Below are 72,089 nucleotides of genomic sequence, written 5' to 3'. Positions count from 1 at the left end.
ACTAGATCTTCATTAAAGAATCTATGTAATCATTATGTTTTCCTATCTCAAGATGAACCTAAAAATATTGAAGAAGCCCCTAATGATGACTTTTGGATAAATGCTTTGCAAGAAGAGTTAAATCAATTTGAAAGAAGTAAAGTACAACAATTAGTACCCAAACCTGAAAATCATTCAATTATAGGAACAAAATGGGTATTTAGAAACAAAAAGGATGAAAATGGTATTGTGGTTAGAAACAAAACTAGACTTGTAGTTAAAGAGTATAACCAAGAAGAAGGGATAGATTATGATGAAACTTTTGCCCCCGTAGCTAGAATGGAAGCTATAAGAATGCTATTAGCTTATACATCCCACAAAGAATTCAAATTATACCAAATGGATGTTAAAAGTGTTTTCTTAAACAGTTATATTAACGAAGAGGTATATGTTGAACAAACCCCCAGATTTGAAGACATAAAAAATCCTGATTATGTGTTTAGACTTACTAAGGCTTTATATGGATTGAAACAAGCCCCTAGGGCTTGGTACGAAAGACTTAGTGGATTTTTAATAGAAAAGGGGTTTTCAAGAGGAAAATTTGATAGTACCTTATTTATTAAAACTAAGAAGGATAACATGTTTTTAATTCAAATCTATGTAGATGATATAATATTTGGTGCTACAAATGATAATCTATGTAAGGAATTTGCAAAAATCATGCAAAAAGAATTTGAAATGAGCATGATGGGGGGAATTAAACTATGTTAACTTTATAAGTCCAATCCTGTTTTGATAATGACAAATCACTTGGTATTTGATCTGTGCATTGAGATTATGAACATGAACAATATTTAGCATGCACGGAAGGTTAGAAAGTCATGGAAGCCATGAGGATTAAAGGATTTACAACTTAACACAATTCATGGAACTAAAAGAGTAGAAGAATGTAGACGTGAGCGTCAAGTTCAAGATCATTATGGGAATGGGTATTTAGAACTAAATGTATTTACTTATTTCATATGATTTAATTCGAAACTCAAAATATACACTAGACTGACCTTAGGACTCATGCATCTCATGAAAATATCTTAGGGGTAATACAGACTTAGAGACCTATTTTAAAACTCCGAAAAATGTTTTATAAAACAGTAAAGAAAGAGAGTAAAACAAGTTTTTGGAAATTAAAAATAAAAAACCAGAAAATGAACTGTTCAGAAGACCGAAGTCACTGCCCAGAAGACTGAAGAGTCAACTTCAGAAGACTGAAGTTTAAGCTTAATCGTCTAAAGAATTATTTTAGAAGACCAAAGATTAAGTTCAATCGCCTGAAGATTTGTTCGTGAAACCCAAAAACAGGAAGAAGCATATCAGAAGACTGAATCCTAACTTCAGTCGTTTGAACCCAGGGACTTCAGAAGTCTGAATCTTAAGTTTAGTCGTCTGACCCTGTATCCAGTTCAATTTTTCAAAGCTTTAAGGAACTTCAGGCGTCTTAACTGAATGCTCAGTCGTCTGAACCTGCGGGAACTTTAAAAATATGAACTTTAGCAAGAAAACACGCGAGTTATTTACTTAATCTAATTGATCCAATGGTCTAGACTTAACCTAGGGTCGAGATTACATATATAAACAACCTCTAAACCCTAGTGTCTCACTTTTTTCATATGATTGAGGAGCATTAAACCTTCTTGCACATCTCTTGAGGAGCTTTGAATACTATTGCTAAGAATCATTGCCTGCACTGCAAAGAACACATTTTTACTTGGGCATTCACATATTCAAGATCTGAGCAAATACACGCGCAACCTCTGCTAAATCTAGGTTTGATCTTGAGGTTTGGAAAAATAGTTTATTGAGCTTTCAATTTTTATTAATCGATCATCTTCTCCATTATTCGTTTATTGAAAAATCTTTTTGTAGTAAGAAACTTATTTTCCCATTGCTATTTAATTGAAAAATCTTTTGGGAATAGCTTTCTAAACTTTGAATCATTGTGATATTCAAAGTTGTGTTTTTATTCAAAGAGATCTATCTTATTGGTGCAAAAAGTATTTGAAAAATATTATTTAAATCTTCGAAATATTCAAAGTCATATTTTTATTCAAAGATTTAATTGTACGAGTTATTTGATAGCAAGAACTTAGATCTGCATAATACTCAAAGATTTTCTCATCTCACAAAATTATTCTTGAATAGTCATCTTGAGAGATTGGAATTATTTGATTGCAAATACTAAGAGCCTCTAAATACATATCCTTGAAGAATATTATTTTTGAAACATAGTGTTTAAATCTTTACAATATTCAAGGTCCTATATTTATTCAAATATTCAGCTTGAAAAATTATTGATAGCAAGAACATAGATCTGTGCATTATTAAAGATTATTTTTGAAAGGATCTTATTTTCTAATCTGGCATAAAGTATTCTGGAATCGAATCATACATTTCTCCAAAGCACTTATTTATAAAATCATTTTTTGGAGATATTGATTTAAAAGGTAAATTTGTGAAGCATATCATTCATATAACGATCTTATCATTACATACATGCTGAGTTTCAAGTTTTATCATATGAATATGTGTTAGGATTCTTTGTTGTACTCATTAGTTTGTTCAGAAGCATATGAGTGTTCAGGAATTTCATCTATTTATTGTATTGACAGTTCGGGTTGTGAACCGAGAAGGAGGAAGTTGTGTCTCGTGTAAGCAGCGGAGTAAGAGGAAGTTGTGCCTCTTGTAAGCGGCAGAGTAGGAGGAAGTTGTGCCTCTTATAAGCAGCGGATTTGTAATGGGAAGCTCCATCCCAATTAAAGGAGCGGACTAGTGCAATCCTTGGGGGTTTTGCCCAAGGTGAGGACATAAGCCGGGTTTGGCCGAACCTCATTAAAAATCCTGTGTCTGCGCTCTCTCTCTATATCTTTATATTTCTACACTTATATTCATATTATATCTGATGTGCATGTGTTAAATATTGATATATATGAATATCTAAAATACGCAAGAATAATTGGATAATACTTAATTAATTGAAATATCCACTAAATATATCAATTTAGCTGCATAATACTGAAATAAGTATATATCCAAATTTGTAAATGTATGGTTGGGTTTTCAATTGAGGATTGAAATACCAAAATATTTTTAAATACCCAATTCACCCCCACTCTTGGGATTACACCTAAATTAACAAACTATTTTCTTGGACTACAAATCAAACAAGCAAAGAATGGGACTTTCATAAGTCAATCAAAATACATAAAAGATATGATTAAAAAATTTGATATGGAAAATAGTAAACCCATAGGAACCCCCATGAGCACTTCTCTTAGTCTAGATAAAGATGAAAAAGGAAAACCGATAGATATGAAGTATTATAGAGGTATGATTGGAAGTTTACTATATCTAACAGCTAGTAGGCCCAGCATAATGTTTAGTGCGTGCGTGTATGTGTGCACGTTTTCAATCAGCACCCAAAGAATCACACCAAATAGTTATTAATAGAATTTTAAAATACTTAATAGGCACCAAGGACTTAGGACTTTGGTATCCTAAGAACACCAGATTTGAAATGATTAGTTATTCAGATGCGAACTATGCAGGATGTAAAATAAATTGAAAGAGTACTAGTGACACTTGTCACTTTCTAGGACGCTCACTAGTCTCTTGGTTTTCTAAAAAACAAAACTTCGTAGTCTTATCCACAGCTAAAGTCGAATACGTAGCAGTCGGGAGTTGTTGTGCACAAACTCTATACATGAAACAACAACTAAAAGACTACAATTTAGAATATTCAATCATTCCAATCAAATGTGATAATACAAGTGCAATAAATATATCCAAAAATCCAATATCTCATTCAAGAACTAAACATATTGATATTAGACATCATTTCTTGAGATATCACGTTCAAAAAGAAGATATAACACTTGAATTTATTAATACAAATGATCAATGGGCTGAAATTTTTAAAAAACCTCTCTCAAAACACACATTTATAGTTGTTGGCCCGCTTGAGCGTCTAGAGGTGGGGTGAATAGACGTTTTTCGCAGATGTGCAAACTTTCTATAAACACAAAAATCTTACCAAGAACAAATGCATAAAATCACAGTGTAAAGAAGCAGGAAATCACAACAATAGTATAAAAGAGATATGAGAGAAGAGAAACTTAACACAAAGATATTTACGTGGTTCGGCACCCCGCCTACGTCCATGCCTTGAGACCAACTCAAGGATTCCCAAAATCCACTATGATCCTCCTTCAGGCGGAGAAGTCAATACACACAGTTACTCACAAAGAGCTTCAATGAGGTGCTCACTTAGAGACACCCTACGATGGCTCACAAAGAGCCTTTCTTTACAAGAAGTAGATGAGAAATAAATACGAATTTGAATGCTCCCTTTGAGCTGAGTATCACAACAATATCCTCACTCAATGTCCTCTTATCAATAGAGTAGAAACAAAACTAAGAGCAGCAAGAAGAGGGCAAGTGAGTGTATGAGCAAACCCTAGAAATGAAAGCACCAATAAATGATCTTGATACAATATTAACTTTCTTGGTGAGGAGTAAATGCAATAACTCCTATTTAAACACCAAATGGACGAGGGGAATGCTGGAGAATCATTGGGCATTTATTAGTGTAAAACAAGGGTCAAACTAGTCGTTCTGCAGCATTTAATGAACGTTGTTGCCCGACGTTCGTTGACGAAATCTGAAATTCATTGACGTGCTTTTTAGTAAATTCATCGACGAAGCCCTATGTTCGTCAATGAGTTACTGGTTCTGAATTTAGGTACCTCTTGGTTTCTTTTCGTCGATGAGAACCCTGTGTTCGTCGACGAGTTCTTCATAGAATTCGTCGACAACGCCCTGTGTTCGTCGACGAGTTATGGTTCTGAATTCAAGTGCCTCTCGGTTTATTTTCATCGACGAGAACCCTGTGTTCATCGACAAAGGTCTGTGTTACACTCGTCGACGAAGCCCTGTGTTCATCGACGAGTCCCTTCTTCTTTAGAATTTTTCCTTTTAAGTTCTAAGAAGGTCCTTATCTGTTTGAGGTTTCTTTACACACTTTTAATAACTTTACTTGTTTTTGTTGTGTGTTTGTGATATGCCCATTCCTTGCTCTTAATTTTAAGTTACTCTACGTACAAGGGATTTACAAGATAGTCTCTCTCTCATTTTCACACTCATCCTTTAGATCACTTTGTGTAGCGTCCATGAAAGCTTTGAGAGGTTGTGCTTTTGGTCATGGCATGAGTTGCTTCGACTGATTTGAGACTTGTTGATTCTAGTGCCATTCTGTATAACTGAACATGACTTAGAGAGAAAGGTTAGTAGCCTTGAAGAACTGCTAATGGGTTGTTGTCATCAAAACATAGTAGGAATGAAAGACCCTTAACTACTTGGTCTAACATTCTCCCCCTTTTTTATGATGGCAATCCATTAGTGTTCTCTTTGAAAGATAAATGTTCCCCCTTACTAAATGGATCAGTTTAGAGTTTAAATAAAATTCTCCTCTTAATGTTTGCATCGTACGAAAGAATATTTTATTTAAATTTTCGGCAGCATGCCGTTTATAAGTAAGACATTTCCCATTTAATCCTGCATAAAACATAATAGTCCAGTATATCAATCATTCAAGCATGCTTGTACACAGATAGAGCATTTATGTTCAAAAGTTTCAATGCCTGCTAAGTTTCAATAATCTCAATACTAAATTTGTGCAGTGATTATAAGGCTATTTTATCAACTAGAAATACATTCTAAATACATCCGAATACATCTAAATAGAGACCTAGATCTATTTCTACCCCTTTGCCATAATCAAAATTGGGTGACAATAGAAATAGAGCGCTACTCGCGTGGGCGACCCAGACAATCAAAGAGTGCAGCAAAAGAAGCGTCGAGGGTGTCAAAGCGAGCGCGGTTAGCATTTTCTTGCCGGGCAAGAGACACATCTAAGGAATCAAAACGATTGCGGTGACGAATTTCGGATTGTGTCATGGCATGCTAAAGCCCATCTAGGCGCTCCAGGATGTGGCCATACACAGTGTCCTCATGCTCACCTTCCTCTTCTTCGGCCTCCATGGCGGCCTCAACCTCATTGACGGGAATATGACCCTGCTCGTGGGCTTTGACCCACATGTTGGTTTCTTCGTCTTTTTCAAAGTGTATGCGACGAAGGGTTGATGCAAGGAACCAAGGGTAGGGCGATGCGAGGAAACCTTCACTGGCTTCGATTTGAAGGTTGCGGCATTTCGTACAGGGCCATTGAGGGACGAAGGAATGGAGGGAGCTGGGGAAATGGGAGAGCCGAGGGAGGGAGAGAGTCGAGGATGTGACGGAGAGCGTCGTGCGTGGTGGCGAGAGAGAAAGAGAGGTGGGAAGAGATAGAGGGCGACGCAAGGTGGGTTGAAGGAGGGACGGAGAGCTGAGAGGAATGAGAGGGTCAAATGGGGATGTCTAAGGTTTGTTTGTTTGAACTGGAAGAATAAGTATCCCGACAGTTTTCGTCGACGAGGCCCTGTGTTCGTCGACAAAATTAAGGCAAATTCGACGACGAGACCCCTATATTCGTCGACGAATTCTTCGGACTTCTCAGCGACGAATACCCTATGTTCGTCGACGAGAGCAGGAAGAAAGGGAAAGACTAAGTTTAACCGTAAGGTGAGCAAGATAAAGGGGTAAAAGCTAACATAAGGATCCTATAATATGTCTGAAAGAGTAGACATCCCTAGGGCATGTCGAATTTTGTGAAATCTTTCTTCATTGAGTGGCTTAGTTAGAATGTCGGTGAGTTGTTTTTCAGTGGGAATATAAACCAACTCAACGTCTCCCTTTTGAACATGGTCTCGAATGAAGTGGTGCCTAATTTCAATATGCTTAGTTCTAGAGTGGAGGCACGGATTCTTTGAGATGTTGATGGTACTAGTATTGTCACAATAAATTGGAGTACCCTTAACTAAGATTTGGAATTCCTCAAGTTGTTGTTTCATATATAAGGCTTGAGCACAGCAGCTTCCGGCTGCGATATACTCAGCCTCGGTGGTGGAGAGAGCTACAGAGGTTTGTTTTTTGCAAAACCAGGACACAAGAGGGTGTCCAAGGAAATGACATGTTCCACTAGTGCTTTTTCTATCGGTCTTACAACCACCGTAATCAGCATCAGAGTAGCATGTGAGGTCAAAGGGAGCATTTTTAGGATAGAAGAGTCCTAAGTTATGAGTGCCGGCTAAGTTTCCAAAAATTCTTTTGACTGCATGAAGATGAGATTCTTTGGGACAGGCTTGAAATCTAGCACATAGACAAACACTGAACATTATGTCAGGCTGGAAGTGAGATACAATAAACTACCGATCATTCCACAATAGAGTTTTTGGTCAATGTTTTTCCCTTTTTCATCAGCGTCAAGCTTTGTTGTGATGCTCATAGGAGTTACTTTAGATTTACCCATTTCAAGGTTGAATTTCTTTAACATGTCCTTAACGTATTTGGCTTGATTTATGAAGATTCCATGTTTCATTTGTTTAATTTGTAGTCCTTGGAAGAAGGTTAGCTCACCTATCATACTCATCTCAAATGTTTCCTGCATAATTTGAGCAAAATCTTGACACAAGGTTTCATTGGTGGCACCGAAAATGATATCATCCACATAAATTTGTATGACAAGCATATCATTTTCTTTATGTTTTAAGAAAAGAGTAGTATCGAATTTTCCTTTTGTGAACCCATTTTCTAGGAGAAATTTGCTTAAGCGCTCATACCATGCTCTTGGTGCTTGCTTGAGTTCGTAAAGGGCTTTTGAGAGTTTGTATACGTAATCGGGATGACTGTGGCTCTCAAATCCTGGAGGTTGCTTGACATATACTTCTTCATTTATGTATCCATTTAAAAATGTGCTTTTAACATCCATTTGAAATAACGTAAATTTTTTGTAGCAAGCAAAGGCAAGGAGCATCCTAATGGCTTCTAGTCTTGCTATCAGGGCATAAGTTTCATCGTAGTCAATACGCTCTTGTTAGTTATACCCTTGGGCTACTAATCTAGTTTTGTTTCTAACAATGTTCCCATCTTCATCTTTCTTATTCCTAAACACCCATTTTATACCAATTATTGTAGTATTTTTGGGTTTAGGAACTAAGTGTCATACTTTGTTTCTTTCAAATTGATCTAGTTCTTCTTGCATGGCATTTATCCAATTTTTATCATTTTCAGCTTCTTCAAAGTTTTTAGGTTCTAGATGAGATACAAAAGCAATATGATTACATCCACTTCTAAGGTGAGATCTGGTGCTGACTCCTTGGGATGAACTACCTATGATAAGATCAATTGGATGATTTTTTACAAACTTCCAAGCTTTAGGTAGTTCATGATTCTCTTTTTCTTCTGGTTGGTTAGACTCTTGAGGAGAAGATCCTAGATGATCAATATTTGTATCTTGACAGTTTGTGTCTTGATCATTATTTAACTTGAGTTGTTCTAATTCTCTTTCAATTCTCAAGGTAGTGACTTGGTTCTCTTCATCTATCTCAACGGGTGTTTTGGATGCGTGAGGATTCGTTTCATCAAATACAACATGGGTTGATTCTTGAACAGTTTGAATTCTTTTATTGAATACCCTAAAAGCTTTGCTATTCATGGCATATCCTATGAAAATTCTCTCATCGAAATTTGAATCAAATTTAGCTAAATGATCCCTATCGTTTAATATGAAACACTTACATCCAAAAACCTTAAAGTGTGAAATGTTAGGTTTTCTACCATTCCATATTTCATATGGGGTTTTTCCTAACTTGGATCTAATGATGACTCGGTTACTAACATAGCAAGTTGTGCTAACGACCTTTGCCCAAAAGTATTTTGGCAAGTTATGTTCGTTAAGCATTGTCCTAGCCATTTCTTGGAGTGTTCGATTTTTTCTTTCAACTACTCCATTTTTTTGTGGAGTTTTTGGTGCGGAGAAGTTGTGTGAATAGTCATTTTCGTTGCTAAAGTCCTCTAGTTCTTTATTTCTAAATTCCCTTCCTCTATCACTCCTAATGTGTATAATTGACATTCCCTTTTCATTTTGGATTTTTCCACAAAAATGGATGAATGCATTACAGGTGTCACTTTTGTTAGCAAGAAAGATTACCCATGAAAATCTAGAGAAGTCATCAACTATAACAAATACATACAACTTTCCACTAATGCCAGCTATGTCATTAGGGCCAAATAAATCGAGATGGATTAACTCTAAGGGTCTTGAGGTAGAAATTACTTTCTTAGTTTTGAAAGAGGTCTTAACTTGTTTTCCATATTGACATGCATCACATATTTTGTCTTTCACATAATTGTCTTTTGGTAGGTCATTTACTAGTTCTTTGGATGAGAGTTTATGAAGTAGATCCATGCTTGCATGACCTAATCTCCTATGCCATAACCAACAATTTTCATTTGTAACAGCTAAATATTTAATGTTACAATTTGTGATATCATCAAACTCAATTGTGTATATGTTGGATTCACGTTTTCATACAAAGATGGTATTTCCATTTAAATCATTTACTAAGCATTTTGTGGATTGAAAAGTAATGTTTAATCCTTTATCACATAGTTGACTAATGCTTAACAAGTTGTGTTTGAGAGTATCTACAAGAGCAACATTTTCAATAGCCAAGGATGAATTACCAATTTTACCTTTACCGATGATTCTTCCCTTGGCATTGTCTCCAAACGTGACTAGCCCTTCCTTCTTGTAGGTGAGAGAGAGGAATTTGCTTGCGTCTCCCCTCATATGTCTTGAACATCCACTATCAAGAAATCATTTGTTTCTTATGGAGTCGATCTTCAAACATACCTGCACACAACATTAAGTGACTTGTTTTGGTACCCATATTTTCTTGGGTCCTATTGGGTTAGTGTTCTTAATCACCCATTGGTAGTTCATATTCTTTCCTCTATTTCCCCTGAAGGGGCACGTGAATCGTACATGACCTTTTCTCTTACAATATAGGCAAACTTTATTAGCATGTGAGGGGTTTAGTTTAGGTGCATGGTTTTTCTTTGATGCAGAGCTCCTTTTAGCATAAAGATTTGCAAATTCTATCGACTCTGAAGACGATAGGCCGTATCCTAAACCTTCTTTGAAAATTTCAAACCTTTGAGCTCCAAGTAACTTATCGAAATTTTCTTTACCATTTGTAAATTTATATATAGTATTGTTTTGATCTTCCACCTTCTTTTTCAATGAAGAGTTTTCTTAAAGAAATTCAATTAATTGATTTTTCAAGCTTCCAATTTCCTTTTGAGAGGACTCTTTGTAGTTTGTGTATTCCTTAGAAAGCTTTTCTTTTTCAAGACGAAGAGATACATTTTCAGCTTTCAAGGTGTCACATGAGCAAATTTGTTTTTGTTTGCATTTTGAATGATTTTCTTCTAAAAATTTGAGTTTCTTTTCAGATGCTCTTAGTTCTACATAGAGTTTTCTACAATTTTCTTCTAATTCTTCATAAGAAGGGAGATATTCGTCATCAGAACTTGCCTCACTTTGTTTGTATGCCATAAGGCAGAAATGAGTAGCTTCTTCCTTGATTTCTTCGTCGGTTGAGGTTCCATCCAATTCATCCCATTCAGTTGTGTTCATTGCTTTGAACTTCTTTTTGTCTCCCTGTTGATTGTTGCCTTTATTTTTTAAGAGAAGACAATCGCCCATGCGGTGCCCGATCTTTTTGCAGTTGTAGCATCTAATGCTCGATTCTCCTTTCTCCTTTTGTTTGCCATTTCGTTTGTTCATCAGAAAATTTCTAAATCTTCTCGTAAGGAGGGCAACTTCATCATTATCATCATTTTCCTCCTCTTCTATGAGTTCTTTTTGCTTCCCATCTTTTAAAGCAATTCCGGTAGCCTTCTTGGGTACTTCAACTTCTGCAACAGCATTTTTCTTCTTGATCTCATAGGTCATAAGAGACCCAATTAGTTCGTCAAGTGTGACCTTTGAAAGGTCCTTTGCTTCTTCAATTGTTGTGGGCTTGGCTTGCTAAGATGTCGGTAATGAACGAAGGACTTCTGCACATTATCTTCCATAGAGTACTCTCTACCAAGAGCTTTTAGTCCATTAGTGATGTGTGTGAACCAAGTGAACATAGCTGTAATTGTCTCATCTTCTTCCATTTTGAACATTTCATATTATTTTACTAGCATATAAATTTTTGATCTTTTTTCTTGGGTTGTACCTTCGTATGTTACCTGAAGCTTTTCCCACATTTCCTTGGCCGTGTTGCATCCGCATATTCGGTTGTACTCTTCATCACTTATGGCACAATATAGGAAGTTCTTGATCTTAAAGTTGAGCTGTGCTAGCCTTGCATCTGCCTCGGGAAGTTTTCCAATGGGTATGTCATCCTCGTCTTCGTTTTCAAGGTGTAGTCTCCTTCAGTGATGACGTTCAACATACGATAGTCATAAGCCTGGATGAAGATCGACATTCGATCTTTCCATGCTGGATAGTTAGTTCCACAAAATTTTGGGGGACGGTCCACAGATTGACCTTGGGCAAACATATCCGCCATGTTGATCTTTTCCCCTAGGAGTTACTCCGAATTTCAGCGACTGGCGCTCTGATACCACTTGTTGGCCCGATTAAGCGTCTAGAGGGGGGGTGAATAGAAGTTTTTAGCGGATGTGCAAACTTTCTATAAACACAAAAATCTTACCAAGAACAAGTGCATAAAATCACAGTGTAAAGACGCAGAAAATCACAACAACAGTATAAAAGAGATATGAGAGAAGAGAAACTTAACACAAAGATATTTACGTGGTTCAGTACCCCGCCTACGTCCACGCCTTGAGACCAACTCAAGGATTCCCAAAATCCACTATGATCCTCCTTCAGGCGGAGAAGCCAATACACGCAGTTACTCACAAAGAGCTTCAACGAGGTGCTCACTTGGAGACACCCTACGATAGCTCACAAAGATCCTTTCTTTACAAGAAGTAGATGAGAAATAAATACGAATTTGAATGCTCCCTTTGAGCTAAGTATCACAACAATATCCTCACTCAATGTCCTCTTATCAATAGAGTAGAAACAAAACTAAGAGCAGCAAGAAGAGGGCAAGTGAGTGTATGAGCAAACCCTAGAAATGAAAGCACCAATAAATGATCTTGATACAATATTAACTTTCTTGGTGAGGAGTAAATGCAATAACTTCTATTTAAACACCAAATGGGTGAGGGGAATGCTGGAGAGTCGTTGGGCATTTATTAATGTAAGACAAGGGTCAAACTAGCCATTCTGCAGCATTTAATGAACGCTGCTACCCAACGTTCGTCGACGAAGCCTTGTGTTCGTCAACGAGTTACTAGTTCTGAATTCAGGTACCTCTCGGTTTCTTTTCGTCGACGAGAACCATGTGTTCGTTGACAAGTTTTTCATAGAATTCGTCGATGAGTTCTTCATAGAATTCGTCGACGATGCCCTGTGTTTGTCGACGAGTTATGGTTCTGAATTCAAGTGCCTCTCGGTTTATTTTCGTCGACGAGAACCCTATGTTCTTCGACGAAGGTCTGTGTTACACTCGTCGACGAAGCCCTGTGTTCATCGACGAGTCCCTTCTTCTTTATAATTTTTCCTTTTAAGTTCTAAGAAGATCCTTGTCTGTTTGGGGGTTTCTTTACACACTTTTAATAACTTTACTTGTTTTTGTTGTGTGTGTGTGATATGCTCATTCCTTGCTCTTAATTTTGAGTTACTCTATGTACAAGGGATTTACAAGATAATCTCTCTCATTTTCACACTCATCCTTTAGATCACTTTGTGTAGCGTCCATGAAAGCTTTGAGAGGTTGTGCTTTTGGTCATAACACGAGTTGCTTCGACTGATTTGAGACTTGTTGATTCGGGTGCCGTTCTGTATAGCTGAACATGACTTAGAGAGAAAGGTTAGTAGTCTTGAAGAACTGCTAATGGGTTGTTGTCATCAAAACATAGTAGGAATGAAAGACCCTTAACTACTTAGTCTAACAATAGCCATTAGAAGAGAGCATGGTTTGATACATAACAGAGAAATTTGTGTAAGAAGATAAATTTTAAGAAAGAACAAAAGTCAGTCGACTGATCATAAGCTCAGCCGACTAACTAAACAAACCTTTAAAAAGAAATGCAACACTTAGTTTGTTTGTTTCTTGTTTTGTATGTAATTGTATGACTTCTTATCTTGTATGGGGGCTTGTTACTCTTACCCGTTGTTTTGATTGATGTCCAAATGGGGAGAGATTACGGAAAGCAAAGATGAATATATGAGTAGCACATGTGATATGAGTAGCACATATGATGACTTGTATGACTGATTTTGAGCATATTGCATATTTTGAGCTCATTCTGAACATATTGAATATTTTGAATATCATGAGCATATTCACCATGTCAAAGTATTTGGAGCATATTGAATATGTTGAAGCATATGAAGCACTCTACATGCTATATTGAATTAAAAGGGATTGTGTGTGTCCATAAGCTTGATATATGTGTTTAATTTCATGAACTTAAAAAATTAAAAGGAATGCTCATTGTAAGGGGAAGCATTTTCAAAGGAACCCTCATCTTTGCTCCTCGTTTGTCATCATCAAAAAGGGGGAGATTCTTGACCTAACATGGTTTTTCAATCTAGTTTTGATGATAACAAATGAAGAATACCTTAACATGTGTTGTTAAGTGGCAATGTTTTAGGATCAAAATGCTAACTTGGTTATCATGGGAGAAAGCTTACAATTAAAGTCAATCAAATGAAAGCTTACCGGAATATAAGCATTGAATGGAAGAAGACAAGCAAAAGCTTAAAGCTCATTGGGACTTGAAGTCAATCTGGACCTCAAAAGTTGGAAAAAGCTTAAAGACTTTGTGCTTAACGTGTTCATAATTAGAAAGTCATATGTAAGTACTTCAATTCAATATTATTTAGATATATGAAGCTCTTTAGGATGTCATATAGACTTAAAGACCAAATTTTTGAAAACCCTGAAAAATGCTTTTTAAAAGTCACAATTGAGTTTTTCAAATAACAAGGTATCAAAGTCTTAAAAATGAAAGTTTTTGAAAAGTTGAAACAATTCAGCCAACTGACCTAAATGAATTGTACTTGCTCAGCCGACAAACAATTAAAACTATTAATTAAACTGTCCAACCAACTAACCTAAACGAACTATGTTCACTCAGCTGACTAACAAATTGGACTGTCCAGCCGACTAACCAATTTGAACTATGTTCACTCAACCGATTGACAATTAATTCCTAAAATTCTTAGACAGACAGAAGGGTATCAGCCGATTGACCTATACAAAAACAGATCCAGTCAAGTGACTCAGCTGACTAACCCACGGAGATTTTAAAATTCAAACTTCAACGAGAAAATTCTAAAAATTAATTTTTTAAATTTAAATGTTATAAAAACTTGGGGAACACTCCAAGCAACTAGGGCAACAAGGAAACTCACTCTAAAAACTCTATAAATACTCCTTGAACCCAATGAATTAAAGCACCAAACAAACAATCAGCATTCAAGCACACTACTTTCAAACTCTTCTAAAGCTCACTCTTGCTAAAATTCTTGCTGGAAGAATACCACTAATTTCCTGCTAATCAAAAGCCTATGGTTCTATGTTTGCTACTGTGATTTCTCAAATCCTAAGAAAGAACCTCCAGTGATATCTAATCTTGAGCTTCATATTATCTATTTAGTATTTAATTTGAAGTATATTAGTGCTCTGATTTGTACTAACTTGCTCTGTTGTGAGAGTGTCTTTGTACGCCCATTCTTGTTCCTATTTTGTAGTTCTTTGACGATTCAAGGTTGATTTGGATTGTTGGACCAAGCATGGGGGGTCGCTTGGAGAGGTATCTCTACTGAAAAAGAGGGATTCGTAAAAGGTTTACTCTACCCGGAAAGGAGTGCAAATAGTGGAATCCTTTGGTGGTATTGGCCAAAGGCGAGGACGTAGGCTGGGGATAAGCTGAACCTCGTAAAAATCTTGGTGTTCTTCTTTCCCTACTCTTTTAAATTTCAGCATGTTATATATTATTGTGTATAATAAGTGCTGGCTATAGGGATCAAAACTAAATTAAAAAGAAGACTCTTTATAAAAAGAAAGTACATTTTAATTAACTTTTTGCGGAAACCCACAAGGGAGTACATTGGTTAATTGTTTGCAGAAATCTAAATTAAGAGAAAACAAATAATTTCATCCAAACACAGGGCTTGCAATTACTCACAGGGCTGCTAACAAAGCAAAAAAATATATTCAAAAGCTAAAATTCCACAAAACACTGCAAATTGTGGTTGATTGGGTATTTGTGATTGATTATTTTGAGTTATTGATTGATAGATTGTTTGATCAAGTTTTTTTTAACTTGTGGTGTGTTTAGTGTTGGTTGTGAATTGATTGAATTATTAAAAACTTTGTTGTGTATTGAACACGTAAGTCAAGAATCCATAAAAAGAACTAAAATCTTTAATAATCCAATTCACCCCCCTTCTTGGGATAACTACTTCACTTACAAGTGGTATCAGAGCCGACGGTTCGTAACTCTGGGTGAGCAACATCGTAAAAAAGTCGAGATGTGAAACTAATTCTCCTGACGTGCTAACAATTGGAAGACCAAGTGTGTGACCGAGGTCAATAAGGATCATCTAGGCTGGGGATGGATTTGAATAGGGTCAAGATGTGAGAGGTAGGATTGGTTCTCGGAGGCACGTGGAATGCAATTCAAGGGGCCAATGGTAAGGCCCACTTGAGCAACTGTTGGGCAATTGGACTTAATCTCACAAGGGAGACGATTTCCGTTTAAAGGGGAGCAGTTGGAACTCACAAATGAGGGGGAGATTGTTGAAAATTTCACTTGTGAGTTTTTCCCACATCAAAAAATTTGAGTGAATTATGGGTGCTTATATACATGGTTGGGCCCAAGGCCCAAAAGGTTTAAGCTTTTGGGTCAAGTTGGTGTTCACCCATGTGTATCAAGCCCACCCATGAGCTTCTCCGGCGCTAACACTAGTATTTAAATACATAAACTATACATAAATTGTTTTTACATTCACCCCAAAATTTACCAAAATTACTACCCTGCCTGATGCTCTAAGCTTGATCACCTGACCAACCTGAAAATATAATCATTTTCTAGGGTGAGACACATCTCAATAAGGAAGAATAAATCATAACAGTATGTGGCAAAGAGTTTTAATAAATACAAAATATATATTCATTTGTAATTCACTATCAATAGCAATTAAGAAAACGCATCATTAATAACAACACTGACATCTGATATCATACACACATACATAATTATGTTTAGTGATAATTCTTGAGAATATGGAAGATTACCCACCCGTACAAGTAGCTTCCCTCTGCTCTAATACTAATATCAGGGCACTCACCTTACTCAGTAAGCCCTTGGACTATGTATTCAGGCAAAGTCTCCGAGAATAGGGAAGATTACCCAACCATACAAGTAACTTCCCTCTGCTCTGGTACCAACTAAAATTACTAGGGCACTCGCCTTTATCAACAAGCTCTTGGGTTGAGAACTTTACTTTGCCATAAATACTTTTGTAATTAAATCTACATGCATCCAATGCTAATCATTTCACAAAGATTCACGTATAAATGCATATCACAACCATTACACACAGGATACACACACACTTCATTCACACCCACACAGGGTCCATATCCACACAAGAGATACACGGTCCACATAGGACTCACATCCACATAGGATACACGATTCACACAAGACTCACATCCACACAAGATACATACCATGGCCCACAGGCGCCTTCATCCACACAGGAAATAACGTGGCTCACACAAACACCACTATTCTCCAGTATCCAATCCTTATAACCTACTCATAGTATATCAGTAGAACAACCTCCTTCGTCTGCCAATGCTTCACCCCAATATATAATGACAATATACGAACTCCTCAGGCCTGCCAACGTATATCATGATTATATCTAGGCAATATAACAAATTCCTTAGGTCTACCAACGTTATATTGTGATACACACAAATAACCACACAAAATGACCCATTTAGACACATCACATTATTCATCACAATAATCACAAATAACCAATATTCACAACCAATCCATATTCATAAATAAACTGTATCCTCAACTGGCCAATATTCACAAGTAGTCAATATTTACTACCAATCAACATTCACAACAACCAATTAAATTATGAAAGTTGAATCCTGCCACACAATTTTATCCCATATATATTATATATCAAAAATCATTATTTTCTAAACGCTTATTTGTTCAGATAAATCATACATAAATATATATATATTTTTGTATACTCGAATTTAACTGGTTTAAAATTAAGAAAAACTCTGCTATAATTAATTCCCCTTACCTGGTTTCTTAAATTACACCCACAAGGACCACAAATGATGTCCTGGGCACTCACCCGAACCCTAATTCAAAAACCTGAGTTTATCAACTCAAATCTCAATAAAATACTATTTTATCATTCCCTAGGCCCTATATACTCCATATTAATAATAAAACTTAAAATACCCTACTTACACTGATTTTGGAAATGTGCCCCAAAATCCCAACTCAACGATCCACTCAGGCTACTTTGCAGAGAATGATCCTACGAACTTCGTGATGGTTCCGGATCGTAAAAACAAACCTTAATGGAGCGAGAATCGAAGAAATGGAAAGGAGAAACTATAGGTTTATGGAAAGAAGAAAGGAGAATTTTGATTTCCTTTGAAATATACTCACAAGTCTACCTTTATATCACCTTTGCACTGAAAATTGTCGCTGGTTTTCTCAAGCCTCTAGAAAACTGTCACCGATTTTCTATTTACTGGCCCGTTTTTCATCGTTTTCCTATTACCATTCCGTGGTAAATCCAAAACCGTTGTCGGTTTTCTCCCCTTCCAACCAAAACCTCTTTTTTTATCAATTATTTTTATTATTTTATTTTCCCGAGTCTCTACATTTTCTCCTCCTTATAAAATTTTGTCCTCGAAATTTGTTAATCCACCCTTTAAGGGTGGCGGCAAAAGCACGACACATAATAGCATTTTGTGCGCCTTGCAGTTGCATTAACACTTTAAAGGTATCCAAGTGATCAACCGGGTCGGTCGGCCTTCATACCTTTCTATGGTAGGCATTTTGAACTTACTTGGCAACGAGACCTCCATCACTTCTTTGATGAAGGGTGGATCTAAAGACTTCAACAAGGTCTCCCAGCAGGACGGGTTGGAACAAGCCTCCTTCATCATCTTTTCTATTTGGTCAATCTTCTTGATCCTCTCCTCCAGTTTGTTTGATCGTTGGTCATTGACTCCCACGCTGTTCGCATCCTCCACCTTCTTTGTGGGATTGGTTTTTCCATTACTCTCCTTCAGGTCTTCTGCTTTCTCCTGTGAGTCAAGATCAACCAGCTACTGGCAAGGGGCAAGTTCTCCATGACTCATTTGCTGTAAGAGCATGTTGAACATGTCCTCCATCTTATTCTAGGAGGCTTCCATTCTCCTTTGAAAGATAAGGAATTCCTTCTTTGTAACTCCCAAACGGTCTCTAGGTGCAGAATGAACGGACTAGGGTGATTGATCACCAACAGCAGGATCGAACCTAGAATTGGTGGTTGTTGTCATGATGCAGGGATCGAAAATCGAAAATTTAAAACCTCTCAGAAGCGTTCCCACAGACGGTGCCAACTGTTGCTACCAAAAATGTTGATCTAACCTCCAGTGAGTTTTCCAATCCCGATCACCTGAAAAAGACGAAAACAAACGCGGCTTGGAAGACCCGGGATGTATTCCGGGGGATCTCTCTGATGCCTAGGTAAGGGAGTGCTTTAAGAGAGGTTGTAAGTAACAGTGAAATTGGTTTAGAATGAGATACATTAACCTCTCCGTAATACCGCTTTTATACTAGCCAGGTTTGACCTTGGTAGATCTGTCATTTATAGCGCTTGGCGTGGATCACTCTGATCATTATAGCGCGGGTGTGGATCACTCCGGTCAATATATAGCCAACATCAATGGCTCTGGTCGATCGATTGACTTTGTAGGTGATTTCCCTCATTAATGCTAGGCACATGCCTTCTCTTTAGGGTAAATGATATATTTGGAGTATATCAAATATTATATTGAACATCCAAATATGTACTTGCAATCCTATTAACATTAATTTTAATGTTTTCAGGTAGAAAACCATTACTAACTTTTTCCAAAGATAGCATATAATGGCATTCATGTAAGTTTATTGTCCTTCATTTTACCACTTAGTAAAGAGACATAAACGAGTAGCAAGATTAAACTTTGCCCCCAATTGTGAAGTTTCTCCAAGGATATCAATCTATAAAGAGTTGCAAGCCAAAGTAGCCAACTTATGAAGAGTGCTTTGGTACATTTGAACTCAAACCATATGCCAACTAACAATGAGGTTCTCACCTCTTACAAAATTCCAGGATGACTTCAAAGAAAGTCTCTCATTATGAGAATGAACCTAACTCACAGTATTCTCCATCTCTAAAACATTGTCTGAACTATGAAGATACCATTACTTCCCACCTTGATTACTATTAAAGAAATATCTACATTATTAGAGCAGATATTTAGGCATTACCTTCCATCTATAAATTATTGTATAGTTATTAGAGCAGATATTTAGGAGTAATCTTTGCATCTTGTTCCTTTTTTCATATATTATATACACCCTGTAACGTTGAATATTTGAATATAGAAGAAAGTTTTTCTTTATTTTTAACATGGTATAATAGCTGGGCCTAGGGCTGCGTGGCTCTTTCATGGATTGGACTTCTCCTTAGGTACGGTTCATTGTCTTTCCTCTTTTTTATCTTATCATCGTTTTTCTAATCATCATTTGGCTTTTCTTTCTGTTATCTCCCAACATCCCGACCCCACCTCATATTCTCAAGCTGTGCACCACCCACATTAGCGTGATGTCATGGCTGCTAAAATCCAAGTCTTAGAAGCCAATCATACTAGGATTCTTCAACCCCTTATATCTGGAAAAAAAAAAAAAAAAAAACCAATTGGCTGTAAGTGGGTGTTCAAAACAAAAATACAGGCCGATGGATCCATAGAGCGACACAAAGCTCGCTTGGTGGCCAAGGGCTACACTCAGGTAGAAGGACACTTTTGCACCTGTTATTAAACTAGTTACTATTAGATGTGTTCTTGCAATGGCTGCAGCTCAAAACTAGCATCTCTTTCATTTCGACGTCAACAACGCTTTTCTACACGGTGACCTCGATGAGGAGGTTTATATGACCCCTCCACTGAGTACCCATAGGGGGAGACTCGTGTTTGTTGTCTGCAAAAATCACTCTATGGCCTTAAGCAAGCCTCTCGCAATTGGTTATTTAAATTATCTTCTGTTTTACTTGCTAAGGGTTTCACCCAATCTCAAGCCGATCACTCTCTCTTCACCCACTCTCGGGATCAATCTTTTACTCTCATACTTGTTTATGTTGATGACATTCTCATGACAGACAATGATCTCTCTGATATTAGCAATTTCAAGGTCATGTTTGCTCAAAAATTCAAACTCAAGGATCTTGACAAACTGAAATACTTCCTTGGCCTCAAAGTTACTTGCTCTCCCACTGGCATATTTCTTAATTAACGAAAATATGCTCTTAACATCCTCACTGATAGCGGTCATCTTGGTGCTCGTCCTGCCAACTTTCCCATGGAACAAAACCTCAAGCTCAATAATATTGATGGTGATCTTCTCTCCGATCCAAACTCATTTTGATGACTTGTTGGACGTTTAATATATCTCACCATCACTCGTCCCGACATTGTGTTTTCAGTCAACATTTTAAGTCAATTTATGTACTAGCCTAGACAACCACATTATGATGTTATTGTATGTATTTTTCGATACATGAAGGCATCTCTAGGCCAAGGCTTATTTTTTCCAACTACTAACGCTCTTCAAGTCTCAGCCTATTCTAATTCGAATTGGGCTAGTTACCCACTCGCTCGCTGCTCTATCGATTTTTTCATTCAACTGGGCACTAGCCCCATTTCTTGACGCACAAGAAACAAAATACAGTATCTCGCTTCTCCACCGAAGCTGAGTATCGAACACTTGCTTCCACTACCTATGAACTTACATGGCTCTTTAAATAATCTTGGTGTACCGCATTCCCAGTCGATGCTATTATATTGTGACAACCAAGCGACTCTTCACATTGTCTAGAATCTTATTTTCTACAAACATACAAAACATTTGGAAATCAAACATACAAAACATTTGGAAATTAAGTCATGTTGTTCGTGAAAAGTTATGAGTTGGCATCATCTTCACTAAACACATTCCTTACCACAATTAGTTTGCCGATATTTTCACCAAAACTTTGAGTCGTGAACCTTTCCAAAACTTATCATGCAAGATGAGCATTACGGATCTCCATGCTCCAACTTAAGGGGGAGTATTAGAAAAATATCTACATCTTCTATCTATAAATTATTGTACAATTATTAGAACAAATATTTAGGAGTAATCTTTGCATCTTGTTCCCTTTCTCATGTAAACGTTGAATATTTGAATATAGAAGAAAGTCTTTCTTCATTTTTAACAATTACAACACTTGCTAAATCCAACTAGCCAAGCCCTAAAACATTGCATGAACTATGAAGACGCCATTACATAGGGGAGATGGAGGGAGACAAGAAATGAGGAAAGGATAGGCTAGAAGTATTGCACTAGAAATTTTGAAGCGATGAGAACAGAAGAATTTCTATAGCAAGTAGGAACGGAAGTCTTGCTCTTAACAAGCTCCTAACTGAAAAGAAATCATCTCATAAGATTTGAAACCCACCAATCAACAGGTGGTAACCAACTTCTAGGTCAGAAGAGCATGAGTGGCAGAAAACAAAGAAGTCATAATTCAGTAGCAGATTATTTTTCCATCCATTAAATCAACAGAATAAAGTGATATTTACAGTAGGTTTTCTAGTAAGACAACCAGCATATTTAGGAACCATGCCAAGGAAGCCTATATACATTTCCTTTCGAACTCAATTACTCCATACGAAAGAAAGCTTCACATCAGGCATAGAGATCTGTCCCAGCCTCCCATAAGAATATTTTGTTCATTGACGTTTGGCCATATGTACAATCATCAAATGTTGCATTGGTCCATTATTTTTCTTATATACACAATCTTCCCGCCTGCACAGATAATCTATGCAGGACCCCAGACTTATATACACTATTCAGGCCGGAAGTTCACCAGACCAGGGAGGTCAGTTGAATGAAGCTTCTTAATGTCATTTGCCGTGACCTTGCAGGACTCCAGTGACAGTGATTTCAGGTTCTTCAATGGCTTCAGATGCTTCAACCCAGCACTGGTGACACGAGAATTTGAAACGTTCAAGGAGACCAATGCTGTCAACCCTGTATTTACACAAGTGTGAGGATGGAAAGGCACAAGCAAATATTGGCTTCCTAATTATCTCACAGCTGCAGAAATAACATGGATAAAAGTTCATATTACAAAAGAAAAAATCAAACTCATTGGAACAATTTACCCGGGTTAAGTAGCTTATAACATGCAGTTAAAAAATTTTCTTCATCACAATTTAAGGGCAAGGATCTCTTTCCAGTTTATTCATCTTCCCTTCCAAACAGAAGGGAACAGCGTTTTTCTTTTTTTCAAAAGGGTAATCTTAAAATCCACTTGGCCGCTCCCTCAATAAAAAGAAGGGCAAGCTTACCACACTGCAAAACAGTGCTGTGAGAATTAGGACTGAAGATGGAAAAAAAAATGAGAAATCACTCCTCAAACTTTAAAATTATTGAACACAAGCCTCTGATCAAAAACTACAGAATGGAGCCACTCTTGAGTATTTATGTTAAGTCAGCCTCACCAAATTGCTGGGCTTCTGTATCTCTCAAAAAAAATTGTCCCTAGAGTAAAAGATACAGATTATTTAACTTTGGGGACTGACATCCTTTTGAAACTAGCCATAGAAAGGGTACATAAATTGCAAGAAAAATTCTGAGGTAAGACCTTCAATATGGTAGAACCTCAAGGTCCTTCCTATCATGGAATCCTGAATCCTAATTTAAATATCTTAAAGCAGATAAAGCACATGTAATCATCAAATCAAAATTCATGGAGATACCAGAAATCAACTCCAAAGTCTTATCTGTCAAGTCGCAATTTTGTGACAGATTTAGAAGAGTCAGCGATGAAAGATCTTTTATATTCCTCACGCCAGCATCCGTTAATCCTCCACCACAAATTTCCAGAGACTGCAGGTTCTTAAAATCTGATTCAACAAACAAGCAATAGGCTTAAGTATTTCTTTTCTCTGTTTAATTATTTGTTCTCCACTTGAGGGATATGCAGTGAGAAACTCTTTTTAAGTTCACAATAATACTTCACAATCATTAAAAGATCAGCGATGAGAAAGGAAAACTTGCAACATAATTTTTCTTCAATGAAAAGAAATAAGAACAAGGGTAATATTTCTCATTGAATACAAAATAGTATATCTTACGTACTTCGCAAATAGTTTGTTCCCAAATCCGTGATGCGAGCTCCAAAAAGATCCAAATGAGTCAATTTAGTCAAACCTGCATCAAAAAGAGCAGAAAAATGACATAATTGGCATGCACGTCCAAGTACGAAAAAAGCCATCCACAGCATTCAATTGCATTGTAAAACAATTTATTTGGCATTTAAGTGAAGAAAGTAAAATTCAGCAGAGCAGAGCGAATTCCGAGAATTATAAAGGGGTCAAAAAAGGTGAACTGACAACAAAGTGAAATAAGTTAAAAAGGATAATCCTGGATCCTGGAGACTGATCCTTTATACTGACCCATCCGAACACTGACTTGGAATTTTCAGTAAACTAAGCGCGAGATACTTCCCACCATTTTTGTTTTTCCCGCCATTTATTTATTGCCATTCAGAAATAGAAACTAAACAAATCAACAGAAAAGACAGAGAGATTATCTTTGCAAAGGAACACCAAGAGACAAAAAAAAAAAAAAAGACCCTCCAAAATTCCACTCTTAACATAACATATAAAAAGAGGCAACTGACAAGGATTGTTCCCGCTGATGTCAGAAACTTCTTAGACTATAATTTTGACCAATACCTATCAATATTTTGCTATAGGTTTAAAATATTAAATAGCAACAATACGCTAACTTTAGTGACAGTCAGGTAGATCAACTTGCCAACCAACTGCTTATATCAACATTTATCTTCAATGTCCACCTTCACATTGGCATCCATGGGAGTATCAACCTTAGCTCCCAACATACCAGTCTCACTTAGCGAGTCCAAGGTATATTTTTGCTGAAGATAGATTCAACCTTTTGTTACACCATACAATCTCAATACCAAGAAAGTAACATAGTACCCAAGCCCTTGATTTGAAATTTCTTGAAGCCACTATTTGACATCCGCAATCCCACTTTGGTCACTACCAGTGATGATGATGCCATCAACGTAAACTACTAAAAGCACCACACTCGTCTCATTTGTGAATAAAAACCAAATTATTAAAGTAGCACTGAATCAAACCAAATATCGAGATCACTTCACTAAATTTGTTAAACAAGGCTCAAGGAGACTGCTTAAGACCATAAATGGCCTTGTACAACCTACATACTTAACACCCACCCGCCCCCCCTTTTTTGAACAATACCCAAGAGGTTGCTCCATGTACACCTCTCCCCTACAAATCTCCATAAAAGAAGACATTCTTCACATCTAATTGGTATAAGGGCCAATCAAAATTAACTACCAACGAGATCAATACACAAACAAAATTGAGTCTAGCAATAGGAGAGAGATCTCAAAATAATTTATACCAAATGTTTGAATGTCCCCTTGACAACTAATCAAGCCTTAAGTCATTCAACGGAGCCATCAAAAAGATATTTGACAGTGTAGACCCAATCACATCTAATCAACTCCTTACCAAGAGGAAGATCCACCAAATCACGTCCCCCGAGTGATCAAAGTATCCATTTCTACATCAATTGCATGCTTCCACCTAGGGTTAGCTAGTGTTTCAACATGCGAAGAAGGGATAGAGATAGAGGTCATTGACAAGGAAAAAGAATGCATAGGACTAGGAAGGTGTTGAACTGAAACAAAATGAGCAATAGTAAAGCAATTAAGGATTTTTGAGTACATGTTCAAGCGCCTTTCAATTGCGCAATTGACAAATCCAAATCACACTAGGATGGCTCTCAAGAACTTAAAATTCAACATGAAGGAGGGCAAGAGAGGCGGCCGCATAGTGGTAGTGATGTCTAAGCCTGTTTTTCATTGTTCATAAACCCTCACCTATTTCTTTAGGTCAATAACTAATAGGTATAGAGGAGAACCAAGATTTTTCTCTAGAGAGATAAGGGTAGGGATCAGAGGATCAATGCACAAGGGGAAGCCAAAAATGATTGGACTCAAAGTGAATTCATCAAATGGGACCCAGCACTAGAGAAATAAGGTGTCCCCACAAAAAAGGTAACATCTACACTAACATATTTTTTGCAAGCACAGTGATTATAACATCTATATCCTAAGTTCTCGAGTAGCCAATTAAGACACATTTAACAGCACGAGAAGAGAATTTGTCCTAACTTGTATGTGGAACATGAACAAAACAAGTGCACCCAAAGACACGAAGCACAGCAGAGAACATGAATGATTTTGGAAACATGATAAAGAAGAAATTCATCCCCCTAGAGCATTGGAAAGCATTCTATTAAGCAAAAAAAAGTTGTAAGAAGAGCATCAATCCAAAGGATTTTAGGAACATGCATATGGAGGAGTAAAGTCGTGCTATGTCACGTAAATGTCTATTTTTCTTTTCAATCCCTCCATTTTTCCGAGGGGTATGGTACACATGATGTTTGATGAGTAATTCCTTTGGCCACTAAAAAAAGTCTAAAGCTCATTTTGAACAAATTCAAGTGCATTATAGGATGAGAAATTTGAATACTACTGGGTTTTTATTTCCTCATAGAACTAAGATCATTACGAAATTCATACCTATCTTTTAATAGATAGATCCAAGTCATGTGGAAAAAATCATCCACGAAAGACAAAATATTGATGACCAATCAAATTTTTTATTCTACATGGACCCTAAATAGCTAAATGAATAAGAGAAAACAATGAATTCCGACAATAATCGACTCTAGGCGGAAAAGATGTGCTATTATGTTTTCCTAATTGACACGAAAAACACTCAAAAGGGGAAATAGACTTCAACATAGGAAAAACTTGTTGCAATTTTTGAAGTGATGGATGACCCAAACAAGCATGCCATTGATCCAATGAAACACCATGGTAAAAATTGAAGTTGTATGACAAGAACTAGATCTACCACCACCACCATCAAAATAGTACATCCTTCTCAAGCCCTCCACCAATCCTCTTCCTTGTCTAGATATCCTGAACAACACAATGAGAAGGAAAGGTCAAAGAACAATTATGTGATTTAGTTAACTAACTGACAAGAAGTTTAAGGGAAATTTAGGCACTTATAAAATAGAAGATAGAGGAATAGAAGGAAACAGGAGAATATTGCCACAACTAGAGACTGGTGTAACTGAACTGTCAGCAAGAGTAACCTTGAAGTGTAAAGTAGTGGGTTTTATGGATTGAAATAAATTAGGACTATCTGTCATATAGGAGAAGGCATTAGAGTCAATAACCCATGGTGAGGAGGATGAAGAGGCAAGAAGCCTGATTGTACCTAAATGGGCCACAATAGCACTAGGTGTAGAAGACTGGGTTTGAAGTTGTTGAACCATGCAGAGAAGATGCACGGTAAAAGATGTAAACTCCCTAGTGGAGTGGCTAGGTGCACTAGAAGTGTTAACCATAGAATCACCCTCGGCAAGAGACTTATTGGCTCAAGTAGGCTTCCCATGGAGATCCCAACATCGATCAATAATGTGATTGTCCTTGCCACAATGTGTGCAAACACAAGAATCCCAATGACGAACTTCTTATCCTATAGACTACTTTTGAGGTTTAGGGTTTGGTTTTGGTAGCAGCTATGCGCAAGGGCTTAGGTTGTATCTTGCTTTGGTACCATGTTGAAGTATTTAATGAATCGAAAGACTTCAAACACAAATGATAGGTCTCAACCTCTTATTTATAATATATATATATATATATATATATATATATCAAATACATTATGATGACAAAAGTACCTTCACTAACTCATGCATACTAACATAGCAAAAACACATGCTATAAATGACCAAGAAAGGCAAGAATAGCCAACAACAACCAACCAAAAAACCAGCAACATTGAAGTCCATAGATATGTTTCGTGGTAATCAAGTTGCCATTTTATATTGCTAGCAACCCAGTGTTCAATGAGAGGACAAAGCACATTGAAGTTGATTTTCATTTGGTGAGGGAACAAGATCGTTCCGGGGGCTCCGTTGGTGAAATCTATAGTTAGTTAGGCAATGTTTTCATGAAGGCTTTGTTTAAGCCTGCATAGTCCAGTAGTTGCAACAGGTCGGGGTTAGGCAATGTTTATACACTTCCAACTTGAGAGTGATAGAAGAGGGAGGCTATTATAGTAATTATGTGGTGTAACTGCCACCATGAGGTTTGCTAGGTCAAAAGTAGACCTCAAATACAATGAATGCAAAACCTAAGTCATTTTCAAGTCCAAACAGCCCCAACATCAATCTAAAATCATAAATCCAACACCCCATGCTTTGGAATGATAGGATTAGACAACTATATTGCTTCCAATAAATTTTTCCTGGATAAAGATATCACTTCTTATAAATTTAACATAATTCTCCCAAATTATACAACTATGCACAAATATATTGCTTCTTTTTTGGTTCACAGAAATATATTGAATGGAAACATTAATTTAAAGACACTTACTTGTTAGAACCGCTAGTCCAGCATCTGTAATGTGGCGAGAATCCAGATTGAGTGACTTGAGAGATGACAGTCCCGATAATTTTCTTAAACCACTGTCAGTAACTACAGTAAATGACAGATTTATGCTCTCCAAATTAAGCAAACCTACAAGAATTGAAGTGTCTTGTTCATGGATTATAATTCCAAAAAAAATTAACACATGTCCATAAGAAAATAATCAACAAATAACCTTCTTGACCCCATAGTAATCTAAATTCATCACATGCAATGGATATTGTTAAAGCTTGATATACATTGTTGGCCCATAGCCTAACAGCTTAAACTTTTAGGTAAAGTGGTAATCTAACATGGAATCAGAGCCAAGTTACCCGGAGGTCCTGGGTTCTAGTCTCGTGGCCCACATTTGTTATGTCCCCGGGCCATAAAGCTCCCCTCTTCACAAGGGGGAGGGTTGTCACAGTGTATGCAGCCTTATCCCTACTTTTATGTAGAGAGGCTGTTTACTTGGACTCGAACCCATGACCAACAAGTCACAAAGGAGCAACCTTACTGTTGATCCAAGGCCCCCCCACATTTAATGTGTTGTGTTTAAAAAATTAATTTATTCCATTTAATGGAGGTTATTTATCATGTGTTTATCTCTCCACGTGCCATCAGACTATACATGCAAGGGAGTGTTAAAGCTTGATATACATTGTTGGCCCACAATCCAACAACATAAGCTTTTAGGTAAAGTATCTTGACCTGAATCTGCAGATTGAAGACTTTACATAAACAGATTAAGGTTGACCATCCATTTTCTAGAATACATGAAATATCTGATTCCTTTACTGAAGAATAATTCTTAGTCTCCCCCATACAACATATTTAAGCAGGAGAGGCTTGCCAGGGCTTTACGCCACACCCCAATCAAGAGGCCTTGGTTCTAATCTCGTGACTCGCATTTATTTTGTGGTTAAAAAATTATTGTATTCCCTGTAATGGGGCTGCACATGCGGGGCGGTGTTAAAGCTTGATATAGATTGGGTATAGATTGTTGGCCCACAATCCAACAGCTTAAGCTTTTAGGAGAGTATCTCGACCTGCATCTGCAGATTAAAGAATCAACATTCACGGATTAAGGCTGACCATCCATTTACATGAAAAATCCCATTCCTTTATGAAAACTTAATTCTTAGCCTCCTCCATACATCATATTTAAGCAGGAGCAGCCTGCCAAGGCTTTTAGTCGAAGTTGTAAGCCCCCTGCCTCCATAAGCCTTCACTGCTGCCATGAGCCTTCACCGCCACCATGAGCCCTAGCCACCATAAGCCCTATTCCATCGTCATTGTCAAAAACAACAGCTCTGCAGCAGCAAGACAATCATGGCATTGCCAGCGTTCCACTCTCGTGGGTCATGGCTGGCGCTGTGGCCAGCTTCTTCTCCAATTACCTCCATTTTTCCCAGCAAGTAATCAAAAAAGCGGCGGCATATCCAGCGAGGTTGCTTCCCAAATACCCTTACCCATCTGGATTCCCATCCCCCTCCCCATTCCAAACCTTCAATCCTCGGCCATGGTCGGGACTGGCAGCCATGATCTGCAGCCGGCAGCCAAAGTCGGGAACAACAGGTTTCTCAAATAGATTACTATGAAGAAATTTAGAAGGAAAAAAATAAAACCAAAATCAAGACTTTGATTTTAAAAACTGAAAGGGCATTTTAGGAAAATATTTTGTTCTTTATTCCATTCCTATCTCTATTTTTTGTGAGTATCCAAAAGCAGTAATGGACTTCTTATGTTGATTCCATTCCAGTCCCAATCCCATTGCCACTCATTCCATTCTTATGTCTTTTCATTCTGCAAATTGAACAGGGGGGTTAATGTGATAGTAGAATGGCACTGTTCTGCCTTATAATTACACAAAAATTTTTAAAAATAAAAATTAGCAGTATTCCTTCTATTATAGTAGTGAAAGTGCAGGGATTTTATTCTCAATTTTTTCCCCTTGATAGGTTTCAATTGATGGTTGAATTCATTTAATTTAATAGTCATGATTCACTTTCAACTCAAATCAATTAAATAGTGGCCGCCCCCGTGAGCCCAGGGAGGGGGAGGGATTTGTTCCAGGGTATGATCTTTATTTTTCCATTTTCTTGATGCTTATAAAATTGTTGTTTTAGCCACAAAGAGATCCATATGGCTCTGGTCTACATGATACACGCACGCATGCACAGAGTATAGATCAATGATCTCTCATCAAATTGGCTACGGATCAGAAGCAAAACAGCAAAATATTAACTATATATAAAACATAACATGAAACCAATCAAATCCCATAGATTGTAAGTGAGTGAAATATGTCTAACCAGAGAGATGACGGAGCCCATTGCTTCCAACTTCAGTATCAGACAACTCCAAACATTTCAACTGCCGAAGACCTGAGCTCGATAAACCAAAGCAAAAATACATAAATAAATTATAAATATTAAACTTTAGATAAATTTTATTAAAATAAAATTGATTACATAGCTTTAAATCCTAAATAACTTAAAGTGGGGCTAAAGTCAGAACTTCAAGTTCAGATCCCAGCATATGTGTGCTTTTCTTGGTTAAAAAGAGCCACATGTCCCTAACATATATACATATATAAACTCCACAGCAGATCCCAGTCCCACATCTCTCCAGTCTTTTCTCTCTCTTGACTCTTGTCTCTCAGCATCTCTCAAATCTTCTCCTCCCTCTCTCTCTTTCTCCTCACTTGCTTCTCAGACCCCGTGATCTCTTTCTACCGACCAATCTCCAAATGCAATGGGAGAGAGGTCATGCAGTGGAAAATAGGTTCTCAAAAAGTTGTCGCTACTCACGGAATGAAATAGAATTCACGAAGAAGAGAGAAGACACTGGAGATTTGGAGGTCTGAAGTACTTCAAGTTTTGAGGATCTGTCAGGTCCTTGACATGGAGAGAGATCACCCAAGAAGATAAAGTTACTAGAGCAGGAAGATTAGGAGTCAATTGATCATCTGAAATGTTGTCGAAGGTCATGAGAGAGAATCATTCATTAATGGAGGCTTCATGATTTGAAGAATCTCAACAAACTAACAAGCAAGAACCCTAATATTTACATTCTGTATACAATCTATAATGCGTATGCATCTCTAGTAAAGGTGTCAAATACGTGCATTTTGGAGCACAAGAAGGCACACACCTTGGGGATTTTCGCCTTAATAATTGCACCTTGGTGCATTTTGCGTAGAAAAAGTATTGAGGTATGCCCTATTAACACCTTCTAAAACACCGACTTTAACCATTATCGTGCACACATCAGGCATACAAAAGGGATAACACAACTAGGTAGAGCAGTTTTTTTATTACTCTTCAAAACTTTAACAGAAAACTTTTCAAAATGCTTCATACTTAATTTGCTCCCACAAATTAAGCACAATGAGGTATTTGATGCATAATAATAAACGTATGCAAACAGAAATCTACATTGTTCCATAACAATATGCCAACAAGACCAACTCAAGCACAGGTGTCAGGTCCAATATCATGTCTAGGAGTTGGAATCCCCACGCTTCCAAGCATTAGGATGCATTGGCTCAACCTAAAACTGTCAAATCTTAAGTGTCAAGAATTGGGATGGGAATAACTCACTCTATGTTTTGAAGGCTCATTTTCATAACCATAAAAATTTAACCTAAGAAAAATATACATATTTTTCTTATGATTTTATTTGAAAAAAAAAGTTACTACAAGAAACTGCAATAAAATTGTAATGACAAGAATTTTTGACAGTTTATGCATAGAAGTTAACATGTTATGTGTTTATATTATAAAAACAGTGAGGCTTATTTGGGGAATAATACCAGTAATGAGTGCATGATGAGAATCAGATAACATACGAGAGGTCATCTACAACAACAGTGCCACTCTCTCTTCAACATGTGTCCAACACACAGGATCCTGTGTTCAACCTATCGCTTGCACCTGTATTTGCGCCCTCTCATGTTGACACTGCTACCCTCAACTGAAGTCCCACATTAATACCCACAATACTCAAGCACGACAGGTACCCTAGAATAGCCTAAAATTAAAAAAATGACATGGACCATTGATTCCTCAATCAACCATTGAAAAGCAATTTTAGTTAAAATAAAGGCAAATTCTAACAGGGAATGAAAATTATATAATTCCCACCGTTAGCACAGGACGAGGTTCATTTCATTTTCCACTGGCTACCTAACTGTGCATATTTGGAAACAACAAAAATAGGATTTGATGAAATCATTTAAGTACTATCTACTAAAAGTTCTCCCACATATTGTGCTGATAACTCCATTATATCATGATTGATATGATGGATAGCTCTCCACTGTAATGCAATTCATAGCACATAATTCATATCAATACAAGCTACTCAAATGCACCTTGAGTCATCAAAGAAACAGTCAAGACACTCATTACACTCCACAAGAAATGCCTTTTGTTCACACAAAATCTAGAACAGAGTTCCAAGTCATAATAACAAAACACAGGAGCATGTTTTAGTGGAGTCACTTTCAAAAACAAAACTAAAAAAGCATAAGGATGCAGAACGAGGAAGAAGAGGAGAAAAGAGACAGAAACCACCGAGGGGGAGGAGGAGAGAGAGAGAGAGATGGGAAAGGGGGAATGGGGAAGGGAATAAAATTGTTACTCCCACAAGGGATCACCAAGCCTGCAAGCATGCAAATCACACACAAGTTCTCAATTATTCAAGTCTGATTAAAAATCCAATACAACTGGTATTTATTGGACTAGTAGTTGGGTCAAATAAAAGGTGCTTCCAGGTAACCTCTTTAGAAATGTCACTTGAATCCAAACAGAGACAAAAGAAGATATATTGGCACAAATAAAATAATGCAACCATATCAATAGTAACCTGTCAAATTAACCAGCCCTTCATCACCAATCCTACATGAATCCAGATTTAAGCTCTCCAAATTTGTCAAACCTGCCAATATTAGTAAGGCAAATTTTAAATTACAGTTTTACATGTTCACTAATATATGTTTGATAGGCAGAAATCAGTTTTTAATTTACATAGAACAGCATATCCCATCAAAGTATAAGCTTCTAATTTTAATGAAAACAATTGAGGAAAAAAAGAATCTATCATCCAAAGTTCAGAACTTGAACAAATTTATGACAGGGATATACCTTTCAGGTGTACCAGACATGCATCTGTTATGTCATTGAATCCTAAATTCAATACTTTCAAATTCCCAAGTCCTGCACAAAATATGACTGACAATAAGTTCAAATTACATTCATAGTCCTTGAAAAACCTAAAAATTCGAAGGAACGAGTATCTTGGTAATTCGTAATACATTCAGTAGTTTCAATGCCCTATGTGCCACTGTTCAATGAATTATAATGTGACTTACGAGAAAACTTTTCACATCCATCATCACATAGATCACATCTGCTCAGATTCAAATATAACAACCCAGCAAGAACTGCCCAACAAAAATCCAAATTAGATATCAAGCAGGAAAACAAAACTCTAATAAAAGATTCACCAGATACGGTCCAGAAATGATTCAATTTATTCATCAATTTGCAAGAAGTAATGAAACCAAGTACCACCGGAGGTTAAACCACCAATCAATCAAACACCAACTCATTTCCACTATTAACATCTTTCCACAACATTCCAAGAGTTTCTTTCCATTTTCACTCAAAAATTCATACAACAGCATGTAGTAAAATATTACCCAATATACCAAAGATAAAAAGGAGTGAATGCCAGTCAGAAGCATAACACATTTAAGCTTCCTTCTTTAGTGCAACTAAAACATTTATGAGTATATACGCACAATGAAGAGGATTGTTATACTCAGAGATCATAAACATGCACAACACATAAATAAATTCCTAACAATCAATTACCATAATTCCTAATTCTAATCAAACAGTTAGCAACTATAAACAATATCATCAAAAATATGACACAAAAAAACAGAACATGAACCTGAAAGAGAGTCCAAGCAAGCGGCAGTAACACGGCAGCCTTCCATGTTCAATAGAGAAAGCTTGTGCAGCCCTGCAATCCACAAAAAACATTCAAAACTTCATTCCGAGGGCAAAGAAAAAGTGATTAACCAAGTTAACCAAATCAAAACCAAGCCAAGCACAAGCTGAGATTGTTATTCCAGATTATTTTCGAGTGAAAGTAAAACATCAGTATCACCATGGATTATAATGAAGAAACATTGGCACGACCATTATCTTTGACTTCAAGATTGATGAAAGGGATTCTGATAAGCCTGAAGAAACTGAAGACTTAACAAGACTTAACATAAATAGAAGTCAGAATTGAGGCATCAAATGTACAGGAGGTGCTGGTACTCTCACAATGGTTCTAAGTCAAGACACACAGTTTCAAAAGATTGTAAGGAAGTCACAATCAAGATTTTGATTTAGGGGTCATTTAGGTAAGTTATTCTCAGCCCTCAAGGAAAAAATATTGACATGAACACAGTAGGCAAGGCAGATGACTACATGAACCTTATTCAGAAAATTAAAATATAAGTCCATTCCTTTTTTATTTTTGTTACAGTTTTTCACACAAATTAAGCACACCAAGCCAATCATTGCGCAGTAAATAATAGGAAATTAGGTCTTTGTTGTCTCAAATGACATGTTCCTTAAATTTTGTCATCATTGTAAACAGACCAATGTTAGTTCCACTTATTAGCTACAACATGATAACAAATACGAGAGAAAAATATATACCTTTTAAATAGGTAACACCGACATCTGTAACCTTGCTACAGGAAATTTGTATTCCCTTCAAGTTTTTAAGCCCTAAAACATAATCAAAGGAGTAGCATTAACAACTGCAAAGGCTGAACTGTCAACACAATATTAGTGTCAGGGTGAAAGAACAGGCAAGAGCATTATGTTCATATGACTTCATCACAATGTTCATGTTGAAATGAGCAATTACACTCGCATTTCCCAGATCAATTTTAATTCTCACTCTACAAACATAGGAAAGCGAATGAACCAAACTAATTACATATGTTGCACACTTGAGTAGCTACAACCCTGATCATTTGTCAAAACACAATGCTCAAAAAACTTGTGAGCAGAGAATGTACAGTTCTCAAGCCCAAGCCCAAAATGGCCCACGCTTAGCCCAGTTTGGCAACTGAATATATGCACAAGGCTACAAATTAGACTTTCCTCCAGCCATAAGTTGAGATCATTGCAGTCCCTTCAATATTTTCTGCCAGGAATGCATTCATGAAATGAGATCCTTGTTAAAATTGTTAAGCCTCTGCATCTTTCAAATGAAAATTTAAAAATCATTTTCAATTATATTATAGAATGAAGGCAAATGAGAATAGGCAGAATTTGGGCAGATTGAAGCAAGGATCATGAGATAGGCTCTTCTCCAGGTTCTTTATTTTTAATTTTTTCCCAACTTTGCAGCTGAGAATTGACATAATATTGGTCCCAGTTAATGATCAGTCTGAGTAGCACTTTAACAAATTTCACCATCAAACTGAGCTGAAGCATGCCAGTACATGGCTCATCCCATTTTCCAACCAATAAAAACACCCAAATTCTACTGACTGATAAATTCTCTAACAACAGCTTTGAATATCACCCATGCTATCAACCAAGAAAAATAAATAAATAAATAAATATGCATCGAAGTTCTTGCTAGTAGAAGATGATACAGAAGGCATCCTTTGTTTATTTTTTCTCCACAGACCATCTTGGAATGACTCAATAAACCAGAATGCTCTTATTGTAAAAGAAAAATAATGATCCAAATAAGAACTTTATTGAAGCAGGCGCTAACAAAAAGGAGCAAATTTTCCCATCAGAAATTGACCCCTAAACTATAAGGTTCTCTATTATCTTGGACAAAAACAGGCAACATTTCCTTAGAAAAGCTTCATATCAGTGTGGTGAAAAGTTCAGTATAAACAAATTCCTCCTATTTTGGAATAAAATGAAAAATTGAAGATACCTGAGAGCACCTTCATATCAGCATCTGTTATGCCATTACACCAGTTGATGTTCAGAGATTCCAGCTTTGTTAACCCTGACAAATACGGGGGAAAAAAAAAAGTTGCTACAATTTAACCAAGCCATTGACTGATAATCAACAAATTTAGCCGCGGGCATTGTACCAATTCAACAAGCCCATGTGAAGTTTATGCTGCCAAAGTGTCTTTGTGGACAAGTGTGTGCTCTCACGTGCATATAAGAGGGTAAAGAGGGGCCATGCATCCACTATGCAGCCTTTCCCTGTATAGGCTACATCACTAATTGGTAAAAGGCATGGGTCAATTACAGAAATCAAAAAAATTTGGGTCAACTATAATTAAGAAACAAAGGAATCCCTAAATTCCTTTTCAAAGGGAATTCTTATTTGATACATTAGGGTGCACAGGTGATAGTTGGAATTTCAAATGAAAGTTAAAAATTACAGTTTGGCTTTCTAACACTTCTAGATGGGGTCCAATACACAAAAATACTTTAATTAGATAAAGAGATGGAAGTTTGGTTTGATGAAGACAAACATGAAAACTTATTTATCATGTTTTTCACTCTATTTTACCACAAACTCATTAAGCCTCCAAATGTATTTTAACATCAATTGCTTTGTCCCTAAATTTGGAAGTTGATCATTAGCTCAGTTATGAATTTATAAATAGAAAGAAAAAGAACATCCCAAAAGGAAATAGTTATGTTTTCTTGTTCTATCAAAACAACTTTGTTTTGTGGATTTAATTGGCAGTCTATCAAGCTGTTTCAGTTCAAAAATTTGTGAGTGGTTGTATTAGAACTTAGAAGTATTGAGATAAATCCATTTAAGTGCAACTCAATTCAGTTCAACCCAACTCAGCAAAGCCATTAACCAACTACTTTGACCCAGCTACTTGAATCCTTTATTGCCTTTCAACTCCACCTAAGGCCTCCCTTTCATTAAATTGTGAGGATCACGTCCTCTCCCAAAGCCTCTACAGTCTACCCAAGCTCTTCCTGGTCTTACTTGTATACTTAAAACTCAAATCAATCTGTCATGGAGAAATCATTGGCCACAACTGCGCACTGCCAACTAATCCTAGCCTTCTTTTTCTCATTTAGCCCTTAATTAGAGCCACCCACCTCATTCACAACACATTCATTTTGTTCCCATACTTCTGTTCTTTTTTATGCCACAAATTTAACTCAGCAACCTGAACCTCAATTCACAGGCAAATTGTTTCTTGAGCACTCAACATGCTACTGTAAAACAAACATCCTAGGAATATATGCGTACAGAGGAAAAACAATAACAGAAGAAAACACGAACGTGAAGCCTCCCTGTAGAAATCTTCAGTATGCTCAAAAGAACAGAGTCTGCTCTCTAGGGTTTTCAACTCATAGCTACAACCATATGGTTCCATAAGAAAAAAACCGCTCACAGCATACATTTTTCCCCTTCAATTGAAGGATAATCAACTATGAACCAATTTTGACACTTGTCCAATTCATCCAACTTGTTCTAATCATCTTTCGCAATTCCATCTTCAAGCACCCTAACCCCCTCCTTTTTAACCTTTTTTTTAACTCTCTATTTCCCTTTTTACTTCTTTTCCCCCTGGAAAGAAGTATAAGCACTTTTGAACCTCCCCCCAAATCATTTTTTGCTATAATATCAGTAAGGATAAGCAATGCAAAAAAACCCATGACGCAAACCTAATTATATCATCAATAAACAAGAATTAACCCAGGAAAAAATAATGACTTAACATAAAACACAATTATAAGCCCGTAACTTACTAAAAATTGAAACTACAATGATCATACATTCATACATTAAAACCTTCAACTTCCTAAGGAAAGTTAAAGACATGGAGATGACAAAGAGAAATCTGGTTCTGTAACATGGATGCGCTACATATACTGTTAGAAGAGAATATGATATTTTAGTAATCGTGTTAATGAGGTATTTTAGTCCTTAGAACTTTATTATTATTAATAATATACAAGTGGGCAGACCTGGAGCTGTGTGGAGACTCCAGGAAACTGCCGCTCAATTTTCTTTTCTTTTTCTCTTCTCCTCCTCTTCTCTTTTGTCCTCCTCTTCTTCTCTCTTTCATCTCTAACATCAACTTGGTATCAAAGCATAGATCTACCCCAAATCTGATTTATCTGAATTGGGCATAGATCTGTTTTGATACTTCAAAAAGTAAAAGTTTCCGAGGTGAGAATGCTAAGGTAGATAAGTGGTATAACATTAAAAGATAAACTGAACATATTCGCAGTAAACTAGGCATATCCCCCATAGAAGATAAGGAAGGGAAAATTTAGATTGTTTGGGCATCTGCAATGCAAGACAAATAGGGAACCTGCAAGGAGTGAACTAGTTAATGTGAGGGGCAGTAGAAGGGATGTAGGGGTAGACTTGAAATAGCTTGTAATGAGATAGTAAGGATTTAATTGCCCTGAATTTGTTAGAAGAAACTGCCCATGAACGTGTAAACTGGCAGAAAAGGATTTATGTAGCTGACCTCACCTAGTAAGACTTAAGGCTTGGTTTGTTGTGCTGGTGGTGGTGATTTTGATACTCTCTTTTTTGGTTTTTTTCTTTCCTAATCAGCCCTTTTTTTGGTTGATTTGACAGTCATTTAAGGACAACCCTCCTCTAGGTTAGGTTGCACAGCATCCTTGGCAGGAAGCCGTGTGCTTTCATGGAGATTTGCTAATGTGAAGTCACCTATACTCAGTTTTTTCTAGTATGCTGCTGCTGCTGCTGTTCCTGTGTCTTGATGATGATGTCGTTTTGATGCCGGTGTTCACATACTTATTTCCTGTTCTTTTATGCATTTGTTTCCAGTTGCTGCCAGCCATAATGCCTGGAGCTGCTTCCAGGTTGTTTATTAAATGCTTGCAGTCTTTTGCTGTGGTCTGACTCTTCTTGGTGGTTAAGTAAATCCTCCTAGGATATTGTAAGCTCAATTTTGTAGTCATAGTTGCCTCTTCAAGTTCTGGATTTTGAGGAGTCTGAAGAGCTGAAAGTTCCGGTTTTTTTGGAATCTTGAAAGTGCTGTGTGTGCTAGTGTGCTGCCTAATTTCTTCTCAAGCTCCTTCAGCAATAACTCAGCCACAGATACTACCTCTAACCATAGCAGGGAAAATTTTGGAGGACAAGGATGAGGTTTGGATTGTTGTCATGGCAGTGGTTGAATATTATGAAGAGGAGTTCGTTGTGGCAATTCTTGCATTTGCAAACAATGTGCAAGGAAAATCAAACCATTGATCGCTGTTTAAATCTCCTTGGGAAACCAACTTGGACCAATGAGTCTCTCGCGAAGGGTGAATCTACTATTGATACTTCAAATGCACCTAGCCACTCCACTAGGGAGTTGAGTACATCATCCACCATGTCCTGAGAGGAGTTTTACAATCCTTTTTTTGCATGGTTCAACAACTCCAAACTCAATCTTTTACATCTAGTGTTACTGCAGCGCATTCAGGTATAACCAAACGTCTTACCTCTTCATGCTCCTCACCTTGCATTGTAGATTTTAGTGCCTCCTCACATACGCCAAGTAGTCCTTATTTTTTTGAGTCCTTGCACACGACTAATTAACATTCTAATGTTAATCTTGCTGATGGTTCAGTTACACAAACTTCTAACTCTCAGACAATATTCTCTCAATTTCTTCTATTCCTCTTTCATCTGTGTTATATGTGTCTATATTTCATTTGAACCTACAATCAATTAGTTAATTAACAAAGTCTCATAACTATTCTATAACCTTTCCTCATTGTGTTATTTAGGATCTTGGCATGGTGGATTCAATTCCTGTAGTAAGAAGATTGGTGAAGGGCTTGAGAAGGATGGCACGTACAATTTCGATGGTGGCAGTGATAGGTCCAATTCTTGTAGTACGGCTTCCTTAATTTCTACTCATGGTGTTTCTCTTGATCAGTGCATGCTCATTTGGTCATTCGTCCCTTCAAAAACTACAAGAAGTTTTCCCTATGTTCAAGTATATTTCTCATTTTGAGTGTTCTACACTTCATTTAGGAAAGCATATTAGGACATCTTTTCCATCTAGAGTTCAGTCTTGCAATAAATCATTGTTTTCCCTTATTCAAATATTTGGGATCCATGTAGAGTCGAGAATTTGACTGGTCATTTATATTTTGTGTCCTTTGCAGATAATTTTTCACAAATGACTTGGATCTCTTCATTAAACGATAGGCCTAAATTTTTTTTATGTATTTACTCAATTCTACCACGAAATAAAAACTTAGTTTTGGCATTAGTATTCAAATTTTTTTATCTGACAATGCACTTGAATTTGTTCAAAATAAGCTTCAACCTATTTCTACGTCAAAGGGAGTATTGATCAAACATCATGTCTACATACCCTCTAGCAGAATGGAGTATCTAAACAGAGAAATAGACAGTTACATGACATAGCAAGGCCTTTAATCCTTCATATGCATGTTCCTAAAACCTTTTGGACCATGCTTTTCTTATAGCATGTTTTTTGCTCAATAGGATGCCCTTAAGTGTTCTAGGGGTGCACATTCCCTTCTCCATCACGTACCCAAAAACATCCACGTTCTCTTTTGTGCCTTATGTTTTTGGGTGCCCATGTTTTGCTCATGTTCCACATATTGGTCAACACAAGTTCTCTCCTATTGTTGCTAAAAATGTATCCTTGTTGGGTACTGATGAACTCAAAAAACATACAGATGTTATTGTCGCGACGTTCCAGCAGAGCGAGGCGAATAAAAAGGTGTTTTTGATTTTCGTGAAAAATGGTATGATGGAGTCGCCACTTTTAGAGTGTGGTTAGAACACGTGATTACTACCCAATGAAGGATAGAATCGGTCTACGTTACCAAAATAGGGATCGGGAGTTCAGTTATGTGAGGGGAAGGTTCTCGCACCCACTATACACCTGTTCTATGAACGGTACCTAATTAATTTAGAAAATTATCCCAAAATTAAACTTAATAGTTTTTATTTACTCCTTTAGAAAAATTACACAAAACTAAAGCAAATGATAAACCATGTAAATACTATATAATTATTCCCTCAGAACTAGGATACCAAAGCTTTAAAAAGCTCAAACCCTTTCTTTAAAAAATCATAGGGAAAGAAAATCGAGAAAATATTATACAAAAATATCTCCCAAAATTGCTTCACAAACTCTATAGCATTTTTCAAAATATCAAATAATATTTTATAAATTTTTCTAGGAGATTTTTAAACTCATTCGGGGATGAAAAGTTTGCAAAACGATTTTCTGAACCTCAAAAACATTTTTCTACATTTTTCTCTAGTTTTTATTTTTTTGTGATTTTTCCACATTTAGCCCGAATTTTCAAATAGATAACATAATAGAAAAATAAATAAGAAAATACTAGATAATCGGTACAAACCGGTTCAGTGGGTCCAATGATTCGCAGAAGAGCAAACTAGGTTTAGGTTCAGGGTTGAACCTAACTTTGGGTTTGAATTCCTGCATTCCCAATTTCATACCTCTCATCTTCCTCTCCTCCGGTCTTCTTTTTCTATTGGTGAATCTACAAGAATTAGTTTATAGTGCCCTTTTGGGGATGGTTCCTGAACTCTGAGTTGAAACACTATGGAGTGCTTTCTTCATATGGGAGGACCCAACAGTAGTAAGAGACAGGGTTGGTCGGCCACTTAATTTCCCAAGAGAATCGAACGTAGCCTCACCACTCACTCACAAAGAGAGAAACCAGCTTCACAAACTTAACAATGGAAGACTTCAATATATCCCAAAACTCATCTTCCCTTTTGTGCATACGATGAGAAGGCTATTTATACACTTAGCTTGGAGCAAACATGGGAAACAAGATATGGGGGGAATAAATATGAGGGGAACAAAGCATAGCGTGAATAATTATGAGGGGAACAAAGCATAGGGTGGATAATTATGAGGACAAAGCATGGGGTGAGTAATTATGAGGAGAACAAAGCATGCTTGGATTTTACAAATTAAATAAATAAAATAAAATAAAAAAATGTGTCAAGTGCGGCCCAATCTGTGTGGGGCCCATGAAGTCGTGCAGATCCCAATGAAGATGTGTGGGGCCCACAAGCCATGCAGGGCCCAATGGAGATGTGTGAAGCCCTCCTGGGTATAGAACTTGAACTCACTTTAGTGAACAGGATCCGCGTTCTATTAATCAAGATGACCTGGTAAAAATTTGGGTGTCTATAGCTGCCCCTCTTTATAGGCATTGTTGCTTGAAAAATGACAGTGGAGGTTATTCCTTTGTTATTTTGTAGCATTATGGCTATAAAAATAAAAGACGTCTATTTTTACCAGGTAGAATTACATGCTTTCAAATGACTAAGTTTTTGGGGTGAAGCACTGGTAAAAATTTGGGTGTCTATAGCTGCCCCTCTTTATAGGCATTGTTGCTTGAAAAATGACAGTGGAGGTTATTCCTTTGTTATTTTGTAGCATTATGGCTATAAAAATAAAAGACGTCTATTTTTACCACGTAGAATTACATGCTTTCAAATGACTAAGTTTTTGGGGTGAAGCAACTTGTCCTAGTAAACTCTCCTAGACCATTAGTGGTTAGTAGGGATCTACAAAGGGGCTGAAGGTGACTTGCATCGGATGTAAGGATCCGTGTTAGTGTGCTTAAGGGGATGGCGTGCCTTGGATGTAAGAATCCGAGCACCACGGTGGCTTGCTTCAGACGTAAGAATCCAAGTCATAGCGGATACGAGGATTCGAGCCAAAACAACACAATGATGGCTTGCTGTGAATGTAAGAATCTGAGCTGTATCGGATACGAAGATGTGAGCCAAAACAACACAATGATGGCTTGCTGCGAATGTAAGAATCCGAGCCGTATTGAATATGAAGATCCGAGCAAAAACAACAATGATGGCTTACTACGAATGTAAGAATTCCAGCCCTAGTGGATACGAAGATCTGAGCCAAAACAACGCAATGATGGCTTGCTGCGAATGTAAGAATCTGAGTCGTAGCGAATACAAAGATCTGAGCAAAAACAACAATGATGGCTTGCTGCGAATGTAAGAATTCCAGCTGTAGTGGATACGAAGATTCGAGCCAAAACAACGCAATGATAGCTTGCTGCAAATATAAGAATTCGAGTCATAGCGGATACGAAGATCCGAACCAAAACAACCCAATGATAGCTTGCTGCGAATGTAAGAATTCGAGTCATAGCGGATATGAAGATCCGAGCCAAAACAACACAATGATGGCTTCCTGCGAATGTAAGAATCCGAGCTATAGTTGATACAAAGATCCGAGTCAAAACAACACAATGATGGCTTGCTGCGAATGTAAGAATTCGAGCCATAGCGGATACGAAGATCCGAGCCAAAACAACGCAATGAAGGCTTGATGCGAATGTAAGAATCTAAGCCGAAACAACGCAATGATGGCTTGCTGCGATTGTAAGAATCCGAACCGTAGCGGATACGAAGATCCGAGCCAAAACAATACAATGATAGCTTGCTGCGAATGTAAGAATTCAAGCCATAGCGGATACGAAGATCCGAGCAAAAACAACGCAATGATGGCTTGCAGCAAATGTAAGAATTCGAGCCATAGCGGATACGAAGATTCGAACCAAAACAACGCAATGATGGCTTGCTGCAAATGTAAGAATCTGAGCCGTAGCGAATACGAAGATCTGAACCAAAACAATATAATGATGGCTTGCTACGAATGTAAGAATTCGAGTCATAATTGATACGAAGATCTGAGCCAAAACAATACAATGATGGCTTGCTACGAATATTAGAATCCAAGCTAGCGTACCAGAACAAGGGGTAAAGTTCACCAGATGTAGGAAATCAAGCTAACTTACCAAAAAAAGGTAACGTGCATCGGATGTAGGAATCTAAGCTAGCGCACTGGAAGATTGCAAATGATTTGACTTAGACCAGAGTCAAGTGTCCCAGTTTTTTAAATTTCCTGGGATAATTGCCCCAGTTTCAAAGTAGATGAACCAAACTGGGTTCATGCCCCAGTTTCGAGGTAGATGACTTGACTGGGCTAACAACTAGCCACGGGTCGTCTTTCGGGTAAGGTCACGAGTCCATACTGATATATATATGTAACAAGTATTTCGCAAAGTATAGCATCAGTACAACGTCACTTGCCACTTGTTGACCATCGGCTGGGGTGAATTGATATGATCTGGATCGTTGACGTGGCTCGATCTCAACCATTGCGGAGAAACACAAATCGAACGGCTTACAAAGGACCATGTAACATCGCGAAGGTGTGGAGGATGGGGTGCCACGTGTCGACCAACAAAAGGGGAGATGGAAGGTGACTCGGATCAAAGACGTGGCACAAATCTGTCTGTTGTAGAGAAACATAAAGCAAACAACTTACAAGAGACCGCGTAACACCGCGAAGGTGTGGAGAATGGCGTGCCACGTGTCGACCAGCGAAAAGGGAGACGGAAGGTGACCCAGATCAAAGACGTGGCACGATCCTGTCCGTTGTGAAGAAACACAGATCGAACGGCTTACAAGAGACCACGTAACACCGCAAAGGTGTGGAGAATGGCGTGCCACATGTCGACCAGTGAAAGGGGAGATGGAAGATTACCTGGATCAAAGCCGTGGCACGATCCTGTCCGTTGTGGAGAAACACATATCAAACGGCTTACAAGAGGCCGCGCAGCATGTGAAGATGAGTTGGATGGAAAGCCACGTATCGCACTCCTATGGCCCCAAAAACAACACATAAAAACCAATTTTTTTCATTTTGGGGCCATTTCCTCGATTGCCCTCTCTCTCTTGTCACTAAAGCTCCTTCTGCATTCTCTCTCTCAGAAACCCTCTCCGCTCTCTTTCTCTTACCTACTCAAGCGATATGAACCTCTAGTTTAGATCTTCATCTGTTCCCTGATGCTCTTTCTTTTCTCTCTCTTTTTTAAAACTCGAGCAATCTGAAATCCTGGTTAAAATCTCGAATGGTCCCCCGAAGCTCTTTCTTTTCTCTTTCTCTTTGAAAACTCGAGCGATCTGAAATCCTAGTTCAAATCTCGAATCATTTCAGACCCTTGAAAACCCTCTCAGTTTTCTGAATGATTGAAGTCCCTGCTTCGTTAGCCTTTACAACGGCAACATTAGACTACCTAAAGATGTTCCAGCCATGGTGAGGTTCGATCCGAGACTTAGAAGGGGGCCGGTTAAGCTAAGTATCTCTTTCGTTTCTCTGCTCCTTTCTGAAACCTATTGTTGCTATGTGTGAATGTCTGCGTATTTCATCAATGTGTGTGAATCGAGTGCTGGTTGTTGATGTTTTGCTCAAGAGATTTTAGGGTTTCTTGGTTCGAAGGTTAGGGTTCAGGGATGAGCTTGACTCGTCTAATCCCTAACTCATTGAGTGGTTACGGGGTTGACTCGCCCAAGTCAACCCTTGGACTCATGTGGACTCAGTTATGCCTCGAGTGGGCCTGGTGAGCTCTGACACGAGTTGGGTTCGGGCTTGAAATGATGACCTCGGAGTTAAAAAACATTTGGTGGGCTTTGGGATTTTAAACGAGTGTGGGCTTGTGGTTTTAAAACATGTGGTCTCCAATTTTTTCTAAAAAAGTTATTAGGCTCGAGTTTTAAAATTGTTATTGGGTTCGAGTTTTAAAAACGTGGTAGGCTTGGTTTTAAAACATGTGGGCTCCAGTTTAAAAAAGTTATTGGGCTTTGTGATTTAAAAACTGGTGGTCTTGGGTTTTTTTTTGTTTTTTCCAAATTAGCTTTGGGTTCTATTTGGGCTTCGGGTTTCTCTTTAAAACAAAAGGGTTTGGGTTTCTTTTTAAAACACGAGTGGGCTTCCAGTTTCTTTGACACAGACGGGCCTCGAGTTACTCTTAAAGTGGGCCTCAGGTCTTTTAAAGTGGACCTCGAAAATAAATGCGCTTGGTTTTTCTTTTTAAAGCAAAATGGTCTTCTGGTTTCTCAGGGATTAGAAATTGCGACGGCGGAATTTTTTTGGAAATCTCCCCATTTTCAAATCTGCCCCAAGATATTTTTTCGCAGCCTCGTGAGCACAAATAGGTGCGGCGCAGATAGGGGTGGCGCCAGGGACCATCCGGATCATGAGACGTGATGGTTTCTATAAATAGAAGCGAATGCACAAAGGTTAGGCACTCAAGACATCAGTTTGATTTAGTTCTTCCAAAATTTCCTAATTTCTCTTAACAATTCTTAACCATCATCATGGCAGGATCTTCCTTTGCCAACCAAGTTCCTGACCAAAATGCGGCACCAAAGGTGCCAACCCGCCCTAATCCCTTGGGGTCTCATAACCGTGATGTCCCTAGCTTATTTTATTTTTCACCTTAGCTCCAAGGTGAAATGATGAGGAATGAAATGACAATGGCCACAATGTCCAACGCAGGTGCAATTACCCAAGCACTTTCTCTCAGTGCTCAGGTTGTCACCTTGATATCTCACTTAACCTGACGTTTGCAGAGCCGGGGCCATACTGTGACCCTCCTCGAAAATGAAATTAAGCTCCTGCAGCAAAAACCCCGAGAAGACCAACAGAAAATGAAAAACTTAAGGCAAGAAAATAAGGTGCTGAAACGGGAGGTCCAAGAGCTGAGAAAAATGGTGGATACTTACTCCAGCGATCTCGGGCCTAGAATAGCAAGGCTGGAGAAAAGCTATGAAGATTTCCAACAAGAGCATAAATGGCTCAAAGCTATGGTGGATGGAAAAGGCAAGACCTCTTTCTTTTCAACTTGAGAGGGAAGGTGAAGAGGCATAACAGAGGTTCAAGGTAGATGACTTAATGGGAACCTAGGTCAGCCCCAGTTTTAGATAAGGATGAAAAGAGTTGTACAAAAACACTATACAACGAGACAAATGCGAATGAATGATGCTATGTATGTATATATGTTACTACATGTCTATGTGATATGTACAAGGCGTGCATAATATATATGTAAGGATGTGTATGCATTTTCTTTCTTTTTTTATGTAATGCATGGAATGCATGACGATGTACAAATTTTTCAACGAGCCTGTAATCAACAAATCAAATTCTGATTTTGGACATATTTTCAAATTCCAATTTAACATGAATGCCTTTGAATTTGTTCTCCTGAAACTCAACATGATATCTGCCCCAATAGACGCATCTGTGACTGATCTTGTCCATTTTGCATTTTCTCAATAAGGATCTTTTTAACTGAACCTCTTTGACTATCCGTCCTTTTGCATTTTCTCATGACTAAAGAAAGATCATGCAATCATGACATCAATTCGTTAAATCAAACGATCACATGCGCAAAATAGATGTTTTAACATGTTCCAATATTGTTTCAAAATGAAAATTTATACCAGTATCCCAGAGCCATATAATATTGATGTTGATTTATCAGGTTAAATCCTTAATTAGTTGGACTTTCCCTTTTTACTGACTGCCCCAGTTTCATCGAACGAGAACCTTCTTCCTCTCTTCTTTTGTGCTATGAAACCAAATGGAACTCTCTTGTTCAACTGTTTGTCCATGGTTTAGTCAAGTTCTGCCCACATTTCGATCTCAAGATGGTCTTTAGGACTCGAGACGAAACATAGGCTTAAGGATTTAAGTTTTAGAAACAAAGGAAACTCGGGCTGAAAAATTTCATCCCCTAATAATATTTTCTACCCCAATTTGTGGTGAGGCATTTGCAAAGTATTGACCGAACTTGTAACTTTAAACAAGCTGCTTACGTACCTTTTCAAGATCAGGTCATTACGTAGTTAAGACTCAACATTGAGTCTGACAAATCAATAAAGACAACAATGCGCGTACCAATTTAGTTGAGGCTTTCATTTGGACCGTAATGTAGGCAAGGTGTACAGGTTAAAGAAGGAAAGGGTATAATAAGGCTCAAAATCATCAATTTTTTCAAGGGTAGTATCAGTCAAAGATCACATTTGAAGCTTGTCCCTTTCTTTTCTTCGCCTTTTTATTTTTCATTTTTTCTTCTTCTCTTGCCGTACTTCTACCTTTCCTTTTTACGAAGGAATCTTAGCATCTTTTTTATTTAGGACTAATCCTTTCGAAACTGCCACAATGTCGGGTATGATTCTTTGACGAGTTAATCAATAATTGAATTTTTAGGATCTTCGTATCTGCTACGGCTCAAATTCTTACATTCGCAGCAAGCCATCATTGTGTTGTTTTGGCTCAAATCTTCGTATCCGCTATGAGTTGAATTCTTACATTCAGAGCAAACCATCATTGCGTTGTTTTGGCTCGGATCTTCGTATCCGCTATGACTCGAATTCTTACATTCGCAGCAAACCATCATTGCGTTGTTTTGGCTCGGATCTTCGAATCCACTATGACTCGAATTCTTACATTCGCAACAAGCCATCATTGTTGTTTTCGCTCGGATCTTCATATCTGCTACGGCTCCGATTCTTACATTTGAAGCAAGTCATCATTGCGTTGTTTTAGCTCAGATCTTCGTATCCACTAGGGCTCGAATTCTTACATTCGCAGTACGCCATCATTATTGTTTTCGCTCAGATCTTCGTCTCCGATATAGCTCGAATTCTTACATTCGCAGCAAGTCATCATTGTGTTATTTTGGCTCAGATATTCGTATCCAATACGGCTCGAATTCTTACATTTGAAGTAAGCCATCATTGTGCTGTTTTGACTCGAATTCTCGTATCCGATTTTAACGTCTGAAGCAAGCCATCATGGTGCTCGGATTCTTACATCCAAGGCACGCCATCCCCTTAAGCACACTAGCTCAAATCCTTACATCCGATGCAAGTCACCTTCAGCGCCTTTGTAGATCCCTACTAACCACTAATCTCTAGTAATCACTAATGGTCCGGGAGAGTTTACTAGAACAAGTTGTTTCACCCCAAAAGCATAGTCATTTGAAAACATGTAATTCTACCTAGTAAAAATAGGCGTCTTTTATCTTTATAGCCATAATGCTACAAAAAAAACAAAGGAATAACCTCCACTGTCATTTTCAAGCAACAATGCCTATAAAAAGGGGCAGCTGTAGACACCCAAATTTTTACCAGGTCATCTTGATTAATAGAACGGGGATCCTGTTCACCAAAGTGAGTTCAGAGTTCAGAAACCATCCCCAGAAGGGCGCTATAGACTGACCCCCGTAGATTCACCAACAGGAAAAGAAGACCGGATGAGAGGAAGACGAGAGGTATGAAATTGTGAATGCAGGAATTCAAACCCAAAGTTAGGTGCAACCCTGAACCTAAACCCCGTTTGCTTCTCTGCAAATCATTGGACCCACTGAACTGATTTGAACCGATTATCTAGTATATTTCTATTATGTTATCTATTTGAAAATTCGGGCTAAATGTGGAAAAATCACAAAAAAAGAAAAACTAGAGAAAAATCCAAAAAAATGTTTTTGAGGCCCAGAAAAATGTTTTGCAAACTTTTTATCCCGAATGAGTTTAAACCCTCCCAAAAAAACTTATAAAATACTATTTGATATTTTGAAAAATGCTAGAGAGTTTGTGAAGCAATTCTGGGAGATATTTTTGTACAATATTTTCTTGATTTTCTTTCCCTATGATTTTAAAGAAAAGGTTTACGCTTTTTAAAGCTTCCTGTACCCTAGTTTTGAGGGAATAATTATATAGTATCTACATGATTTTAAATTTTCTAAAGGAATAAATAAAGACTAATAAGTTTAATTTTGGGATAATTTTCTAAAGTAATTAGGCACCGTTCATAGAACGAATGTGCAGGGGTGCGAGAACCTTCCCCTCACATAACCGAACTCCCGATCCCTGCTTTGGTAAAGCAGACCGATTCTACCCTTCATTGGGTAGTAATAACATGTTCTAACCACACTCTAAAAGGTTAGTGGCGACTCCATCACACCATTTTTCACAAAAATCAAAAACACCTTTTTATTTCGCCTCGTTCTGCGGGAACGTAGCGACAACTTGGAGACTCCACTGGAGAAATAGACAATTACATGACATGGCAGGGTCTTTACTCGTTCATATGCAAGTTCCTAAAACCTTTTGTACCATGCTTTTCTTACGGCATGTTTTTTGCTCAATAGGATGCCCTTGAGTGTTCTAGGGGGGCACATTCCCTTCTCCATCGTGTACCCGAAAACATCCATGTTCTTTTTGTGCCTTGTGTTTTTGGGTGCCCATGTTTTGCTCATGTTCCACATATTGGTCAACACAAGTTCTCTCCTATTGTTGTTAAAATGTATCCTTGTTGGGTACTGAAAAGATACAGATGTTATGATCCCCACACTTGTAGGAAATATGTTAGCACCAGTGTCACCTTTTTTGAGAGGACACCCTATTTCACTAATGTTGCATCCTCCTTGGATTAATCTATTTTGATTCCATCAACAATTTATGAACCCTCTCTTGTGTTGATCCTTTAATTCCTACCCTTATCCCTCTCAATAAATCTTATGCCCCTCTTCTAAATCCATCAATTACAGATCCAAAGAAACAGCTGAAGGTTTATGAAAGATAGAAAGCAAGCACAAACATCACTACCACCATGCAAGCACCTCCTCTTCCCATCACTATTTCAACTTATGGCTCTAGAGATCCATCCCAATGTGACTTCGATTTGCCCATTGCTCATCGGTAAGGCACTTGAACATGTGCTCATTAGTCCTTAGTTGCTTATTCTATAGCTCATTATCTTTCAGTTCTTTACCTTTCTAGTCCTATGCATTCCTTTGCCTCATCTATTTCCTCAATTTCTATCCCTACCTCGCATGTTGAATCACTTGGTAACCCTGTGGAAGCATGTAATGGATGTAGAAATAGAGGCATGCCATGTCCAAATTTTGTACGTGTGTTGATCTCTGCGGAAATTAATTTTGATAGGCTCTTATATCAGTAGGGTGTGAAGAATTCCTTCTTTTTATTGAGATTTACAAAAAGAGGTATACATGGAACAACCCCCTGGGTATGTTGCTCAGGGTGAGGATGGTAAAGTATACAACTTGCATAAGGCCATTTATGGTCTTCGGCATTCTCCTAAAGCTTGGTTTGAAAAATGTAGTGTTTGTAGTCCCTGCATTTGGCCTTTATCCAGTGCTACTACGATCATCGGTTTTTGTTTGCAAAATAAAAACAAATGTGGTACTTCTAGTAGTTTAAGTTGATGATATCGTCACCACTAGCAGCAACCAGAATGCTATTATAGATGTTAAGCAATGGTTTCACGCAAAACTTCAAATCAAGGACTAGGGTATTATGCATTACTTTCTTGGTATTGAGACTATACAGTGTAGGAAAGGGTTAAGTCTATCTCAACAAAAATATACATTGGACTTGCTAAGCGAGACTAATTCGTTGGGAGCTAAACTAGTTGATACTCCTATGGATCCAAATGTGAAGTTGTCTCAAGATGTTGGACCAAACTTTGAAGACAAATGTTGATATAAGCAATTGGTTGGCAAGTTGATCCACTTGATTGTCACTAACCTAACATATCTTTTACAGTGTGGATGGTGAGTCATTTTATGGAAAATCCCAAACAACCACATTGGGATGTTGTTTGTAGGATTTTGCAATATCTCAAAGGTCTCCTAGCAAAGGTTTGACAAATAAATGTAATAGAAATTATGAGGTTGTCGGATTTTCTAATGCAGATTGGGCTAGATTTGTTGATAATCAAAGATCTACTACTGGATATTGTACATTTGTGGGAATGAATCATGTTACCTAGAGTAGCAAGAAACAAACTACTATAGCAAGATCTAGCATAATATTGAACAATGGCTCATATTGTGAGTGAGCTTATGCTACTAAAGCCTCTTATGTCAAAGATAAGATTCTTGGTAACAAAGCCAATAGATGCGTTTTGTGATAATCAAGCTACTATTTATATTGCTAGCAATCCAGTGTTTACAAGAGAACGACAAAACACATAGAAGTTGACTATCATTTTATGAGGGATGATGTGTTAAAGAAAGTTGTGAGGACTCCCTCTGTAAAATCTTGGAACAGTTAGGCAATTTTTTTTTACGAAGCCTTTGTTTAAGCCTGCTTTCTATAATGGTTGTTACAAGATGAGGTTCGGTGATATTTATGCACCACCAGCATAAGTGGGGGCTTAGAAGAGAATATGTTATTTTAATAATTATGTTAATAGGAGAATTTTCTCCATAAGACTTTATTATTAATAATAATACATAAGAGGGCAGACCTAGAACCGTAAGGAGACTCCAAGAAACTTCTGCTCAATTTTGTTTTCTTTTTCTCTTCTCCTCTTCTCTTCTCTCCTTCATCTCAAACTTAACAACACTTACAAAGAGAATGCAGTGTTTCCAAGGTCCATTCAGACCTTTTCCAACAAATATCCACTGACAAGTTACAACACTACAGATCATATTTCAATAGAGCATCAAGAGCAGACAAATAAAGGAAAGAAAGGAAAAACAAAACATGCCATATTTTAGGACAAGAATAGTAATAATTTCAACAATTCAACTCGAAAAATGTGATCCAAGCATCTCAAAAAAGGACTCAATATGTCTTCATGTACCATGCTTAACAATTCTTTTCCAACACTATTCCAAATAAAGGAATAAAAAAACAAGCGGACATGAGAATAGTAATAATTTCAACAATCCAACTCAAAAAATATGTGATCCAAGCATCTCAAAAAAGGACTCAATATGTCCTCATGTACCATACTTTAAACATTTCCTTTTCAACAATACTCCCTATAACAATCTTTTTCAGCAAACACCCAATCATGACCAAGGGAGTTATTGCATAATTATAAAAAAATTAAGTATACTCCTTTTTGAGAAACACAATTCTAACACAACATTTTGGAACTACTAAGGACCTGTTTGGATCCCTGGATTTGAAGACTTACATTCGTATTAGGAGACCCCGATTCCAAATCCATTGTTTGGAATCACAATGTAAGTTTAGATTTGGATTCCAAATAAAAATCCTTGGGTATACAAATCCACAAAATTAAGTCCAGACCTAGGGCTGAATTTTACAAATCCAAATCCATATGGATTTCCTATCGTGCGACCTGCCCAACGCCCGACACTCCTCTTCCCCAGCCCCTTTACCTCCTCATGTTTGACCTTCACCAACGCAATGTGGGAAGCCCTCCAACGCTCTGTCAATCTTTTCTATTTTCTTCTTCTTCTTCTTCCACTCTCTTTCCCACTCTCTTTCTTTCCATACCAACTCGTATTTGCAAACGACCCCACGAAGTTCATGTATCTTCACCATTTACCAGGTATGGAACAAGCTCCTCCCTGTCTCTCAAATATTCATCTCTCTCTCTCTCTCTCTCTCTTCCTACTTGATTTAGATGGATTAGAGCCCTAATTTATCTAGTATGTAACTGAAATTGGGAATTAGCCCAAATTTATCTCATGATACCCCTCATCCCCAATTTTTGTTCTAAGGATGAATGGATGGATTTTTTCAAAAATAAATAAATAATTTCACTAAGCTGTTGAACAAGCTCTCACTACATAAACAATTAAAGACCAGTTGGTTTTTATGTATGTTTTTCTTCCTTGTTGCTGCTTGAAGTATAGAGTCCAAGCTTGTCATCGTCTTGTTTGTTTGTGTGCTATGATTTTAATGTCAGTTTCTGGTTCTTGTTGTGACAATAAATTAAATCGCAGCTTGGCTGGGTGTATATATATACATATAGATAATGAGGATAAATTGTTGTTTTGAGTATGAGATTTCTTCAAGATGGATTTAGTTCAAAACTGCTTCATCTTTGTCAGCTCATGAAGGGTAATCCTGTCCAGGAAAATTTTAGTGAGCAAGAATTGTTGATGCAATTTTCGAAGAGCAGCCCCTATGCTAGTGAGAGGTTTGGAATGATTTATGAAAGGCAAAATCCAGTAATGCCCCCTGAGTTTTCTAAATACTGTGGTTTTGGGCAAGGGAGCTTTATCCCCTGAACTCTTGATCTGTTGAAGACATCATATGCCAATGAGTTGTCTGTGGGAAGCACTAAGAGAGGAACAAAATGTTAATTGGACAATTACTTGTGTTGACAGTCTGATTCCTATTGTAGTGTTCTTTTACTGTACAATCATTTTTGGTGGATGCCCATGTGTCCCCAGCAATTTTCAACTCTTTTATTTGATATCAAATTTGTTGTTTTTAATTTGTGCAATTCTTTTGTTCAATTGTTTTCTCAGTAACAAGCTGAACCCAACCATGCATGAAGTTAATGTGCTAATCTTCAGGCACTCCTATGCTATATACAGAGTACGGTTTGTTATTGGCTCAATCTAATCTCCAACTAGCATATGCCATTTGTGCTGGGATGCCATATTCCCCGAAATGCTTATATACAGGTTGTGAGCACATTATTCCTTCCATCAAACAAAATGAAGAATAGCATATGCATGTCATAGATGCCTTCCCAATGCAGCTAGTAATTTTATAGGTGCCTACTGCCTCCCTGCTTCAATATCTTTTTTTTTTGTTTTATTACAGCCAATGTGTTTTATAGGTTTTAGTTGTCAGTAAAATAATTTTCTTACACCTAATTATCTTGAAATAGATCCTTTTCTGTTTTTGTGTCTACTTTTTTCCCTTTTGGGGAAGGGTGATGCGGGACTATTCTTTGCAACAAGAATTTTGTTCATGCTGATTAGAGAGATGAAGCCAGTAGCTATATTCACCTACTTGATTTCTTTGTAGTAGGTATCTTGGTCTCACTTTTTTCCCTTCATAATCTGGTTTGTAGGTTGGATTTTTTGCAGGTTATATACCTCTGCTTCTTTTGTCATTGGTTTGTTTTTCTGTATATTGTTTGTAATTGAACATAGTAATGACTGCAAATTTATTTTTTGAAATTGTAAATTGACACTTCTTTTCTTTTCTTTTTAACAAGCATGCTGTGCTTTTTTTTTTAAATTAAATTATTCTTGGTCTTATTTCATTAGCTGGTCTTTTTACTGGTCTTTTCACTATACTATTGCACTGGATTGAACTGATGCTCTATTTTTTCCCTGCTGCAATCCCTCTCTCAACCTAACCATCCTGCCCCAGCATCCATCTCTCACTCTCCCTCTCTCTCTCCTTTGCTTCCTTAATCCAGACTCTTCATACACCAAATTTATAAAGATACATGCTTATTCTGGTCTTCCTTTACCTTTTAAAATTCATAATTTATTTCATGTATTAGTCTCTGGTAGAGCTAATTTGATATTTTTCTTTTTCTTTTTTGCACTAATTTATTTGTTCATAAGCTTTGATTGTGGGAACTTGTGCATGAACCAAAAAGGGTCAGGTTCGTGTAATTTGGAAAAAGGCATTAATAAAATGTTATGGTTGCTTTTTCTCACATTTTGTGGATTTTATTGATTCATTGTAGTCAGGAAGTTAGATTTTTGCTCTTTATTTGGAAATGGGGTGGTCTGTTGGCAAATGCATGCTGTAGAGTTGAATAGTTGAATCATGTCAGGTATTACATGCAGAATTTGGGTAAAATTTGCAGATTTTCCTGGAATAATATAATAATATGTGAACAAATTTCTGTTGTTTAAGTGATTTTCAACATAAGATAACCTGAAATTATAAAAGCTGAAACTAAAACGATGAAAAGCTCAAACTGAAAGTATTGAATGCTATTTTCTTCTCATGCTGTTTCTGCGGCATTTCCAGTTCTAATGTATTGAATCTCTCTCTCTCTCTCTCTCTCTCTCTAATTTTATATAATTTCCTGAGAGTTTATGTAACTACTGAACTAGTTCAAATTTACTAGAACTCATCACTGCTTTATCTTGTTTTATTGTCATTGCTTTGAGTTTGGGTTTTGCGTTGTGGATTGCTCTAAATGTTGTCTTAATTCATTGAGGGGAATGCAATATTGTTAATGCTTCTTATTTTTGTAGGAATATCCTGACGTGAAGCCCTATCAAAATAGAATTTGTATTGAAAATTGGCATGGTTTTGCACTGGATAGCTGATTCCATGACCAAATTTCTGAGTAATGAACCTTCTGTGAAGAGGCATACTACACAGATGGTTCTAGATGAGCTGAACAAAGTTTCAGAGTTGGATAAAAACCAACTCTTAAAAGCAGTGGATCTGCTGATGCATGATGAGAGGAAATTCAAGACACTTTGCAAATTTCCAGAAGAGTTAAAAAGACATTACATATTGTTGCATCTTGATCAACACGATCTATGAGACTTTAGTAGATAGAGTTATGCAAGTACTTTGACTAATATTGAATTCTTAATTTTTTGTATTTTTTTTTTTTAAGCTTTTTAGCATTGAGTCTAGTTTGGAGAAGTTAATATTGGATTTTTAATTTTTGGCTATGTTGTTTTATGAAAAATGAAAATTATTTTTCCCAAGTAACAAAACCTTAATTTTTTGTTCTACTTTTTAACAATTTTTTTGCTCTTTATAATTTTTAGCATTTTTTTCTCAATGGTAAGAATATTTACGTGAGGTAATCAGAAATTAAATTACACACGTACAAATCTGTATCACATACTTAAATAGATCCAAATAGAAGATTTGGATTTGCTTTGGAATTCCATTTACATCTTATAGTTTAGCCAAACCATGGATTTGGAATTCTGTGGAATTTCAGTACAAATCCATGTACTTGCAATTCCAATTCAATTCAAAATCCATGCATCCAAACCCTACCTAACTATATTTGTAAATTCATAAACAATGCACTAGACAACAGACCGCACCCAAAAGATTACATCAAAAAAACCTTCGCTTTCTTAAGGCACAGCGAGCTATGAAGTGTTTGTACTAAAACACGCCCTGCTATAGACACGATTGAACACTAAACCTTATTTCTAATCCTGCTAGTTGAAGTTCATTATGCACATTCCAGCCCTGGGCAGATCCAGTTCCTTTATCTTGCAATTTTTGGTTCCAATTCCCCTCCCCAGGGAGTCCTCTCTCCACCCCAAATTGTTAGCCCCCAGTTGTGAGAGTTTGCCCAATAATTAGTTTATTTTTTATTAGTTCAAGTTGCAAAATACTTGTGCATCTTGTTTGTGTTCAATTATCTATATTGTCTTCAACAGGATTATAGAAAATACATATATTAAGGAACAAGAATAAAGAGAATTACAACCTAGTAGAGGACCAAAGAAATCCTCAAAAAAGAAAGAAACGGCCAAAGAAAAAAACACAAGGAAAAGACCAAAGAGAAAAGGAAAAAACTAACAGAATTTCAGTAAGAAAACCTTTTTGAAGCCTCGACCATCGTAATTTACACAACAACTTACGTGGGTCTCATTTTTATTTAAAATCAGTAACAATAAATATTCATAAATATTTTTTTAATTAGTTTAATTAACTTATCCCAACTATGCTGCATCCTAATTTTCATAAATTGCTGTATTCACACCAGTGTCATATGTACACATATCATGTATGAGTATCGGTGCTTCCTTCATGATGAGGGAGTCATGTTCAAAGCTAGCACAAGTTTGGAGAACAAACCTTTAAGATGAATGAGACCACCATGGATCCCTGGGCATCTCTCTAAGTCCAATTTTACCAAATTAACTAAGCCAGAAAAGGCACTCATTCCTTGAGCATCAATTGCATTGTTTCTTCTAAAACTCAAAGTGGTCAAGTTTGAAAGACCTGAAACAAAAGAGTAAACCTGGAAAAGTCAATCACTTTCATACATAAAATATGCAAAAAAACCACTTGCAGAAAATTAAAATGGTCAGAATACCAAATCGAGGGACAGAAAGAAGGAAATTTAAAAAGGAAAAACTTAAATGCTTAAACAGGATGATTTAGAGAACTCCTCATCAGTGCAACCATATCTCACTAGTGGTACACATCATGCCAAGTCCACAATGCACCCCAAAAATTTTAGAGATTCAGTGCACAAAAGGAATATAATATCAAGTTGAAACCAATAAAAGCAATTTTGCAATAAACTGTACTCAACAAATGTTTTGATTAATTGCAAAAAAAAAAAAGCAAAAAACTATCAATAATCTGTAAACATAATCGAACTGACAGAAAAACTTTCTAGGTGCAATGAATTCCAGAGAAAAAATCCCCCAGGAGCTTACAGATATAGAATAATTCAAAAGCTTGAAATTCTAGTTCAAGCAAACAATAAAAGGAAAGGAAAATGGAACAAGATTCAAGAGACAATAACATGTAAATGTAACTAAAAAAAAATCTTTTAAACAAAAGCACTATGGAAGCTGCACAGCACGAGTACAATGGATAAAGTAGAGAGTTCTCTTCTGCCATTACAAACAAAAGGTAGCATCACACAATTCTACTTCAGTTTTTTCTTTCTTTTTTTTTTTTTTTTTTGCACAGAAATTTTCATGAGAGAGAAAGAGATGCAATGAGAAGGATATAAGAGAAGGGGTGCAATGAGTGCATGCCCATTAATGTCCCTAATAAGGTTCTACTCCGCGACATTCAAGCCCCCATGACATCCTAATTGCGCTTCCTCATTTCTGCTTTCAGACCCTTCGATTTTGAGCTCACCATACAGCTAGCATATCTGTCTACACTATCCCCTGCCACTATGTCCAAAAACTTTTAGACCCCTCCCCATAAGCCACATATTTTCAAACTGGAATGGTATTTGGCCTCTCCTTGGTCCACCAACCTTCAGCAAGATGGGGTCGTGACCTAAAACTGGTCTTTAAAGAAGTTGCTGCACAACATTGGGATTGTGCTCCTTCAATCCAGCTGAAACCAGGAACATCTTAATAGTCAACAATACAGGATTGTCCCTAAAATTGGACCAAGTGTTAACCCACCTCAAAAGAGCTCACTCAAAAAAAGATTTTACATTTAAGAAGTCTCAAAAGCACCTCAGATCTGACGTACCTTTACATCTCCACTTATTTTATGGGGGTAAAGGATTGTGTTAAAGTCTCCATCCAAGAACCAAGGATAGTTCCAGCTTTCCTTCACTGAGCATCTCACAGACCCGGAGTGAATTTGCCAAACCATCCCATCCTCCTCCTTGAACAGACAAGTAATCAAAAGATCCCCAATAAGGAAAACTTGCAAATCAACAAAGAAAGTCTTCCACATAACCCCCAGACACCTCTGGTCCAGCCATTAGCCTTAACTGTAAACATTTGCCCTCCCCGTTGCCACCCTAATACTCCTCATACCTGTGTCAGTTGTTGTGCAGGCTCTTAATGACAGCCCTACAATTTCCTACATAACTTTTCAACATCCCCTTTTTGAGGTCATTTACTCCCCACCTTCCACTGAATGATCCACTTCAGTATAATGTCAAAAGCAACCACCACCGCACCCCCTACCCCTTAAGCCCTTTGTTTTTTCCATTCTTTCTTTTGTAATTCACAATAATCCCTACCTCCTAAGTTCACTCTTAATCCTGCTGTTATTTATAGCATCATTCAGACACCTTACTCCTTTGTCCTCTTCCTCTTTTTTCAAAGTCTTCAAATAGTCTGAGCAGGTCTCCTCTTCAAACCCATCAAAAGCCACTAGTAGAAAACCAAAAATAACTAACTTCTATAATAGGCATCCCCCCTCCCCCTAGGGGTGAGCAAACGGTCGGTTCGGCCAAATTCGGATAATTAACCGAATTAACCGAAAAATTCGGTTAAATAAAATCATTAACTGAACCGACCGAATTAGAGGAGGAAACCGAACCAGACCCGACCGAATTACCCGAATGGGTAATTCGGTTAACCGATTTTAACCGACTTCAACCGAAATTATTTAAAATGCGCATAAATATAATAACAAAAGTGGAAGAAGAGAAGAAGAAGAAGAAGAAGAAGAGGAGGAGGAGAAGGAGGAGGAGGAGAGGAAGAGTTACTAGGGTCCGGGTTTGCACGGCGAGCTGGTGGCTGAGAGTCTGAGGACCGAGACGAGAGGCTGGACTCTGGAGTCTGGAGAGCCGAGCTGCCGAAGACTCGAAGAGGCCAGAGGGGATTTGCCGACTCCGAGAGGTGGTCCACTGGTCCGATGGAGAGGCAGGAGAGTTGCGGCCTGCGGGCGTGCGCCGTGCGGGGTAGATTGGCACTCGGCAGAGGCGCAGAGCGCAGAGAAACTAAGAAAGTGAGAAACCCTAATTCTAATCCCCAATCCGGCAATCCCCAGATTCCCCACTGTGAATCTGTGAGTGTGAAGTGTGAAGTTGTGAACGAAGCCTTTTTTCCCCCCAACCCCAAGCGGGCAGCGGCCAAGCCCGAGGCCCCGAGTCGCCCGACTGCTGTTGCAGCTGTTCAGTGTTCACACAGTCACACTTCACTCAGTTCACTGCCCTGCCCGACCACGAACCACCCTATTATAAATTATATTAAAAATGTAAACTATTAGTAATTCAATTAACCGATATTTTTTTAACTGTTAACCGAACCGAAACCGATTAACCGAAAGTTTGTATAATTTTAACCGAACTGACGAACCGGATTTTTTACCCGAACCAAACCAACCAATTTTGGCCGGTTAATTCGGTTTTCACCGAATTATGCTCACCCCTACCTCCCCCCTCCCCCCCCTTCTTTCTCTGGGGGTGGGGAAGATTTTACTCACTGCCTTCACTTTATTCAACACCCACCTGGCAGACATACCCTCATCCAACAATTCTCCCCTTCCAGAAGAGCATTTAAAGCCTACACCAAATCGACCCAAGCTGAGAGTCATCTGAAAGCTGCGACCTTCTTGCTGTCTAAGTTCTGGCCATTGCAATCCCCTGTCGTCTTCATCTTTTCCACCAGATAATAAACCCTCCTCCCTGTTACTCCCAACACTGGGCCTACACCTGCAGAATCTTGCTGAACCTCACTGCGTCATCCTTCAACACAATTGCAGGCTCTGCCACTAACCCTTCCCTCTCCCCATCATCTTTTTGGTCTTTGGAGCTTAGGAGCCCTATTAATGAAAAAGAAGGTCCACCATCCTTCATGGAACCACAATGTGTCAATGTCAATCTGAAAGCCCAAATGAGTTAGTGGACCAACAACTGCATTCGCCATCTACCCCCATTCATTAATGGAGTGAACGAGTTCATTTCCATTTCATAAACCCATAATTGTCCTATTTTCCCCACTTAAGTTTCCAGATGGGCATTTTTCTAACACCTGAACTTTAGGACGACCAAGAGGCATCCATTTTCAACCTCATTAGGCCCCTTGATGCAGTAGCAGCAACAAGGGAAATGAGGTGAACAGCAGTAAGGGTACTATCAGGGGAATTGGGAGAGAAATAGATAAGAGAGGAGAGGGCAAGAAGGAAGAAGAAGAGAAGAGCAGCAAGGAGATGCAATTATGGGAAAGCACAAATGTCAATGCTTTCTCAAATTAAATTCATGAAGTATTAAATGGCTTTCACACCCTATTTATAAAAATAAAAATAAAAACCTACATTGCATAAAATTTCAGTTAAACCCACATAGATATGAAAATTACAAATGAACCCCTAAAGACCCGTCCTGTTATAAAAGCAGAAAGGAGATGGGACTGAACCTTTCCCTCAACTTACTTTAGTAATTAAATTGGCCTTCTTTTTTAACAGGTCAGCCTCGTACAGAAGATGGGGCTTGATGGATATGGAATAGAGGCACAGGGCAAAGGCATGGGATGGGAAGCTGAACCTGGTTAAACTCCACTCACAGCAACCAGTAAGTGCGGCATGTGCAGATTTTATCGACAGCTTCTGGTGACAATATATGGTCGTTTTGGAGATTGGCAGATGGGATCCCAGCAAGGCTGTCGATCTGTCTTGAAACTCCAGCAAGACAATCAACCAAGAGAAGCAGTGGCTGGTGGGGTTTCTTGCAATGTGTGGGGTGCACCAACAAGGTGCTGGCAATGGCGCATCAGATTATGGTCAATGATCTCTGATTGCAATGGAAATGGAGATTTTATGCGATGGCTGCTTGAGAAATGAAAGTGAAACAGGGACTATGAGTTTCATAGTTTTAAAAAAATATATGCCAAAAAAAAGTGCTGACGGTTTGTGGGAGATTGAAATTTAAGAAGAGACTAGTATGAGGGAGATATTGAAAATGTCTAGAAGTTAGGAGTTTTGACTGAAATTTTACAGTAATTAGAGGATGACTGGTTTTAGTTGAAACTTCAATTTTTTGAATTTTTTATTTTTTTAAATCTGGGACTGATAATTGAATTTCATGGATGGTGTGGAGACTAAAGACTGAATAAGAGTGTTGAATGGAGAAGACATATGATGGAATTGGAATCAAAGATGAAGATTATTGATGGAATAGAAGAATATGGGAGTTTATCGAAAAGGTAAGAGGAGGAAGAAAAGATTGAAGGTGAAGATGAATTGATCAGAAGTGGAAAAAAGATCGAATTTGGACTGTGATACCAATTTACGCAGTAGCAGCAGTAAGGGTACTTCCAGGGGGAATAGGAAGAGAAATAGTTTGGAGGGGGGAGGGGAAGAAGAAAAAGAACAAGAATGAAGAAGGAAGAAGAAAAGCGAAAGGAGATGCAATTCGGGAAAGCACACATGTTCACTTTTTCAATTAATATTCACAAACAGCTAACTCTAGCATAGCTTTCACACCCGATTCATAAGCAAGCCTAAGAAGAAATTACACATAAACCCCTAAAGATACATGAACTTACAAATGAGCCCCAAACAGACACATCTATCACAAACAAATCCCAAATACACATAAGCTACTAATTAAACAAAAGAATTTGGGTTAAGGACCGACCAATCCCTTGACCTGATTGCTCTGAAATAGTCTCCAACAAGGGTCTACCCATGTCTGATGTCTTAATCTACATCACCCATCACACAAATCTTTAAACAAACCCAAAGAGATAACCCCAAGAGTAGCTTGTCTATCATTTCTACCACCGAGAAGGTGATTTGGCATTTAACAAATCTCCTTAAACTGTTGAGCAAACTACTTCTGAGTTACTTGTCTACGAACTCAATAGAATAGAGCCAATCAATCATGCTGAAAATCAATAAAGCAAAACCCCTCAAATTATCAAGATGAATTCACCAATAATGATATGAAAATATCTAGTATCGTCTAGAGAGCAACTGCAGAGACGCACAACAGTCTTCAAAACGAGCAAGATACATTTAAAAGAACATAAAAATCAAAAAAAAATCAGGAAATCAAATAACAAACATATCTGAATGACACAGGAAACTGTGATAGAAATTGATTTGTTTTAAGAAATGGCTTATATTGTTCGCTAGGTTAAGCCTTCAACAATGCAATAGGCTATTATAAAGTTTTCTGTATAATAAAAGAAGATATATTGGGAAAGAGAATGTATAGTCGAAGCAAGGATACTAAATCCTCAAAAAGAAATGGAAAAAAAAAAAAAGCAAAAAAAACAAAAAAAAAAAAATAATAAATAAAGCAAACCAAAACTGCTACAATTAGTCAAGAAACCCCCTCTCTAATCCCTTCCCACCATAGTTCACTTAACATTTCAAATTAGCTAATCCCCTCTTGACCCTTCTTCACCTTATATTTGCCACCATCAAGCCTAATTTCATTTCCTCCTTGATCAGACAACATGAGGCCGAAGTCATCCAACAAACTCAAGAGTTCCAAGGTCCTTCCCAGAAATTTCTTTACTGGAGTAGACAGAATTCCATCCTTTACCTTCTGTCTTCTTTAGGAACATCATATTCAACTATATTAATTCCATCTAAGCCTTCTAAAGGAAGAGGTGGCACAATAGATTATTATAAAGTACTGAGCCTCCATTACTCGCCGGGACTTCTTAGCAATTTTTTTCAAAATTTCTTTATCAGCAAATAGTGTTTAATTACTTGAAAATGGCAAAAGGAACTATGACAGAAGTTATGCATTAATTGATAAAGAAATACCACTGATGTGTTCTAGACCATGGTTTGAAATCTGGTCACAATAATTAAAATTTAATCCTTGGAGGTTTGTGCAGCCTCTGAGATGAATCAAACCAGAATCAGTTATATCAGACTCAGAAAGATCCACAGAAAGTAAAGATGATCCCTGTGAAGTGATGACATCCATCCAACTGTCGTTCACCCCAGGATAACCTCCCAAATGAACATCCTGCCAAACACAAGGCAGAAATCCTTCAAGTTAACCTCAGTATGATACAAGATTAATTGAGCACCACACGAGCAACAAAAATAATAAATGCCAGAATGAGAAATAATTCGCTGAAAAAGATACCTGGAGAGCACAATCTCGAAAAGATTCAAGAGAAATATCAGTTAGACATTGCGAATGGACCAATTCATTGAATATCTGCTGACTAATGTCCCTTGGTAGCATGGAAAATGTCACATATTTATCAATGTCCTGTCCAGGACGAAGCAGATAGGAGTAGTCAACATATAAAGAGGCAGAATCACAAACATTATTTCGCAAAAGTAAGATTTTTTCTTAATAGAAACAAATGTCAGAATTATGTAAAGCTATATACTGATACCTCTCGTATTTTATAAATGCACAACTCCATGAGGGATGGGCATTTCCCTCCTCCCTGTTGAATATCTACAGCAGGCCGGGAAAATGCAGTACCCAGCCATTTCGAACTTCCACTTTTGCAATATTTTCCAGAAACCCCTCGCAGCACATTGTCATCATTAACCTGCTGGTCTCTCTTCCTAGAACAAGCTCCCCCCATTGAGCAATGATGTATTGTAATCAATATCAGTCACAAAAACTGCAGCATAGAAGTAACATAATCTATTCAATCACCATAAACAAGAAACAAAAATTTTTAAAATTTACAGTTTCAATGTCACAAACATATTTGCTGGAACTATTATGGATGATCATGGAGGCCAAATAATTTATTGCAAATCATGGAAATGCAAAAGATATTAAAATCGCCACCAGTATTTACTGTAACATATGGATGCTCAGGATTCATGGCATTCATGAACAAGTATTTGTCTTTCTAATCATTCCCAAGCACCAGAATCTAAACCACTGCATCCACCAGCATCATAGTACGCCAGTGCCAAGCTCCCATAGCACATCCATAGTGTGCAATATTACTGTCGATGCCACAGATTCTACTTTAACAAAGACACTAACAAATCCACCCCCCGGTCCCTCCTCTCCTTATTTCTAAGTGCTTGTTTTGTGGCATCACTGAGGCTTATGTCACATATAATGAGGAATAAAACCTAAATAAATAACTAGTTATGTATGCACATGATACGGAGCTTAGCATCATTGTTATCAAAAAATATTCTCATCCTCCCGAACAGATTGCGTCCCTTTCATTATACAACACCAAGTTGACAGAGAAAAGGATTTCAACAATGAAAAAGATACAGAAGCAGCCAAAAGTTCTCTCATCATCCGCTTGTTGCTTTGGCAATATGGCAAAAATTACTTTCCTCTAATGATGATCTCCTGCTTGGGGACAAGCCTCACATCTGAGCTTTTTTTTTTTTTGTCACATCTGAGCTTTTTTTTTTTTTTTCCCACAGGCAATGCTCTGGAGCAAAAGACAGAGAATATTAGATAATGATAAATTTGATGTTTAGGAATTCCGATGGATGTGCTGTGGTTTGATGATTGAAATCTTCAAGAGTGGAAGACAATGCTAGTTGAAATTTAGACATAATCAACAAATTGATGATACAGCACCAAGGGTGCTATTTTCACACGATCAATGCTAAGAATATAAGACAACTCACAGCATGCTCCTTGGAAGGCCATAAATCCATTAAAATGACATAGTCCCTTCACACTTCACAAGATTCCAAGCATTTTCGAGATGATCATACTTGCTGATGCCGAGTTCTACTTTGATATTGTTGCATTTGGAAAAAGTCCAACCTATGCCTAACTCATCTAAAGAGGAAGAGGAATAGGAAGAGCATCCTCTTTCGTGAAAAAAGCCAAAAGAAGAGGATATCATGCTTAAGCTAAAAATGAACTTGCTCTGCAAAAGAGAAGGAAAGAATAAATAATGTTAAAAGGAACGAGCCTATCATTTTTTGACCTTGTCATGCATCTCGGTACTTGAAAAATACCATTGCACTAAAAACAGTTGGTCTTGAACTCCACTTTGCTTAATAATTCACATGGAAGCATTTCAATACATAATGGAAAAAGAAAAAAGAAGTTGAAAATCAACAAAAGCAGTTAATGCTATCTCGACCACCAGTGTCCAAGCAATTTGCTATGTCCCAAATCCAGCGGTAGAATTTTGGAGCAAAAAACATTGGCTCTTCACCTTTGCAAAAACTTTTTGTTCGTGAAAGATTTGGGACTGTAAGAAAGACATGGCTTAAAGAAGAATGGTATGTTAAAGCTTGATATACATTGCTGGCCCATAACCTAACAACTTAAGCTTTTGAGTGAAGAGGTAATATAACATGGGCTCAGAACTAAGGCTGACAAGAGGTCCTGGGTTCTAGCATTGTCGCCTTTGTTTACAATGTGTGGTGGTCGAAAATTATATTATTCTCCATAATGAATGTTCAATTGTTCATCTCTCCAGATGCAACTATCCGCGGGGCAAGCCCCCGCCCGGGGTTGGGGGGGAAGGGGGAGTGGTTGTGTTACAGCTTGATACACATTGTTAGCGTACAATCTAGCAGCTTAAGTTTTAAGTAAAGTGATAATCTGACATAAGCTATATACCATTAAAGACGATTGTCTCCAGAGATGATTCCATCTCACATGTGTGACAAATTACATGGGAGGTAAAAAACATTATGCATAATAAATCAACCTATTTTCCTACACTAGAGCCCGGTGGGGATAAAAACATCTAATCATGTCACTATGACAGAAGCACATAAAAGTTCAATTATAATGTGTCATGTGTCATATGTCATCAAAGTAAATTACATAAAAACTAATGAGAACAAATAAAAATTTGTCAAACACTCCTATGCTCTTATCAAAGATCATGCAGTGAAGCCAATAAATTAGCATCATATGCCATCAATTAGTGCTTGAAAGGGGGTCATAATGACCAACCATGTATCACTTAAGCCTTGCATGCATCCAGAGCAGTATCACATTCTATTTATCTATAACAAGTAAATTTATATATATATATATATATATATATATATATACATATAGAGAGAGAGAGAGAGAATTATATAGAGAATTCTTTAATGAGAACATGCCACACATGTCACCTAGGAAGGTCAAACCGAAGTAGGAGCCTTCCCTTCAAGCTAGAGGTGCACTCTAGGCTTCCAAAAAGCAAAATTTTGTTCAAGTCTGAAGCTATAGTTTGATATCTTCCCATCAAAGCAAAAGAGACATTCTCTATTCATTCGACATCAAATCGTTATTGAATTTTTCAAGAAGAAAGAAAAATCAGATACTTCTTCCACAAAAAGATTTTCAAAGATTGTAATCCACACTTAAAAATTCAACTAATTTTCCAGTCAATTTTAACATGAAATCTGTGTGTATAATTATGCCAAGCATATTGATAACTAAATTTAATTTTTTAACACAAAAATTCCTTTTAGAGAAAAGCAGAAAATTGCAAAACTAATTAAATTATTCATAGTTAATGATATACTCAATCCCAGTTTCAACCTTGTAATGGAAACAAAAGCATGGAATGGATTAAGCTGCTTGAAGGGTCCCCATATCCCAAAATCATCACCTAAGCTAAACTGACATGAAGCCCTGGCATTAATTTCCATCATTTTTTTATAGTATAATGTCCGTCCTTTTACTAGTAATATCTCTGTCAATATATATATTATCTACAACTATCAATAAACGTAACACCATTGACATCCCCATTCATGCTGATATCGCCTTAGCAAACATCAATATACTACAACAACACTACCTTCTAGCACAATACTCAAATCAGAAATCGCATTGGTTGTGGTAACAGAATGTTTTGAAATTAGAGTCTCCTTTTCATTTTGGAGCTTAATCATGCGGGAACTTTGTTTTATTTCACCACACAAGCGCGCACTCATATTGTTAACCCAAGGAGCTCCATCACTTCAATATCATCCAACCCATTTAAATAACAAGTTTATTTACATAATTACAATTACATCGACAATAACCCCCAAAAAAAATCATCAGGAAAAGATAATTATCACTGATTCTACATAGCCTCCTTTCGGCTGCGGAGAAACCAAAAAATGGGAGGACAACCTCCAGTCTTAATACTCCGCACAACAAAGTACAGAACTTACAAATTCATCTTCTTCTCTTTCCGCAATTTCAGAGAACAGAGATGCGATACCTCAGCATCATCGCGTGATCATGTTAGAGTTGATTTGGGAAAGATCGCACCTGCAGAAAATATCAGTAAAGAGAGAGAAAGAGAGAGACAAGGACGAGGATGAGGAAGGACGGTGATTGTGATGATGAGTGTAGAAGTAGTACCAGTGCGCAGCCGGTGGAGACCGAGGGAGGGTCCGAAGCAACGGATAGGTGCCGCGTGGAGATCGTAAGGCGAGGGACGTAGGCTCGGAGTTTGGTGGAGAGGTCGGAATATGATGAGATAAACGCGGGTCCTACGCCGCGGGCCATTTTCAAACGTCATTTGATAATTGAAAATTGATGATAATTTTTCATCTCTATCCAATGGGTTGTTGGGGCCAGTGGCCAGCGGGCACCTTTGGATGCTTCTGTACGCAAACGTTTCATCAATTTTCTCTTGGTTTTTTATCATAATTTAATCATAATCGTTAATTCATAGTCACAGGCTTGTACTCGCAATTATTATATTAATTACATCAATATTTTTTTTTGAGTTTTTTATATAATGTTATGGGGCAATTGAGGGCATCCAACTTCAAATTTTAATTTTAAATTCAAATAAAATTTAATATAATTTTAAATTATATTTTATTTAAATTTATACAAATTCAAATTTAAAATGATAAAAGAAATTATTTTAATACTTTTTTAACCCTTTAAAAGTTGGAGATTTGAATTTCAAAATTGCAGTCAAAATATTTTTAATCGTTCACAACTAATATTTTAAGTTCTTAACTATTCTTTTGAACAAATTTAAATGCTTTCAATTTTTGATTTTTTTTATAAACTATTTTCTGAAACACGTCCACAATGGGTGCCCATTGCTAGTAAAAAAAATTACAAAAAATAACAATATAAAATATTTGGCTTTGCTTTGTTAACTGTCAAAAACTTATGAATTCTGATTCAAAATTTTAGATTTAAATTTGTTTACCAAATAAAATAAAGAATTATATTACACCAACCTTAGACTTGCCAATACATTTGAATTATTTAAGTATTTGGTGTAGACACCTCGTTATTTCATAAAATGAGAGAATATGGGAGAATAAAAGAGTATAGGGAAATTGAGTTTGTTTTCTATTTACATTGGAAAAAAATTATGAAAAATGAAATAAAACAAAAACAAAAAACAAAAAATAGGGCACCTAGAAAATCCAGTGGGTTGACGGATACAAACCTACAAACATAAATGGAGAATGGAATTAGACATGTGATGCATAATTAACATGTGAGTAAAATTTGATTTCAATGCAAGTATAATTCAAGCAATCAATTTAAATGGGATTGGTTAGTTAAATACAGAGATTGAGTGTTATGGTATGATCCCAAGAGGGGGTGAATTGGGATTTAAAAAATATTTTACTAATTTAAACTTCATATATTTACCACATTAAATCGCATTTAAAAATTAAAACGTGTATGAAAAATAAGAATGACAATAAATAAACATTCATGCACATGTGAAAAATAAAGTGCGGAACTTAATGAGATAGGGAGAGAAAGAGAGACACACGAGATTTTTACCGAGATTCGGCCAATTCTACCTACATCCCCGCCTTGGGCATATCCCCAAGGATTCTATTAACTTGCTCACTTAAACGGGCGGAGCAGAAACCGGTTACACATCTCCTTATGAGGCAGAGTCTCCCTAGCTCAAATTTTGGGGTTGAGTCACAACTTACGAGCACAACTTACAGGACGATGCTCCTAACTCTCCTAACTAGGCCTGAGCTACTCCAGTGCACTTCAAAGTGACAGAGTAGGGAAAATATGAAATTTAATGCACAAAGGGGTTATGAAAAATTAGGAAGAAACAAAGAATGTGTAGATATGCTCTCAAGATGTCTCTCCTTGATTTTTCAAGTGTATTTGGCTTGTATTTATAGGAAAAAACCAAAACTAGCCGTTTTATAACCGTTGGGGTATTAAAATATGATTTAATTTGAAAACTAGCCGTTTTCGGCCGTTGGGGAGCTTTCTACGCAGACAACCTTCGATTTTTTGACCATAGCGTTTTCTATACAACTCCAACTTGAACATTCTTGGTATCAGCAGAAAGTTAAGAGAAAAGCTCACAATTTTCATGTTGAACACTTTTTAAGATATGAAGTTATGGATTGAGAAAAACGCTCATTACTAAGACGGAATAAACATGAAAGGAATTTTTTTTTTGCTGACACCTTTTGGTATTTTGGCCATAACGTTTTCTATATGACTCTAAATTGAATGTTCTTGGTATCAACATAAAGCTATGAGAAAATCTCATAACTTTCATGTTGAACAATTTTAAAGATAAGAAGTTATGGATAAATAAAAATGCTCATTTCTACTGTTTGGTTGGTTGGCCGGTCGACCGACCCCTTTGTAAATAATAGTTTTTGCCTTCTTTTAACTTCAAAACCATTTTAAAACCTTTGTATAAGTTAGGAATTTTATGAAAAAGGTTTTTCATGATACTTGGAGGTCCTATGGTCAATCTAAAGTCTTGGTTGTGCTTCAATTTAGATCATATGATATGCATGCACACATTAAACCTAAATAATTATTACAACTTAGAAAATAATAAATAAAGTCCTCAAGTCTTCTGCTCCTCTGATTGACCATGAAATACGCCTTGAAATGTGATCGTTGGTATGCATTCAAGGCTTCCATATTACATCTATCATTTGTGTCTTCTACATTATAAATTTATTCAAATTAAATGCACACATGAGATGTCGTGGTTTGTCATAATCAAAACAGGGATCAGACTCAAAAAGTCTACAAAGATAATTGATTGAATTGAATGCCCCAAACCTCTAAATAGAGGCTTTTTGGAGGTGAGAAGGGGACAGATGGATAGACACAAGACATTGAGATTGGAAGATAGGAAACCAAAAGTTTGAGAAAATTTGGAGTGCTGAGAGATTGAGTTAACTGAGAAGTCAAGTAAGATTAAAGATATAAAGGGCAAGTTGCTGCAGAAGGAATTCAAGAGGCTTAGAATAATCGCAAAGTGAGGATTCAGAATTGAAGGATTTTGAGGCTTGAATTGCAGAAGGTGAAAGTTTTGTAGAAAGGAACTCAAGAAGCTCAGGCAAGAAGAAGAAAGAGTTGCTGAGTGAAGAACTCAAATGAAAAGGTAAGAATTAGTTAATTTGTAAATTTTCTAGTAAAATGCATTATGTGGTTACTACTCAAAGTATGTCAAAAAGGATTCGAGAATTTGACTCGAAATTGGAATGTCCGGACTCGAGATGTTGACCTGGATCCAAGAAACTATACCCGATGACGCAAGATCCAACTCGAATCCGAGTCAACCTAATTTGGATCTTAAATAATCAACTCGCGAATCCAAGACCCAGGTCCAATATGGACTTGGGTTCATTGAACTTTAGTCTTTGGCCCAATTCAAACTTAGCCAAAGTCCAACTCACCTTGGCCCAATTAGGCCTGACCCAATTGACCATGCTCAATTCCCCAAATTAAGCTTGATCCGACCCAATTAATATAACTCAATTTGCCCCAACCCTCATCTCAAAACTAAATCAAGCCCATAGTCAATTCAAGCCCGAGATCCTAATTAACTCAGTTTAGACGAAGATTAAAACCCAACCTAGGTTAGATTAATCTTGTTTGTCTCACAAGAAAACCTAGGGAGATTTTCTTAAGAAAATCCAAGCAAAAAAAATGAAATGAGGAAACTTAAGTAAAAAAAATAAAAACTTATTTGTGGAGTTGAATATAGATTTGAAGCCAAAGCGCTAAAGCTCTCTGCTTATACTTCTCTTCAAGCAAAACCTGCAAAAATGAGAAATGAGAATGTGGTAGGCTTGCCAAGGCTTAGGTCCTTAACTACCAAAAATAATATTTATTCCCTAACTAATATCAAGCTTAGTAGAACAAGGAGTGAGTTGGGTATTGATCTGAGGGACTCTAGTGCGGCGGTACACCACTCTT

General features: G+C 37.3%; 1 protein-coding gene across 2 annotated transcripts; it reads right to left on the bottom strand.

Annotated features, from left to right (window-relative positions):
- Positions 1 to 21,915: 21,915 nt before the first annotated feature.
- LOC131157551 (uncharacterized) lies at positions 21,916 to 68,238 on the bottom strand. 2 transcript variants are annotated; one of them, XM_058111790.1, is made up of 17 exons: positions 68,078 to 68,238; positions 64,357 to 64,593; positions 64,098 to 64,226; positions 63,767 to 63,974; positions 57,410 to 57,556; positions 35,930 to 36,004; positions 34,681 to 34,752; positions 33,917 to 33,988; positions 33,330 to 33,401; positions 33,103 to 33,174; positions 32,825 to 32,896; positions 30,766 to 30,852; positions 30,268 to 30,339; positions 27,920 to 28,063; positions 23,539 to 23,610; positions 23,157 to 23,303; positions 21,916 to 22,425 (listed from the first exon to the last, which is right to left on the bottom strand). In XM_058111790.1, exons 2-17 carry the CDS (start codon positions 64,552 to 64,554, stop codon positions 22,241 to 22,243), a joined length of 1,824 nt encoding a protein of 607 aa, XP_057967773.1. In that variant the 5' UTR covers positions 64,555 to 64,593; positions 68,078 to 68,238; the 3' UTR covers positions 21,916 to 22,240. The 2 variants fall into 2 exon arrangements, with proteins under 2 accessions (XP_057967773.1, XP_057967774.1); XM_058111791.1 differs by lacking the exon at positions 30,766 to 30,852.
- Positions 68,239 to 72,089: the final 3,851 nt, after the last annotated feature.

This window comes from Malania oleifera, chromosome 6 (assembly GCF_029873635.1).
Source record: "Malania oleifera isolate guangnan ecotype guangnan chromosome 6, ASM2987363v1, whole genome shotgun sequence".
Taxonomy (NCBI): Eukaryota; Viridiplantae; Streptophyta; class Magnoliopsida; order Santalales; family Ximeniaceae; genus Malania; species Malania oleifera.
This window is presented reverse-complemented; position numbering and strand designations above follow the sequence as displayed.

Excerpts from the sequence above, each read along its gene's own strand:
- LOC131157551 (XM_058111790.1), bottom strand. The coding sequence starts at position 64,554 with ATGGGGGGAGCTTGTTCTAGGAAGAGAGACCAGCAGGTTAATGATGAC. Across the intron at positions 64,227-64,356 it reads GCATTTATAAAATACGAGAG|GACATTGATAAATATGTGAC; the intron begins GTATCAGTATAT and ends CGTCCTGGACAG. Across the intron at positions 33,175-33,329 it reads TGGATGTGAAAAGTTTTCTC|GACTTGGGAATTTGAAAGTA; the intron begins GTAAGTCACATT and ends TATTTTGTGCAG.